The sequence below is a fragment of the Dasypus novemcinctus genome, chromosome 9 (assembly GCF_030445035.2).
Source record: "Dasypus novemcinctus isolate mDasNov1 chromosome 9, mDasNov1.1.hap2, whole genome shotgun sequence".
Classification (NCBI taxonomy): Eukaryota; Metazoa; Chordata; class Mammalia; order Cingulata; family Dasypodidae; genus Dasypus; species Dasypus novemcinctus.
Genome location: NC_080681.1, coordinates 14,050,208 through 14,121,800, shown reverse-complemented (window position 1 = coordinate 14,121,800; position 71,593 = coordinate 14,050,208). Strand labels below are relative to the sequence as shown.

The 71,593-nt window shown below is 43.3% G+C and overlaps 1 protein-coding gene and 1 long non-coding RNA gene across 3 annotated transcripts; one reads left to right on the top strand and one right to left on the bottom strand.

Moving 5' to 3' along the window:
• Positions 1-23: 23 nt before the first annotated feature.
• Positions 24-2,903, bottom strand: LOC139439608 (uncharacterized). Its single transcript, XR_011649550.1, has 3 exons — positions 2,619-2,903; positions 2,250-2,292; positions 24-497 (listed from the first exon to the last, which is right to left on the bottom strand). It is a non-coding gene; the product is annotated as an uncharacterized lncRNA (long non-coding RNA).
• A 16,149-nt stretch (positions 2,904-19,052) lies between these two features.
• Positions 19,053-61,479, top strand: AHCYL1 (adenosylhomocysteinase like 1). 2 transcript variants are annotated; one of them, XM_012524794.3, is made up of 17 exons: positions 19,053-19,456; positions 46,531-46,642; positions 49,919-50,062; positions 51,083-51,183; positions 51,636-51,738; positions 52,798-52,892; positions 53,472-53,578; positions 54,365-54,481; positions 54,739-54,802; positions 55,721-55,809; positions 56,136-56,206; positions 56,566-56,660; positions 56,744-56,842; positions 57,214-57,282; positions 57,638-57,716; positions 58,813-58,933; positions 59,437-61,479. In XM_012524794.3, exons 1-17 carry the CDS (start codon positions 19,337-19,339, stop codon positions 59,441-59,443), a joined length of 1,593 nt encoding a protein of 530 aa, XP_012380248.1. In that variant the 5' UTR covers positions 19,053-19,336; the 3' UTR covers positions 59,444-61,479. The 2 variants fall into 2 exon arrangements, with proteins under 2 accessions (XP_012380248.1, XP_004457713.1); XM_004457656.5 differs by lacking the exon at positions 59,437-61,479 and having other exon boundaries at positions 19,074-19,456; positions 58,813-58,937.
• Positions 61,480-71,593: the final 10,114 nt, after the last annotated feature.

Sequence of the window (71,593 nt, the reverse complement as noted above, 5' to 3'; positions counted from 1 at the left end):
ATTGTTTCCTAATAGTTCTTCATAATTCTGGGCTCAGGTTCATTCAGAAAGAGAATCTGAAACAAAGCTTATGTGCTAGTGTTTTATTTGGGAAGTGCAATTCCAGGAGAGCAAGAATGAAGGGAAACAGGCAAGTGGGACTGGGAAGGAGGAAAAGCAAATACAAGGTGGTACCTTGTCAAGACGGCCACAGCTTCATGAGCAAACAGACAGCTGCTCAGTTAAACAAATGTCAGCGGCAGGGGGTGGTGGAAGGGGGAGGAGAGGATTTTATCTGTCAGTTCCCTCCGATCTGCAGTTTCTTGTAGGTCAACATTTGCACCGCAGGGCACTCATTGCCCCGCACTGCAGGATTGCATCACCCGGCACAGCTGGTGGGAAGGACAGATGCCATGTCCCGCGGCACCGTGTTTCATCCGAGTCCAGAAGAGGGGAGAGGAGTCTTACTTTCTGGATCTGGGCACCAATGGCACTGAGGTCCTAGCCCAGTCTTCGCCCTGGCGGAGGCCAAGATAAGCAGTGTTGTCAGGAGCAAGGCAACAAGCGCAGCTGCCAGTGTGCCCTATTGAGCCATCGGTGAAGGTCCCGGGCTGGGGGCAGGTGGGTCCGAGCAACTATGGAGGTTACAACACACACACGTGCACATACACGCATGCACATACACATACAGACACACATGTACATCTATATCTCTATAAGTATCTTTTTTTGCTATATTATAGCATGTTTCAGATATTTCCCCCCAGTTTATTATTTGACTTTGATTATTTATGGTGATTTTTTTTTGTCATGCAGAAATGTTTGATTTTTATGTGACTGATTTTTTTACTTTTACCAAATGCTTTCTGCAATGGTTTCAGAATTTTGTGTCATGCTTAAAAAGTCCTTCCTTAGAATTATGGAAAGAAATTATGGAAGAAAAAAAAAACCTCCCATATTTTCATTTTCATTCTCATTCTGCAAAGTCTGTCTAATCCATCTGGATTTTATTTTGGTGTAAAGGTGTGCCATCTGGATCCAATTTTATTTTTTTCTAAATGGCGACCTAGTTGTCCCTTATATAAAAGGCCACTCTATCACATGTTAAATTTCCTTATACTTGAAGACTACTTATTGCACCTATTGTGCCTACTGGGTCTGAAAAATGACTTATGGAAAGAGAGTTGTGGAATTGTCAAACTGGACTATGTCCTGCGCAATTGTCCAGGCTATAGAGGTCAAGTAGCAGGCAGTTAAGCATAATTAATAATTCATTTTGTAATATTGTGGCCAAAGTTCATCTCCCTCATCTCACCCAGATGTTGCTCGCTCTGGAGAAATCTCCCCATCCCGATGTCTTGTGGTTTGAATCTTCCCCTGGAGACTGTTGTAAAATATGAATGTAGTTTTAGATGAGCTATTTTTACTTGGCATGGTCTGTGGGATATCCTCAAAGGTGTTGAAAGTGCCAAAAAACTAGTAAGACAGGAATGAATGGGGGAAAAAAAGAGACTGTTTTAAAGAAACTGGCCCTTCTGAAATAACCCTGGCCATATAGAATTAACCATTTCCTGCACACACACCCACCACCACCACACCCTTATGGCTTGTCCAGCTTTCTGGCATAACCCCAATACAATTCTAATGGCGTTTATTTATAGCCCATGTCTCCTGGCTAAACTGTAAGTTTCTTGGGGTCATAGCCTGAACAGGGACCATGTCTGTCTGTGTTTAATCCCAGGGTTTACCCTAGTGCCTGGTGCAAAGTTGTGGCTTAAAATGTGTTTCTGGAATGAATGAAATAAAGAACAGGTTAGTGCATCAACTCAAACCGTATCCTTTGGAAGCCTCTTTTGTCTCCACCATTGCTTCCCCCAGCCAGTGCCCAGACTCTGGGGTCCCATTGTGCTCTTTATTATAAAATCACTGTCTCCACACTTATCATCCTTTGATGTGCCTGTTTTCCCCTTTAGAGTGCAAACTCTTAGAAGACATAGACTGTCTTAATCATTTGTATGTCCATAGCACCTAGTAAACATTCAATAGCTATTCCAGCAGTGAGTGAATAAGTGAATGAATGAGTAAACTACAGTTACAGAGGCAGACTATTAGAAAAAGTCTGAACATCGTTAATAAGTAGCTAGTGTCTCAGGTCCTCGTATCCAGGAAAGCAAGACTTCTCTTCCCAGAGAAGAAAATGTCATTGAGTAGAGAGAGCACATGCTTTGGAGAGAGGAGATCTGGGTTCCAGTTCCACCACTGCTACTTACTTTGGGCAAGTCTCTTCTTTCCTCAGAGCTTCAGTTGCCTGTGCTATAAATTGGAAATAAACAGAATTAGAGACAACATTTGGAAAGTTCCGGCCCGGGGCATAATATGCAGCAGGCACTCAGTAAGAGTCGTGCTGTTGCAATTATTACTTACTATTACTGTTATTAAAAGGTAGAAGGGGATGTTGGGGATTGATTTGTGTCTCCCACAAGAGGCATGTTCAGATCCCAAACCCTTGTCCTGTGGGTGGGAACCCATTTGTCAATCGGACCTTTGAAGATGTTATTTTTAAGGTGTGCCCAAACTAACGAGGAGGGTAAGTCTTAATCCAATAAGGCTGAAGTCCTTATAAGCAAAGGAAATTGTACCTGGAAGGAAAAGTCACCAGAAGCAGCCAGGAGCTGAAAGTCAACAGAACCTGGAAAAGAAAGGAGACGATGGCGCTTGTGCATTGCCATGTGACAGAACAGCCAAGGACCAAGGACCAAGGACCAAGGACCGCTGGCAGCCAGCCCCAGATGCCCAGTCTTCAGGAAGAAAGCATTGCTTTGCTGATGCCTTGAATTTGTACTTCTCCTGGCCTCAAATTCGTGAATCAATAAATCCCCATTGTTTAAACCGACCCATTGCAGGATATTTGTTTTAGCAGCTGGGAAACTAAAGCAGGACAGAGGGAAACAGAGCTGTTAGATTTAGAGTTTAGGTCGTTATGGAGCAAGCTGGTTTGGGCTTGGAATGGAGTGTGAAAAGACCTCCAGTTATTGTTACAGCGACAATAGCCGTCAAATATTGAGCACCTACTGTCAGGCGCTCCACACACAACGTTTCATCAAATCCTTACAACGAGGCTTGAACATTGGTGGTATTTTCCCAATTGGTATCGATTGCTCCAAATGAAGAAACTGAGCCTTGGAGAACTTCCCTGAGTTTCAAGGCCACAGAGCTGGTGAAACGGATCCAAATCTGTCCTGCCTGATTTCTGTCAGTGTTCTAGGCTGAATTCTTACACTAGTCTGAGAATATCTGGGAATACACCCGAGACCAGAGATCTGCCAAGGACCTAGATAATGAGTTAAGCAGGTCTACAATAGTAAGTTACAAGGCTACATATATCTATTTTTCATCTCCTGTGTTTTTTACAGTGCTACTGCCCTGAAAGATATCGTAGCATTTTAAACAACTGAGCTTGTATTGGAGCAAATGAATGGCATTGGGTATGGGCCATAGACAGGAAGGGGAGGAGGTCCTTGGAGAAAAAAAATCTCCACCTGCACCCCATTCCTTCAGCAACAGAAAGGTAACAGTGGTTTCAGGAAACTGCCTTTTAGGGGGTTTGTCCTGGGTCTGGATTATCACGTGCACAGCGATTTCCTTGGTCTGCATTTCTCCAGCACACATTGGATGTTTGCCTTAGCATACCAGACATTCTCAGAGCATGCGGGGCATGGAGATGCACCCCAGGCATGGCTGTTGCAAAACTCCATCCAGCCTCAGCATCCTTGAGCCTTTCTCTAGAGCACAGGCTGGCCTTAGTCAAAGGCTTCTCTCTGGTGTCACAAAATTTAGAAGCAGATTCTGAATTTCCATGCATTGTTTACCATTGCTGCACAAGGTCTCGTCTCCACCAGCAGATGGTCTTAAACGCAGTTCTGGCTCCCACAGTTCCCAGCAAGTTGCAGGGCACTTGGTAAGTACTCAGTAAGCATGCCATGAATAGAGAGGTTAACCGAACTAGAGGCATTTTGCAAGAGCACCTCTTTGCATCAGCATTATGTGGCATCAGTGTTTGGGAGGGCTGGAGAGGGCTGTGGAGCAGGGATGATTTTTAAAGACTCCTAAGACCCCTCAGTTTGTATATACACCTCCCCGGCAAGAGTCCTGCCAAAAATAAGCATAATCTGCTCTGTGTGTCTCCACCACAGGAGGGGCACATGGCATGAATAAGAACCAGCGGCCCTGGGACTGTTTTTCCAAAGGACACCATCTATTTACTCAGCAAATATTTACTGAGCAAAATGGGAGGAGGAAGGGGCATTCCAAGGAGAGGGAACGAGCTGAACAAAGCCGAAGAGGAGGGAAGAGCAAAGGTCTAATGGGGTACAGTTTGAGCAGTGGAATTCAGAGATAAAGACTGAAAGGGAGGCTGGAGCCTGATTAAGGAGCACTTAGGATGCTTGGCTAAGGAGTTTGGGCTTTGTTCAACAGGCCAGAGGGAGGAAGAGAAAGATTTTGAGCAATAGATGGACATACTCAGAACTACTCATTAGGAAAATTAACTTGACAGCAGTGCTTAAAATGGACTGGAATGAAGAATAATCACATAAAACAGCCAGCAATGATTACTTCCTATGCACCCAGCACCATGCCAGGCCCTTTACATACATTGTCTCATTTAATGAAAGTATTAATTAGGTGATACCTTTAAGACTCAGTTCCTGGCCTACAGTGGTTTCTAATCCTCACCATTGTCCTATGAGTTGAACCAAATAATACCGAAGGTTCAGAGAGTTTAAGTATATTATACCTGTATTAGTCAGCCAAAGGGGTGTTGATGCAAAATACCAGAAATTGGTTGGTCTTTATAAAGGGTATTTATTTGGGGAGGAGCTTACAGATACAGGCCATGAAGCATAAGTTACTTCCCTCACCAAAGTCTATTTCCACGTAGTAGAGCAAGATGGCTGCCAACGTCCGCCAGGGTTCAGGCTTCCTGGGTTCCTCCCTTCCTCATGCTTCTTTTTCCTGGGCTCAGGGTTTCTCTCTTCCTGGGACTTGTCCCTGTTTCCTCTGTGAGCTTACTTCCCAGGGCTCCAGCCTAAGGCTTCTGCATCAAACTCCAACATCAAAACTCCAACACCAAAAACTCTCCAACTCTGTCCTGTGCCATACCCTACTGGAACAAGAGATTTGCATAATTACTTAAGTAAACCTATGAATCCAATATAATCTAATATGCCCAGAGGAAAAGATCAGTTTACAAACATAATCCAATATTTCTTTTTGGAATTCATCAATAACGTCAAACTGCTACAATACCCAAGGTCAAACTGCTGCAAGTGGCAGGGCCAGCATTTAAGCTCAGGTTGGCCTGACTCCAGGTAAGGCAGTAAGATCTTAAGAACCAATTGCAAAAGTACTGACAAGTGGCAATGAACCAAGGGAGGGACAGGAGGGGAGGTGAAGAGAAAATGGATGTTCAACCAAATTATGCATGCACAGTAGGCACCACACGGCAACTGATAGGCCATTGGGGAGTGACTCAAGGCTTGAAGCATGGTAACCAATGGAATGGTAGAATTATAAAGAGAATTAAGAACATTAGAGGCAAGTGAGCAAGAGGAATTCTGAATACATTGAATATGAGGTATTATAATGTCATAACCAAATAGACATTTGGAAATCATCTTATTCCTTATACCACTTTTCTCATTTATAACTCCCCATTCTTTTCATTTTTAAAAATTAGCATAAAGTTAAATTGATGTGTGTGCAGGCTGAGATCTACAAATTTCAACACATATATGGATTCATGTAACCATCACAAAATCAGGATACATAACATTTCCATCACCCCCCAAAAACTCCTTCATGCCATCCCTTCGAAATTATACCTTCTTCTCTACTTTTAACTCCTGCCAACAGTCACTGGAAAATGTCATATATATTGAATCATGCAGTGTCTAAGCTTTTGAGATGAGCTTTCATTAGGCATAATGCCTTTGAGATTCATCAGAGTCATTTTATGTATGCACAGTTTGTCCATACTAATTCTGTGTATTATTCCATCATATGTACATACCACAGTTTGTTCATCTATACAATCATTGAAGGATTGTTCCCATTATATGGAGAGCTGATAAAAGCATTCCTGTAGATATTTTTATGTAAACTTAAGGTTTCATATCTCTAGCTAGGCCAGATATCTATGAGTGCTCTTGCTGGGTCATATAGTAAATTTATGTTTCATTTTATGAGAAACTGCCAAACTGTTTTCCAGCGTGGCCGTACCATTTTGCATTCCCACCAGCTACATATAAGAGCTCCAATGAAAGAAAGCACCCTTGCCGATATTTGGTACTATCAGTTTATTTTATTCTAGCCATTCTAACGGTGTGTAGTGGTATCTCATTAAGGTTTTAATACTCACTTCCCTAGTGGTCAATAACATCTTTTCATGTGCTTATTTGCCATTTGTATATCCTCTTTAGTGAAGTGCTTATGTTTTTTACTCATTTCTTAATTGGATTGTTTGTTTTCTTGGTGTTGTTGGTAGTTATTTATATAGTCTCAATTCAAGTCCTTTGTTGAATATACAAGCTACAAATATTTTCTCCAAGGCTGTAGCTTATCTTTTCGTTCTTTTCATAGTATCTTTTACAGAACAAAAGCTGATAACTTTGACGAAGTACAATTTATCAATTTTTTCCTTTTATAGATCATGCTTCCTTTGTCATGTCTTAGAACTCTTTACCTATCTCCAAGTCATGAAGATTTTCTCCTGTTTCCTTCTAAAAGTTGTACATTTAATTCTGTGATCCATTTTGAGTTCTTTTTTCTATAAGGTATGAAGTTTAGGTTTAGATTTGTTTTTCTGCATAAGGATGTCCAATTGTTCTGACACCATTTGTTGAAAAGACCATCCTTTCTCCAGTGAATTGCCTTTGTACCTCTGTAAAAAATCAATTAGTCATATTTGTGTGGGCCTATTTCTAGACTTTCTATTCTGTTTCATTGATTTATGTTTCCTCCCTGTTGCCAATACCACAGTTTCTTGATTACTGCAGGCTTGTAGTAAGTCTTAAAATCAGGAAGTGTGATCCCTCCAAATTTGTTCTTTTTCAAAATTGTTTTAGTTATTCTAGTTCCTATGCTTATCTTTTCATTTTAGATTCAGGCTTATCTATATCTACCAAAAATCTGCTGGGCTTTTTATTGGAATTGAGTTAAATTTATGATCAATTTGGGGAGAATTGAATACTTGCTGTGTTAAATCTTCCAATCCATGAGCATGGTATGTCTCTCCATTTATTTAGGTTTTTTATTTCTTTCCTCAGTGTTTTGTCATTTTCAGCAAAGAGATCCTGTTCATGTTTTGGGAGATTTCATTCTTTTTTTTTTTTTACCTTTTGTAAATGGTATATTTTTAATTTTGATTTCCTATTCTTATTGCTGGTATGTAGAAAAATGATTGATTTTTGTGAGTTGATCTTAAATCCTGCAACTTCGATAAACTTATGTATTAGTTCTCAGTGGGGTGAGAGAGAGAAAGAAAAAGAGAAAGAGAGAGAATTCTTCGGGATTTCTGCATAGACAATCATATCATCTCCAAATAGGGACAATTTTATTTCTTCATTTCCCATCTGTATGCCTTTTGTTTTCTTGCTTTATTGCACTGGTTAGGATTTCCAGTATAATGTTGAATAGGTATAGTAAAAGTAAATATCCTTGCCTTGTTCCTGATCTTAAGAAGAAAACATCAGTCTTTCACCATTAAATATGATATTAGCCGTAGGTTTTTTGTAGATGTCCCTTATCAAGGTAAGGATATTCCCTTCTTTTCCTAGTTTGTTAAGAGGTTTCTTCTCTTTTTTTAAAAAATCATGAATGGTTGACTTTTGTCAAATGTTTTTTCTGCATCAATTGTTACAATCATATGGTTTTGTTCTGTAATGGTCAATATCATGAATTATCCTGATTTTCAAATATTGAGCCAGTCTCACATTCTTGGGATAAACCTTACTTGGGCATGGTGTATTATTATTTTTCAAATTTATTTTGGATTTTATTTTCTAATATTTTGTTGAGGAGTTTTGTGTCTATGTTCATGAGGACTAGTGGTCTGTAGTTTTCTTTCCTTGCAATGTATTTGTCAGAATTAAGTATAATGACATGTTATTAGTGGGTCAATCCTTTATTTTAAATAGAATGGAACCTAAGAAATACAAGGATTGTACAAACATCCCATATAAAACACTTCCTAGACTCTGGGCTCATGGTATTTGCTGGGTTGTGAATTACATGCAATTTTTTTTTTTTAATGTTTTGCCCAAAAATCCAAAACATAGGTAATAGCCATGATGGCCTCCGTAATAACTGACTTTTGTAATCTCACTGCCTCATTGCCAAGGATTAAAACTGGTGTGTCCTGCTCGCACATTTTCAGTGATTGATGCAACCGATGGTCATGTTTTCTTACAGCTGCACTGTCAGCCTAATCTCTTTTTCAGCTTCTTGTCTTACAGCCATACTCAGAATGGGACAAAATCTACAAACTAGGTCAGCCAAGGCCTCCCTGCAGCCCCACAAATAGAAATGCAAATTTCTTGGGTTTAGGGCATTTCTGCTTCTTTCTCCTTCAGCAAGATGCGAATAGTTGTGGTAACCCCAGGCCTCTAGATGAGCAGGGCATTCAGCTGAGTAGACTGCCAGTCTGAAGCTCTTGGTCCTTCTGGTAAAGGCCAGCTGGACACCAGTGGGGCGAGCAAAGGGAGGACTTTTTCTCCAGGTCGCCCCACTCCACGTGGTGGGGGGAGTAGATGAAAAGTTAGCTATTCACTGTGTAGTTCCATTTTCAAAAGACTAATTTTTAAATTTTTTCCTAAGTGTTACACTGATATAGTCCTAATGGAGAGGGATGTCTATGAAATAGAGTGGGGAAATAAAGATGTAAAAATAGGTAAAATTTGCACGGTGCTTTCTATATGCAGGTATTGCTCTAAGCACTTTCAGTATATTAACTCATTTAATCCAGACAACAACCCCAATAAAGTAGGTGCCATAGTTATCTTGATTTTACTGACATAAGAGGAGTTACATAAAAATACCTATAGTCTCATATATACAAAAAAACTACACAAAAATATATAGAGGAGAGGTTCCTCATTCTAACTGAGGTAAGTTTTAGAGTTTGGACATGGGTAGGGAAAGAAAGGATTTTCACTTTTATTACACATACATCTACTTGCCTAGATTTTTTCTAAAACAACGAATATGTATTACTTTTTTCATTTAAAAATTAGTTTTTTTCCCAAAAAGAGGTAATTTTTTCACAAAAGAAGTAATATATACTCATTGTAGGATTTTAAACAAGCAAAAATAAGAAAATAAAAATGACCTGTAATCTCATCACACACAGGAAATAAGCATTTTGGTGTGGTCCTTTTTTCTTTGTTTAAATATGTAATTTTACATTTACAAAAAAAGCTTGGATCACACTGTAACACTGTTTTAGAAGTTGCTTCTTTTCAGTTTGCAATATTATCAAGAACAGTTTTCCATGTCATTAAATATTCTTCTGCCTGCCTGCACAGTATTATTCCCTTACATAAATGTACTATGCTTTGTGTTTTTAAAAAAAAAAAAGATCAATTTTATTGATACATTTAATAAAACATATAATTCATCCAAACTGCACAATCAATGGTCTTTGGTATAATCGCAAACTTGTACATTCATCACTTTAATCGTTATGAGAGCATTTTCATTACGTCAAGAATAATAATAAACAAAAAACAGACAAACAAGAAAATTCGCCTACTACTAAACTTTTGCTATTGGAAGTGTAACAAGGTGATTAATTGAAAATGTAATGTGGCAAAGTAACGTGATTGAGAAATCAGCCCTGTCTGGTTTCCTGGCTGTGGGATCGTCAGAAAAGAATGTGAACTATTTTCCCCACATCCTCCCGAGAGGGTGGCCAGGGCTTCCGGTCCTGGAGGTCCCGAGGCTTGGGGGCTGGTCTTCCAAGCGTGTGTGTGGGGTGCCTCCTTACCCCTGGGCAGTGACCTCCAGCCCCTGGGAAGATGGGAGCTTGTGAATATCCACAAGGGGCAGAGGTTGAGACCCAGCCGGAATACCATCCCCTCCGTCGCCCCTGGGGTGCCAAAGCGTGGTGTGGAGATGCTGGGATGGGGCTGGGAGAAGGCGCGGGAAGCAGCCAGCTGCTGCGGGACCTGCGTGGGGAAGTAGTGCCCCGGGAGCTCCAGCCTTCCCCGGGAGGGCTAAGTGGCTGCGGCCCGGTCTCCCCGGGAGGCGGGCAGCACCAGCCCCTGGGGCCCCGGGACCAAGCCCCTTCTTTGCTGGATTTGGATTTTAAGAGAAGCCAGTGGGTCAGAAGAGGCAGCCCTGATCAGGAGCGACTCCTCACCAGCTGTGGATGGGGCTTGGCGTTTCCAATTTGAACAAATTTGGAAAAACCAAGACGACTTCGTGTCTTTCCCATCAATCACCATTCCTCACTGCCCTGAGACACTGGGAGGAACATTTCCCTGCAAATCTTTTCCAACATCATCTTCGTCCCCTGAGGGGTGGCGGAGTCTGCTGAGCCAGCCAGCTCCTTGGATGAAGCACCCTGGGTTGAGGGGCCTGAACCGAGTCAAGAAAAGGGGGGCAGAGCCTGGGTGCTGGTCATCACGCGGCCACTGAGGTACCCCGAGCAGGTTCCAGCACCTCTCCGCGCCTCCGTTTCCCGGCCTGTGAAGCTCTGTGAACCGCCAGGTCTTCGCCACAGGGGAGCCCTCCATCCATCAAGAGGTCTAGATGAAATGACCCGAGCGTGGACAGTACGGGCAGCTCCACGTTCACGCACCCCGCGGTGCCCACCTCCGCAGTTTGGCTCTCACCACTCCCCCTCTGCACGCGCGCCCCTCGCCTCTGCCTGTTGAGCTCGTGGACCCTTGCAGGTGCCACGGGAGCGCCTCCCCTTCCCAGGCGGCCTGCTCCCGCGGGACGCGTCTCTCCGTCTCGGGGCTCGTCTCTCCGTCTCGGGGCTCGTCTCTCCGTCTCGGGGCTCGTCTCTCTGTCTCGGGGCTCGTCTCTCTGTCTCGGGGCTCGGGCACCTCAGGCCTCTGCCCACGGTGACGGGGACATTTCACAAGCCGCCTGAGGCGAGGCCCCGCGGGGCCCAGCCCGGGACTCTGCAAGGGAAGGTGTCGCCAACTATGTGCGGAACTAAACTTGGCACCTGGGCCTGGGCTTGGATGAAGTTTCAGGCTATTTCAGGCCCCGGGATGGGTGGGGTGGCGAGGGGGGTGTTGGGAGATAAAAGGCCCAAGCGGGAAGGCAGGCTGGGCCTTGCTGCCCGGAACGGCGCTGCCCACTCGGGCCCCCTCCACCCACTCTACGGCCCTGAGGCTCTTGGGGCGGCCCTGGGCACCCTCGCCCGCCCAGCCCTCTCCCGGGCCCCTACAAAGAGGAGCAAAGGCCCGAGCGAGTCCGCAGGCAGTGGCGCAAGGAGCGGTGGGGAGGGTCCACGTTCAAGGTTGCGGGCGCAGGCCCCAGCCCTCGCTCTCGGGGTCGAAAAAGTCGCACTGACCCTTTGTCCGGGCTCAGTTTGGAGCGCGGAAGGGGCATGAGCTCATGCTGGAGGCCGAGAAGCTCTTTCCTCACTGCTGCAGAATGGGACAAATGCTGAGGGTGGGGAGCCCAGGCGTTAACTCTTTTCCCGGGGAAGAGGCCGGCGGGCCCTGGGGACGGTGGAGGCGCCGGCCCTCGAGAGCTTGTCCAGGCAGCGTCCCCGGGCACCAGGGGACAGAGCAGCGGTCTTCAAGACGAGGACAGAGAGGCGCGAGGGGCAGCCTGGGGGATCCCAGCCGGCCAGCGGGAGGGTGAGGAGGGTGAAATGGTTAATCGTTGGTTGAAAAACAGGGAGAGTCCCTCCTCCAGGGGCCTTGCTGGCTGCAGAGCCGGGAGCAGAGGCTCCAAGGCTGATGCAATGGGGCCCGCCCTGCACACCAGAGAGGGTAAGGAAGGCGGGCTCCCACCCAGCAGCGGCCTCCGCACCAGCAGCTGTCCACTCGCTGCTGCTCCGGTGCCAGCACATCAGACAGAGGCCGGGGCCTTCGGGGCAAAAGGACAAGACCCTGTCCGGCTGAGCCCTGGGGGGTTGCAGCCCCAGCACCTTTCCAGTCAAGGCGAACCCCTCCGCCGGCCCCCGGCAGGCATCCCGGAGGCTGACCCGCTGCGGTATCTGAGCAGCTCAGCCCACCTCATCGCTTCCAGTTCTGGGAAAAGCGGGAAGCCGTTCCTGTTTCCAGCCCCGGGGGCAGGTGGCCAGCGGGGTACCAGGGGTCCGTGCCTGGGAGAGGCACGGACGCACAGGGCCATACCTGACCCTGGCAAAGCGGCATCTCCGCCCTGCCAGCTCCTCTCCGTTGTCTAGGCAGAGCGTACCTGCCTGGGAGACAGGGTCCCAGAAGCTTCTGAAAGACTGAGCGCAACTCCAAGTGTGGGTTAAGTCTACCCGAATGCCGGAGATAGAATTATCAGCTCCTCCTCGCCCTGGCGGCTGACACCGGCGGGGAGAGCATGGCATTCAGTCCTGAGAGGGACTGCTCAGCACTGGGTACGTGGAAAGAATAAAGAGGCACTCCCTTCTGTGGGACCACAGGGGACCCAGGTTTCCCAACAAAGTCCTGCTATTGATGCTAAGCCCCATGAGGATAGGAACTGAATCTGTTTTGGTGACTGCTGGATCCCCAGTGCCTAGCACAGCCCTTGACACAAAGCCAGTGCCCAGTGAATAAATAACTGGCGGGGCAGAGCGCAAATCCACTTTCACAATTTCTGGAGTCTGTGTTTGTGTTAACTCCTTAGCACGCACACACACAGACACAGGTTCACACACTCACACACATGCACACAGGCGTAGAAAAGCCCATAAAGTAGCACAAAGAATCATCGGAACAGACGCCTTGGACATTGTTTAGTTCCTGGATGCCTTTCTCAGCCTTGGCTTGAATGGGCTGCAGCTTCGGGACCTGAAGGAGGATACATTAGGTTCTCTGGTCCCACCCAGAAAAAGGCAGCTGCAGAAGTTTTGAGGGGCTGCTGGATACACAGTAGCCAGAGCATGGGACCAAGTTGCACTGGGGCAGTTGCAGAGCCTCCTTTCGGAGAAGTACAAACAAGTACTCAACGCCAGCAACAACAAGCCTTTCCTGCAGACAGTTTCTGCTTATTCTTGTCATTCTGGGAAGCAGGGCACAGAGAGGATTCCAAATTCTTGACACCAGCCCCTCTCCCCGCCCAAATCTTTAGCCTGGACCCACCTCTCAGGATCTCCCATTTGCACACTATTTGCCGCTTGTTCAAAGCTCTCTTTGTTTATCAGTGTATTGGATTGAACGGTCACCAGCCCCAGAGGGAGAGCTATCGCCTGGGTTTGCATGGGGAACAAGAGACCCAGAAAGGCCCGGGATCCCAGTGGCTGACCTGGTGCAGAGTCAAGACTTGAGCCTCTGTCGCCGTCTGCCCAGACCTCCTGCTTCCCTCCACCGCGTGCTGCCTCCCCCATGAGTCAGCCATCACGAGTTCTGGGCACAGGACCTCACATCCCCTGATGGCCAAAGGTGGCTGATCCTTGTTTACAGCCAGGACAATTGACCCCCCCCCCCTCCCCCCCCCCCCCGCTTTCATTTTTGCTTCTTCCCTCCTGGCGGGACCTGGTGCTATGACCCGCCCTTGCCTGTTTTGCTTGAAAGCCAGCCCACCCCCGTTCCTACCCCGACACACACTCTGTATTGCACTGAGTTGGAAACAGCTCAAATGCCCAACAATAAGAAAGCGGTTAAGCAAACTCATCTGTCAATATGCTGGAACACTGGGGCAACACTGACAATGACAAGTATGCAAACAGTCTCTGAATGTGGTAACGTGCTTTTCAAACGGAGTAATTTGATCAAAACACAAAATGACATGTACACATTGATCACAGATATGCGAAAATGAGTTTCTGCAAATTGATAAGCATCAGGAGCGAACTGAGAGGTAAAGAGATTTTTATCGTCCCAAGGTTTGGGGGGTAAAATAAAGTTCAAAACAATAATAATATGCTAATAACACGCAGAGGAGGAGGCGGAGTCTTCCTCAGCCCCCAGGGGACCGCCTATTTTCTCAGAAGGGCTGGATTCACAGAAAGGGGCCCGTTAGTGGGAATCTGGCACGTCTGGGGAGCGGCGCGCAGAGCTGGCGAGCTTGGAAGCCCTGCCCTGGGGTTCCCCGGACCAGAGGTGCCAGTGTCGGTGTGGAGCTGTGCTCCGGGAGCACACTTCCCGTGGGCAGCAGTGTCAATGATGCCTCTCAGAGTTGTGCCACGTGGCAGTGCTGGGGCAGAGAGAAGACTGGTATGGGGACGGGTGGGTGCCCAGCCCAGAGTGCTGGAGGCAGAGCTGTGGTGCCATCCACCCGTGGCCCTGCTGCTATTGTCCCCAGGACCTCCTGCAACTCATGTGAAGTGGGCCCTGGCCTGGGGGAGGTGAAGAGCCCACAGGAGAGCACGGCCCCTCTCCGGCAGGATGTCAGGCTGGCAGGGAGCAGACGGGTGTGAAAGGTGGCACCCCAGAACTCCCAGAAAGTGCCCTCTGCAGACATATCAAACGCAGCACGTCTGAAGCTTGCTCCTCACCTCAGTGGTCCCTCCGCGCATACCTGCTTCTCCTCCAAACACGGCTCACCGGGCCCTGCGTCATCGGGCTCTGGCTTCATCTCTCCCTCTGCCCTCTGGCCCCCTCCGCCCACCTGCACGGACTATACCAAGTGCCCGGATTTGGCCAGGTATCTCGATCGCCCTGCCTGCCCTCACGCTACCTGTTCAGCCTGCCGTCCCTTCCCCACCTTGTGTCCAGCTGCATCTCTCTCACAAGTCAGCTCAGCAGCGTCTCCCTCTAGGATGGTTAGCCAGGGGCCTGGGAGCTTGGATTGAAGTTCAAAAAAACCTTGTTCTTAGTGGGGATGTGCTGGTGCAGGTGTGATATGTTTATTAAATAATACACAGTACAGTGTGGACTTAGTCAGGGGTGCGTGGTTTTCACCTGACTGGCAAAGGGTCCGTGGAACAAAAAAGGTTAAAAGCCCCTGCTCTAGGAAGGCTTTCCCCTCCCCAGCTGCCCCCTATTCCCAGGTAGAGATAGGTCTTCATCTTACTTGTCTCTGTAGTCCCTACATCTAATGCTGCTTCTGCAACATCTTCAGCATCCAATATATTTTTTAAGGAATAAAAGAATAAATGAGCGGCTGCAGAGGGTAAATTTGAGGGAGAACAGGAGTGCATTGGCTTAACCATACCTAGCCCACCTGAGGTACCCTGGTGCGGTTCTGCTTCCCATGGCAGCACCTCCCACCCCCAGCCCTTTCTGGGCCAGGGTCCCCTCTGTTCTTCCAGGGCTCTTTGGAGGCTTCCTCCTACCACACAGGTGTGCCCGTCCTTGGGTCCCAGCTCTTCTCGGACACTGGCCCCTGGTCAGCACTCTCACCTGTGTGTGGACCATCCGTGCAGAGGGGGTAGAGGCTCTGGGCCAGGTGGGCAGCCGGGCTGCCACGAGTCATTCCTGAGCCTCCAGGGAGGCAGCCCCCTTAGCTGGGCTGTGTGGGGAGGTAGGGGGTGGCAGGCAGTGCCTCTCACCCATGTGATGTGGCTGGGAGAGCCCTTTGCTCTCCGGCTCACACGTGGGGGGTGGGGAGGGGAGGGGAGGCAGGTGCCCGTGTCCTCTGCAGCAGGCAGGTTTCCAGGACTGTCCCCCAGTCCTGACCTGCCATGAACCACCTAGGCCATGCCGAAGCACCCCCAGCTCCCCTGGGTCAGCCTCACCAAGCCTCTCCCGACACTCAGGTAAGTGGTCACCATGTGCTGGCTCTTTCTTGGGCCCAGCTGCTAAGGCACTGCCCCCTCTAGGCCTGGCCCGGTCCCCACCATCCTCAGCAGCGGCAGCAGTAACCAACACTGCGAGTCTGGTGTGAGGACAACCTGTGACTTTGGTCCAGGAGGAGGCTCCAGAAATCTCACGATCTGACTGCTAAAATGCTGCAGCAGTACCGGGGGACTGAGGGATGATGCACTTGGACAACGGGAGTTTTAAAAATAAAATAAGGGAGACAGAAATGGTTCACGAAGTTGGGCTCCCATTTACCACATGGGAGGGGTTCGATGCCCAGGGCCTCCTGGTGAAGGCAGGTTGGCCCACACGGCGAGCTGGCTCACGCAGAGTGCAGCCCCGCGCAGGAGTGCTGGCCAACACAGAGAGCTGGCACAGCAAGATGATGCAACAAGAGACACAGGGGAGGCGGCGGACTTGGCCCAGTGGTTAGGGCGTCCGTCTACCACATGGGAGGTCTGCGGTTCAAACCCCGGGCCTCCTTGACCCGTGTGCAGCTGGCCCATGCGCAGTGCTGATGCGCACAAGGAGTACCGTGCCACGCAGGGGTGTTCCCCACGTAGGGGAGTCCCACGCGCAAGAAGTGCGCCCCGTAAGGAGAGCCGCCCAGCGCAAAAGGAAGTGCAGCCTGCCTAAGAGTGGTGCCACACACAGGGAGAGATGACACAGAAAGATGACACAACAAAAAGAAACACAGATTCCCGTGCCGCTGACAACAACAGAAGCGGACAAAGAAGACGCAGCAAATAGACACAGAGAACAGACAACCGGGGTGGGTGGGGAAGGGGAGAGAAATAAATAAATAAATAATCTAAAAAAAAAGAGAGAGACACAGAGGAGAGACAATAAGAGACATAGCAGAACAGGCAGCTGAGGTGGTGCAAGAAAATGATCGCCTCTCTCCCACTCCGGAAGGTCCTAGGATCAGTTCCCGGAGCCATCTAATGAGAATACAAGCAGACATAGAAGAACACACAGTGAATGGACACAGAAAGCCAACAATGGGGGAAATTGGGGAGGGGGGGGGAAATAAATCTTAAAATAAAATAAAATCCAAATGATACACACACCTATGCTTTTTTTTTTAAATTAGCATGCTTTTCTACAGGAGGCACTTGGAGTTTTCACCCCTTGCTCTAACTGGCTCTGGCTCTGTTCTTCATGCAGGCAGCTGATCCCTGGGCTCTGACAACAGGCCAGGCAAATCCGCAGCATGGCAGCTACTGAGGGCCTTACGTTCTAAGGGTCCTGGGTGGGCCAGGTGTGGCTCCTAGTCCCAGCTGGAAGGAGAAGAGCAAGTGCCCCGATGGACGGCCCTAGTGCTCTGGGCCGTTTCTCTGCCTCTTCTGCTACCGGAATGCCCCTGGAAGGGATGTCTGGGTGCTGTAAAGAGCGAGCAGACGGGAGAAACATGTAAGAGAACCTATCCAACAGCTCGAAAACCAAGATTTGCAGAAACATGCTTCCTTCCAGGCACTAACACAGCCTACTTCAAATAAAGGGCCTCCTGAGGCTGGGTGAATGTGGGCTTTTCCAGCTAAGAATTCTGGGGATCCAGCGGGGAGTATTGCACGCCCTCCCCGACTCGAACGCCCACCAGTGGGGAAAACGCCATTTCAAACCACAACTTCTTTCTTGGAATGATTGACCCTGTCTGTTAAAGGCCTGGTGGGTTTCTAAATATAAAAAGGTAGCCTCAGAGAGGAATTTAGGAAAAAGGGCACTGGGAAGACTTAAATTGCTCAGCATAGTAGAGACAAATCTGGCTTCCCAGAGTCAACAAGGAAGAAAGGATAGGGTGGGGTGATGGGAGAGGAGTAAACAAGGGGGAGCTTGATTAGATGGCAATGGCTATGGAACTTTGAGGTGTGGTGTGGCCAGTGAGAAATCCCAGGTGGCGAGATAGCCAAAATAACTTTTCAGGACATTTCAGAAATGTGATTTTAAATTGTTGGCTGTGTGATGTAACCTCTCCCCTGTGACCCACAAACCTTCATTAAAAGTTCTGCCACAAGTTACAGTTTTATTTATGTAGTTGCTTTGGAATGGGGGTGGGGGTGGGGTGAAAGGAAAAGAAGCTGCATTCCTTATGTGAATTGACATCAAGAGTTAAAGAAGCAGTCACATGATCAGGATAAGGAATACAATGTCACAGGAGTCAGAAAACTGGAGCCAGAGGTGACCATGAAAATATACGTCCCCCTACTAATTCACGGCAGTTCCAGAGAGGGTACTGGACTTTCCTCAGGCTATGGGAGTTGTAGCCAGTGTCATTTGAATCTCAAAGGACAAGCTACCTCAGCTGACATTTAGGTTACATATAGGCTCTGCCTCTCCTGCTGGACTAAACCTGGTAGAACATCATATGTGTCACACACTCCTTTGCCATCTGGGGCCTGAGCACTGGGACTGCACACATTAGGACCCAGTAAAAGTGTGTGAATGGTCCACAGACTCCCGGGTGCCCACTGGGGGCTGGCAGAGCTTAGTGTTTGGGTGGGACCTGGAGCAAGAAAGCCTTTCAGGCTGGGGACTCTGCCTCCTCCCTCCTGCTCTCCACCCACTGACCCATCAGCTGATCTCCTAATGGCCATCTCAGGGAATATCAGCTCCAAGGCCTGGAGATCTTGTAAACAGGCAAGGCCCCGCCGGAAGCAGTGGTGGAAGAGGTCAAAAAGAACTGTACCGAAACCAGACTGCTCTGAGTTCGTTTTGCCCAGCCCTATGGGGCCGGAAGAAGCCATCACTGCCCTCGAGCTTGGGGCCGTGTCAGCAAGTAGGCAGCCATGGGCCCCAGATTCTCCCTAGGGATAGCCACAGAATGTGTCCTATGGGGCTCGCCTCTTTTGTCCCAAGCACCCCTGTTACTGCTGTCTGAGACCTCATCCGGAATCCTGCAGCGCAGAGGACTTCAACCTCGCCTCAACCTTGCAAGAATCACGCGTCTCTGCAAGTCTGATGGCGCCATCTGGCGGCGCAAAGGGCCCAAGCTCATCTTGGTAGCTTTATCACCAGCCAGCCCGACGTAGGTGGGGGGGAGGCTTCTGCTGCGGAAGCGAGCGTGATGACGTCACGACAGCGCGCCCTTTCTCCCGGCTACTTCCCCCTCCCCGGGGCTGCCAGTACTTGACGTGGCGTCACTGCCCTCTGCCATTACTTTGCGTGTGTGCCTGCGTGTGGCGGAGGTGGCGGCGCGGGCCGGTCGGAGCTTGGCTCTGCTGCTTTTGGTGCCCCGGCCGCCGCCGTCGCTGTCCCGCTCGTGTTAGACTGCGGAGCGGTCGAGGCGCCGACCCCGGCACCTCAGAACCGAACGCGGCCCGGCGTGGGGCCGGGCGGGAGCGCGGGCGAGCGCGTGTCGGAGGGCGCAGTGCGGGCGGACGCCCGTGCGGGAAGGAGGCGGGGGCGGCGGGGCAGCCGCAGGCCCGGCCGGCCGGGGGATGTCGATGCCTGACGCGATGCCGCTGCCCGGAGTCGGGGAGGAGCTGAAGCAGGCCAAGGAGATCGAGGACGCCGAGAAGTACTCCTTCATGGCCACCGTCACCAAGGCGCCCAAGAAGGTGCGGGGGCTCTGGGTGGAGGCGGGGAGCCGGCCTCGCGGAAGGCGCGCGAGCGAGCTCCCGACCCGGGCGGGCTCCGGCTAGTTCCGGACTTCAGGGGCAAGGGTTTGGGGTGATCGGGGACAGCTGAGGTGGTCGGGGGCGCGGAGAGCGGGTGGCGGCCCCAGGCCCATCCCGGGCTGGAAAGGCCGCCCTGACTTCGTTTTCCTTTGTTCCTCGGCCCTAGTCCTCCGAGATCTTTTTGAAACCTGACAGGACCAGGTCTTAAATTTTCGGCTGACTTTTCCCGGACCAAGGGCCTCGAAGACGGGTGTGGGAGGGGGTGAACCAATTCCACTGGTCCCGTGGAGAGGGCGGTGAACGGGGGTGCAGAAAATCCCCCCCTCAAGTGAGTGGGTATATCTGGCAACATTTCATCGGGCAAGTCTTAGGGAGCAGGGGCTCGTTTATCCGGCTACTGCGTGATAGCCAGAGAAAAGAGTGCGTGGACCCAGCTCCTTTATGCAGATGAAAGCAGTGAGGGCAGTATGAGATTGGAAAGAATACTCTGATTTTCACCTTCTCCGGTCTTCCAGTTGCTTCAACATCTGTAGGAAATTAGTATTTGGAGGTTAGTGACAGCAGACACTGTCATGGATACAGGTTGATCCAAGAATCGTGTGAATAGGTCACTTAGGCATCCCTTGAAAAAGGAGCTTGGGTGGGTTGGAGGGGTGGGTGGTGGGGAAGGATTGCTCATTCTTTACTGCACTTATTGAGGCAGAACAAGTTTAGTCTGTTGTGCTGTGGGTTGAGCTCAAAGAACACTCTTCTAATTCTATTGTCGAGAAAGACTGCATGGGAACCTTTGGAAATTTTAGTCTAAATAGCTCTCTGAATTTCTGATCATTTGCTGCCGACCACATCTTGACTTTCCACATACCTGGCACCCAGTTAACAGTCGACCAGAGAAACTTTGCAAAGAGGTGACCTTTCTGAAACCAGTGAGAACTTGGATAAATATTTCAGTCCTGTATAAAGACAGTGTTTCAAGGCTATCTCTTCCTGCAGTGTTTGATAGGATGCAGTGCTTGTGTAAACTGAACAGAGTATATTTTGCAGGAATTGTTACAGTCTTGGAGGCTCCTACACCTAAACTAATTAAACTTTCTTAAATTGAGGAGGTGGCTTTAAAGAAAAAAAAGAATTTGACCTGTCACTCCAGAAATCAAATGCAAGATTGAGAGGAGAAGTCACCATTGTGCACTGTATCTCTGTTTTCTCTAAAAGTTAAAAATGCCTTAAAAATGTTGAAAAAGATCCTTTGACTTTAAGGTGTCTGATTAACCTTATTTTTAGAGCTCTCAGTTCAGAGTGTTGCTTTGTAGGTGCTGTTTTTGTATTCTTCACTGTTCTTTAGAGAAACAGTCAGAGTCCTAACAAGCAGAATGCTTGTGGGTAGTACCTAAGATGAGTTAGGGGGAAAAAATATATAGGAAAACCCTTAATTCCTTGGACTCTTCTTCTCCCCTGGAGCCCATCCTCTATGTCTAGTTGTTTCAGGGTTCTGGGTGTCTCCATTCTTACTTTTATTTTAGTAAGCCTTTATTCTTACATGTAAGTGACATTGCTGATAAGATAGTGGATTGTAAACTCCCATAAAGGCAATTTGGACTCTCCTTCACCATTGAATCCCAATCCATTGTGCTTTGCTCTGTGTCTAGCATATAGGAAGTTCTCAAATATTAATTGCCCACTTAGCTAACTAGTAACTGAGATGTCAGTATGACTGCCTACCAGGAGTAAATATCCTTTTTCCTCTCTTCTTCCCAGGAGGAATATTGCTAAAGTGCATTGTTGTCAGGCCAAGTGCTAATGATTTTAGAGACTCATATTCCATTAATCGAAAGATGCAGTCCCTGCCAGGGTTGTGGTAAGACCCTGTTGTGAGTTTCCATTTGCTGGTAAACGTGCCCCTTTGTTTTTTTCTTGCTCTTTCTGAGCTTTATTGTTAAGCATTTACGCAGCACTTTGTATTAAAGTGCCTTACGATGACTAATTTACTCTTTACCTAGTGATGATAAAAGGCATTTATTTAGTTATTGGCTCAACTGAGGACTAGTTCAAGGTCACAAAGCAAGTTCTAGGTAAGCTGTTTTTCAAAACTTCAGCTGAGTTGGACATTATGAATTAAGTCACTTTTGTCCTTCTGCCATGTGTCGATAATGTGGGAAAGCGTGGGAAAATAAGGGGGAGAAAAATAACCTGGCCTGGTACTGAATGGTATGAGAAAAGGGCCTTTCACCTATGAGGTTTGTACCTTGGCTATAGACCAACTAATCCTTGAATCATTCCAAACCCTAAGGCCCTTCAGGAAATGAGGCCATTTCTGGTACCAGTCAGAGGATATAGGTTAGTTACTTCAGGGTGACCTTGCTGGTCCTGAATCAGATCATATCCCAGTGTAGTTTTCTGGTGAGCCTTTTTTCACGTTGTTTGCTTTCTTTTAGGTAGAGCAGATGTCCATCAATTAAAAGCATAGATTGCCAGATTCTTCAACTATAATTGTGGCTTACTCAGTTTTGTATGCCCCTGGGGTCTAGTACAATTCTGTGTAGGTAACAAACAAGCCTTGTTGGTTTGATTCAAGGCTTGATCCAGGTGTCAAGAGGCCAACTAAATGAGCACCACCTTTAAGCAAGTCAGTTTCTGTGCCACGGTTTCCTTATCTGCCAAATAAGTTATTTGCATCAAGTAGAGGTAGGAACATGTTGGAAGCTAAATAGCAAGAGTGCTTTTTAAAAAGTCTGTTTTATATCTGCTGTATTTATATGCTGCCTTTTAAAGAGCATCCAAGAAGATTTATAATACAGGACATATAAATAATATAAATAGGAAAGGAAGTCAAAATATGGAAGGAAAGAAAAAAATATTCTTAAACCTGAGGGCTAAGATAGTTGATGAGAGGGATCATCATTTGCTTCTCTAAGCTTCCTAGCTGCCAGAGCATAAATGGAATCACGGAGTTATGATCTCATTAACAGACATGGGAAATAATACATACCAATTTCTCAGCAAAACACCTTTTCCTGATACTAAGTTCTAAAGGCAATTTTCGTTCGGCACTATTAATAGCTATAGTATGAGTCACGTGGTTGGCCTTGTTTACAGCCATCACTGGCAATTTCAGATGGTATGGATAGGATAATTTGAAGTGAGAAAAGGAGTCTTTGAGTTGTAAGTGTAGTGTGCATTGTACAACAACTGAAGAGGATCCTTGTTTTGTATTGGCGGTTATCAGTCAGACCAAATGTGTCATCAGGTTCATCTTAATCACTGAGTATTTATCCCTTTTTCTGCTACTTTGTGTTGCAGGGATGATGTCTGTCCTTGGACCTTTGAAGATTGACATTGTGTCAAGTTGATTCTTTTTTCATAGAGTAAACCCAAATCCCGTTTGTTGATGAAACCTGCTCAGATAGACACGTTCTTTTGGAAGGCCTGTCTCAGAACATTTGCTATTTGAATTTTTCAACATCTGGGAAGATTTCCCAGAGTGACACATTAGGCACTTTACCTAGGATCCATGCAGTCAGGCCTTTTACCTCCAGCAAAGTAGAAGAAAGATGAAGAACACAAAAGAAACTTCTTTTACTTATAGGATATTCCTTGAGTAAAGCATATGTAGTGCTAATTAATTAAAAGGATCTCCTGAGGCTTATGTCACAGACCAAGTAGAGCTCCAGTGACGACTGCTTGGTTGTTAATCTGGTGAACAAAATCCAGGTGCTCCTTTTGTCATCAGTGCTAGCTTACAGCAGAGTCTTGAGGCAGTTTTATAGAGTTTATACCAGTACTACTCGGACCAGCTGAGAAGAGATAGAACAGGCTGATCTTCCCAGCTTCTCTGTGTTGGGAGTACCTCTATTGAATCTCTTCAGAGCGGCCACTGTTTTAACTACTTTAGTGGCATTCTCTGAAAATGAGTCAGGGGGTATAAGGATTCTTTGTCAGATTTCTCCTTTGATACTACTCCCCTCTCTTTTTCTTGTCTAGTTTGGTTTAGTTAATGAGACTCTGGTTTCCATATTGCTTTCTTCTAAGTTCTTTAGATTTACAGCTTATACAGAAAGAGAAGTTTGTTCATTGGCCAGATTACTTGCTAGCAAGATGACAAATGGATTTTATTTTTTGGAGGTGGGGGAGGCATTTAGAGCCAATGTGTGTTACCCTATGTAATATACTTGTGAAGTTGCTTCTAAAGAATATTTTGATACATAAAATCATGTGTATTTTCAGTTGCCTGTGACGCCTAATAATTCACTCTGCCACCTTAAGTAAAGTTAATGATTTATAAACAGAAACTTTAATGTCCTCTCTGGGGCTGTTACTTAAAGGAACTGGTTAGTAAAGGAGAATCTTTTTTTACCCATCAATTTCTCAAGTTTGGGAATTTGAATATTAAAATTTTGGTCTGGAGGGCCATCCTTTACTGGGTGTAATAATTCAGAACACATCATGTTGAGATGGGTCAGAGGCATGTCCAAATTAAATGTGAAGGGCAACACGTTCTCATAGACCAGAGTTTTTGCAACCAGAAGTCAGAGAATCTGCAGTTGAAGACAGTCTCACTACACCTTTTCCAACTCTTGTCCACACTATCAGTGCCTTGCTAATGGTAAGCAGTTAATAAAAATGTACATAGAGTTGTGGTCACTTTTTCTTTCTTGAGTCCATATTTATCTTTGACTCACTCAGGTGTTTCTTTTGTTACCCCGCTGTTGCTTGCTATTAATACTAGGTAAGACCTCTTTGCTTTGCCCTGTTGTTAAAACTGTGAGAATTAGTACACTGTAAGTTAAGCATTTGACCTTTGGAATAAGAGAAGTTCACCTTCAGTCTCTGCCATCTGATAGCCATTTAGCCTTGGATAAGTGAATTAACCTGTGAGTTAACTTGTCTGAGCCTCTATTTTCTCATCTCTAAAATGAGGAATAACAACAGTACTACCTATATAGGATTGTTGAGGGCTTGGCATTTAATAAATATATGTTTATATCTAGAGTGACCATATATCCTGGTTTGCCTGGTACAGTCCTGGTTTATGCTTGTAATCCCAGCATGTTGCCCAATGAGTACCTCCTTCGCTCTGAAAAGTATCCTTGTTTGCACAATAAATTATACGGTTACCCTATTTATAACTCCCTGGATGGTGTGACATGGTAGTACAAATGAGAACCTAATTTTGAAATATTCTTAACCCAAACGAAGATATTTCTGTTGGTATGTCTTTTCCACAGGAAAATGGGACTTATTATGTAGCGCTTACTTCAATCTATTAAACACTAAACTGTTTGCTGGTTAGGGAGGGGGGATGGGTGTGAAGAGCTTAGACAGTGGAGATCTTAGTGCTTTTAATGGGAACCGCATATGCCCTACGGACCATTCTCCCACCCTACCTCCCATACACACATAGTACGCTCATAGAATGTGGGTCTTGGTTAGACAGTCCACTAGGCTGAATATAGATTGCACTAGTTTGGGGGTCTTACAAGCTTCCAGGACCCTTGAATTACATGAAACAATTCCAAAGATTATACTCCTTTGTACTCCTACTCCCTCCCCCAGGTACTGTTTCTCTCTGCTCTAAACAGCCTGCTCTTAATTGTGCATATCTGATTTTCTCCTGCTGAATTTTGTGGCCTTTGCTCCACAGCAATTACAGCAACAGGATGGAGCACACAGGCCTTTGTTGAGATGCAGACTGCTTTTATTTTTGTTCCTATCTTTTCAGTTTTTCTAAGATATTTATCCTGCTGCCCTCATTGCAGAATGTTTATAATAATATTAGTGCTGCTTAGGAGTATATTTAGGGTACCTGAAGAGGATACAAAGTGAAAAAATCTGATGAACTTCTGGTAAAAGGTAGTGTTTGGAATCATGGGATAGAGACTGGAAAAAGGACTTTGACAGAACCACAAATATAGGACTGTCCAAGCATGCTCCTGCTTGTTTGTCATGAGAGCCCCAGAGCCTCAGCTAATGTGCCCTGGTCAGTAACCTGAAGGGCAGCTACACGTTCTCCTTTATCAGCCCAAGCCAGTTAGCGTCTCTTAAAATCAACACTCTGCACTCAGTTGTGTGAGGGAAACGAGGCTTAAACAGAAGGGGTTGGGGACTGCTTACTGTTTCATGCTGTTCCTCTTGGACCTACCTCAAGCTTAGTTCTTTGTAAACAGAAAAACTGCCTAGGTAGAGCAAGCCCTGTTGTTTATGTGTTTTTCCTTCTTCCCCTGAACCTGTGTGTGTATGATGGCATCAGTGGAGTCCCACTGAGCTTGTGCACTCAAGGTGCCAAGGAGAATGCTAATGTGCTGCTCCACAATGGTGTGCAGCTATGTGTGAGCTAAATGGTGAATTGGTGAGTGGCAGAATGAAGGGGCTGAAAGCCTGGAGGAGATGCATGTAACCATGTTTCATTCATTTAGGCTTCTTGAATGAAGCTTGTTCGTATCATTGTTTTGAGCAATGACAGAATTTGGAAGTTCTGTTTTTAATACATTGTTCCAACTCTTTCAGTACTTATTAGTGTATTAAAGTGAACCTTTGGGGCATGAAGTTTCCAAGGCATAATGGTAACTACTTTATCCATTCCTACTAGGACTGCCTTGGCCTCAGTGCCAGGATCCTGAAATTAAAAAAAGAGACCCATCAGGAAAGTTACTAGGAGAGAGACTCTGCCAGAGTCTCTTTGACCACCTCTATCCTGTCTCTGTCCTCAAGAAAACCTACTGGGGCTGTCACGACTGTTAGCTTTATTTTGGAAATGCAGAAAAGAGCCATTCACCTTGAATTTTCAAAGTACACACCCCTTTTCTCTCTGAATTGCGGAGAAGTCAATATCTAGACAGATCTGCCTGGAAGGTAAAGAATTAAATAGGTTTCTCTCTGGCCTGCATGAGGGAATGCTCATTGAGATTCCCGTGATAGAGAGACCCCAGAAAAATGGTTCTAATCTTTTCAGTCACAGCTCCCTCTAAGGATCTTAGAATCATGGTTCTTTCTTCAGGAATATCCAGGTGCACAGAATTTGAACACACCTTGAGTGGGTTTTATGGGACTCTGAGACTCATCATCCCTGGATCCTGGGTTAAGAAACTGTGTAAAGGTCAGGCCTCTAGGCCACAGTATCTCTTTCCTTTACAGGTCCGGAAACTGCTAAGAGATTAAGTTTCCAGCCTGCAGTTTGTCCTTGTGCCTTGTAACAAAGCCGAGGTTGTTGGTATTCTTGGTCACGCCTTTTCGGGATGCTCCTTAACTTCCCAAGAGACTCATTATAAATGCCTTGAGGATTCAACTCAGGAACTTAAGCACGACAAAACCAGCATTTCAGTAACTTTTGGGGTTTTTTCCTATTATCTCCACCCCACTGCCCTTCATTTGAACCATGGGTCCCCCTAACGCACCGTAACTGATTACACAGGAGTGTTTGTAATTGGGAGGTCATATACTAGACTGAATATAAAAATCAAGCAAAATAATTTGCCTTCCTGTGCCTTACAAAAATAGGTTTGATTTTGGTTTCATACTTCTCCAAGTATTTTTAAGGACCGACCCTGGTGATATCTGAATCTTACTCTTCATTTGATTTCTCTAGACTAAACACACGGAGAACAAAGAACCGTATCTCACACAGGCATAATGTATGTAGTGCCTGGCATGTTATTCTTAGTAACTGAGTATATTGAATAAAACAGTGCTTGATCATCGTCCTTAGGAGAAAGTACGTTAGACTTGGTGACTTTGGCTCACTTTCCCTTTCTTTGACCTGGGTTGTTTTTCTAGCATAGACGCCTCCCATGTGGGTGATAAGGGAGTACCAAGAGGTACAGGCAAGAAATTGATGGGAATTTCTAAGAGCTTATTAGAGCCCTTTACAATTCCAGAAATTGGGGGGAGGCAACGGTTCTGAATACGTGGCCTCCAGCTTCATAGCACAGTAGCATGGAAACACAAGTGGGCTGGAATATCCTAGACATAAAGAGAAAGGTAATTTGAATTTCTCACCCTTGAAACCAGTTTTAAACCCTTAGCATTAGGGACATTCTGCCCAAAGTTGACACTGGTATTATGGTTGATAAATGCTCATAATTTAAGGAACAGAGGGCTCTCTTAGGGTACTTGAGGTTTTGGGACTAGTGATGAATTGAACAGTTTGATTTTGGAACTTGGTTAGAGACCTGAAAGTAATAAAACAACTCTGCCTGGCAGTGCTAAGCAAACTCTTATTCTGCAACCCTGGCTGCCCCTTCTGAGCCAAAGGCTGAGCTTCATGTTCAAAGGTTTATGTGCTCTTGTCTTTGAAACACACCTTCTGTATAGTTACAGTCTTCTGGGAACTGGGCCAATGCTTATCCTAGCCGGGAGCTTAGGCTTTAGTTGGCACCAAGGATTTTGTGTCTCTTATTTCCTTAGAGTACATGACATAGGCAGGATTCAGGAGAAAGGGAGATCTTAAGAATTTTACTCATCCAGTACCCATGTGGAATCTAAGCCCTCACTTGACATAGATGTGCAATGGACACAACCAATCCAATGTCCACAGAGAAAATGTGGAATGGGTGTGGGAACGGTAGCCATGGTGGCTGCTGGGTGTGGGGAACGGGAGGAAGAGATGAGATGTGGAGGCGTTTTCGGGACGTGGAGTTGTCCTGGATAGTGCTTCACGGACAATTACGGGACATTATAGATCCCCCCAGGGCCCACTGGATGGAACGTGAGAGTCTGGGCTATGATGTGGACCATTGACTATGGGGTGCAGTGATGCTCAGAGATGAACTTACCAGGTGCAATGGATGTGTCATGATGATGGGAGAGAGTGTTGCTGTGGGGGGAGTGGGGGGCGGGGGCGGTGGGGTTGAATGGGACCTCATATTTTTCATAATGTAATTAAAAATAAATAAATAAATAATTAAAAAAAAAAGAAATGGGGAAAAAAAAAAAGAATTTTACTGCTCTGGAAGTAGAAGTAGCTGCCTCTTAGGGATGGCAGATTATGTTCACTTGTTCAGGTAACTAATTCAGTTTCCTATTGGTGGCCGGGTGGTATCTAGCTTCTAATTCAGTATTTGAGTTTTTAGAACCCAGCTTCTGAGCACCAGACTTCTTAGCAAGCAAGACATGAAGGTTCCCAATGTTTGCTTCTTATGGGGAGCAGCCCAGCTGGCTTGTCATGCTGGACTAGATGAATTGTGAATGTTAATTATACTGATCAATACAGTGGCCTTGGTAACAGACTTGTAGCTGCTGTAGAATCTGTTTACTTCAGGTTTGTAACAGAAAACAGACCAAGCTGGTTGGGGACACGATGTTCTAAATGTTATAAACTATATTGTAAGTCCAAGAAGACACATGACACAGGGGCTGATCCTGTTGTACCCCTTCCCCAGGATTTCCCGGAGGGTGGCATTACTCTGGGGGTGGTTTCTCTTCTCGTTTGCCAGTTGAGAATGAATTGAGGTTGGCAAAAACTTGGTTCTTGGTGGAGTAGGGAAGGGATGTTTACGGAGCATAAAGGTTAGAAGAGCACCTAATTAGGTGTAGCTAGTTGATGAAGAGTGGATTAGTTTCAACCCTTGTAGTCAGAAGGAGCCCCTCCTGTTTGAGGAGTAGGGGGTTCAGAATTCTGCACATTGTTTTCTGACTCCACAGGGAGGGGATTAGCTGAGTGCTGGGCATGTTTGGAATGAGAGCACCTTGCCAATTTTTACTGAATTTGGATCAGGACATTGTGAAAATACTGTCTCTATCTTCCCCAAACAGGCTGTTTGTCCTGTGCTCCTAACCCCCTGTGGATCCATCTCATGGATTTGTCCGTACCTGATAGATGGAGCTGGTATTAAAGGCAGTTTTTGTTCTTCATTTGTCTTATTTGTTTTATATGTGAACAAGGTGTATCAAACCTATTTGTTCCTTGGTTTATCAAGTCACTTTATCAAGAGCCTGATAAACCCAGTGTGCTTGTGTTTGCTTTTTTAGACCTTGCTCAGACTGTCTCTTACTTAGATCAGTACTTCTCATGGAGTGGGGAGGATTGGAAGATATTAGTCACCTAGGGAGCATTTTCAAAATATTTGTAACCCTAGGCCCCCTGAATCAGGAAGGGGGCTGAGGATAAGGGGCCGGTGGAGAATGGGTTGGCATGTACATTTTGAAACAGTTTGCCCAGGTAAACTTGATAGATTTCAGACTTAGAACTACTCTCTTAGATTGTCTAGCAAGGCTGCCTGAAATTGTTATGAAATCTGATATTGCAGTGCAGCTACCTTCTGTCTTGAATGACTCTTGGACCATGAGGGAAAATCTTGTACCCAGTGTAGAGGGCCTGAAAATAGTGTACCCTTACTTTCTTCTCTGAGGTTTTCAGAGAAAGCCATGGCCAGCAATCTTCGTGCAGCCCTTTCAACTCAGGTAGCAGGTTTGAGTTATCTGTTGATTGAATAAGTAAATAAATATTGACTGAGCACCTACCATGGGCCAGGGTCTGTTCTAGGCACTTAGGATACATCAGGGACCAAAACCTGTAGACCTTATGTTGTAGGACTATTGGGGTTGTTTTAGTGTAGTGTTTTTAACCATTTGAGGTTCCACACCCTATCCGAGTACATCTCCCAGAAAAAATGCACATTCACATAACAGTTTGCATATAAGGGGAGAGTTGGCAGCCTGAAGCCTGCCCATGGTTAGGTGTGGGTTAATGCTTGCCCAGAAATGAAGATGTGGTGACTAAGATAAAACCAGGTACTGAGTTGGGTGTTTGGGACTATTGCCTCCTAACCAGACTGGGTTATAATTTCTTCATCTTTTGATGGAGAACTCAGGGGTGTTTCTAGAAAACATTAAGTGTAGGGAATGGCCAGATCTCCAGTAGACCAAAAACATTTCTTGAATCTGTTTTCTTTTTGAAGTGCTGAATATGATTCTGACTCTGCCCCCACTCTCAGCTCTAGTTTCTGGCTGGTTGGGCTTCCTGGACTCAGCGAATTAAAAGTCAGGTCAGAATATGAAGATTTCCTTAATATGCTAATTTATGTTGTGAATTCTTGGACTGAGAATGAAAGTAAAATTATTAAGACCATGAGGACATTTCAGTGGAATTCTAGCTTAAAAATCACAGAAGGAATTAATTGAGGATAGAGGGGATGGGGAAATAAATAGCCAAAGAGTAAAGACTGGAGAAAGATGATAGTAAAAATAAGAGGGCAATCAACAGATGAGTGGATCAATAAAATGTGGTATATACACACAATGGAATACTACTCAGCTGTAAGAACCAATACACTACAATCGCACGTGATAACATGGATGAACCTTGAGAATCTTATGTTGAGTGAAGCAACTCAGGCATTGAAGGACAAATACTATATGACCTCAATGATATGAAATAAGTTAACTGCCTCAGAGAGCTAGAGTCTGGAAAAGTGGCTTACAGGAAATCGGGGGGTGGAGGAAGGATGTGAGTTAATGTCTGCAGGGGTGGAATCTGTGATGAGCTGGCGGTAAGTATGAGCACAAAGAAGGGACAAAATGGGGGCAAGGGGTTACCTTCGGGTGGGGTTTTCTGGGTTTGAGGGGGGCTGGGGATGGGAAGAGGGGTAATATTGTCCAAGAAATAGGTGGGAGGGAGGGGCAACATACGAATATGGGAGAGTGTCAGAAGTTCGTTGAGAACTAAATGTTGAATAAAACGTATCAAAGTATAAGTAGGAGGGTTACCTGGTTAGGACGCTCAGGGGGTATGGTCTGATGCGTGACGGACTCCGGAGGGAATAGCTGAAGGCTCATTTTGCCAAGGTGGGTTCTACCATTGGGTGGGGTGGACCCATATCCTGGGGAAGACTAATGCCGTTGAATAGAGAGAACTGTATCTCTCGTGAGAAAGGACGGCTCCCAGGGTATTAGATTGGCAGGCCTTGTGGGCCCTAAGGGGAGGGGAAAATGGATGTGGAATGGATGGAACAAAGGTAAATAAGGGGGCAAAAGAGGAGTTATGTGAGAGTACACGAGGATGAATATAAAACAGCTAATATTACACCAAAAACATATAGGGGACGACAGACTAATAATGAAAACCATAAGACAAAACATAGGATAACTAAAAAATTTAGAAAACTGTACAGCCTAAAATATGGACCACATAGTAAGCACAAATGTCACCTTGTTTGAAAACTATAGTGTTGGAATCTGCACATCAGTTTCAGGAAATATGATATGAATAAGTTAAAAGATTATTGCTGTGCAAGGGAAAAGGTTTTATGGTGGTTCTGGGGAAATACTGTATATTGTATATATGAATTTCGGTGATCTAAGACTCTTCTGAAGCTGACATTATGTTGGGATTCACTTTACGGGAAGTTTTGGATCACAGAGTGGTTCAACAATGGCAGCGGAGGAATACTGATATGGGATGTTATTGACAGGATATATATGGTTGACAGGGAGTTATACAGGGCATATGCCCAGGGTATATGGTAATGTCTATATATACTCATAGTGGAAACAAAAACAACAGCTGGGGAGGTACTGGGCTCCTGGCCGGGGGGTCACTGTTGTGGGCCCTGGGAGAGCAGCGGCAATCCTCCAGGTGCAACGGCAAGAACCAGGAAGGAAGGAGGGCCCAACAGTGGGCTTGTGATACTAATGGTTACACTTTTGAGCCTATACACCTGCAATAAGAACAAGGCCTAGAGTAGCATTGTGCCTGGGGGTTTCCTCCTGACAGCCTGCATGTTACTCAAATGTGGCCACTCTCACAGCCAAACTCAGCGTGTAGATGCGATGCATTCCCCCCAGCGTGGGACATGACACCCGGGGATGAGCCTCCCTGGCACCGAGGGATCACTACCACATACCAGCTGAAGAAGCAACTAGAAAATGACCTTGAATTAAAGATTCAATGCGGAACAGCAGAATATACCTGTCTACATATAATGACATGACTTCGGGAAGCTGTCTGACCTAATGTAAGGGGGAAATGGAAAGGAGAAATGAGATTATAAGGCTGTGAGTCTCTAAAAAAGAGTCTGGAGGTTGTCAGAAGGAATACCCCTATGTACAACTAAACAGAGTCTAAGAGACAGATAAGGTAGATACAACCCCAGGTATTGGTTCTTTTGAGCGATAAAGAGACCCACGGGTTCTATGGTCATGGCAGAAGGGGTTCACTGCCATGACAGATAGCCCTTCTTTGGAGCTGGTGTTTCTGCGTGATGGAATTGGACTCAGAGGGGATCTCTTTTCACAAGACTTGCATGCTACTTTATTGGAATTGTAGTCGGTGCTGGGTTTAAGATATATGTAGGGGATTCGAATCTCTGGACTGATAATATGACACCCAGGCCCAGAGCCTCAACAGACTTCAGCTCCTACACTTTGATTTATTGGACTTACTCCACTCAGCTAACATGGAGTTGAAGAAGGTCAACCACCACAACATGGAGCCTAGAGTGTCTACAACTGGAAGCGGGAGGAGTGCATCCAGTACCCATATGGAATCTAAGCCCTCACTTGACATAGATGTGCAATGGACACAACCAATCCAATGTCCACAGAGAAAATGTGGAATGGGTGTGGGAACGGTAGCCATGGTGGCTGCTGGGTGTGGGGAACGGGAGGAAGAGATGAGATGTGGAGGCGTTTTCGGGACGTGGAGTTGTCCTGGATAGTGCTTCACGGACAATTACGGGACATTATAGATCCCCCCAGGGCCCACTGGATGGAACGTGAGAGAGTCTGGGCTATGATGTGGACCATTGACTATGGGGTGCAGTGATGCTCAGAGATGAACTTACCAGGTGCAATGGATGTGTCATGATGATGGGAGAGAGTGTTGCTGTGGGGGGAGTGGGGGGCGGGGGCGGTGGGGTTGAATGGGACCTCATATTTTTCATAATGTAATTTAAAAAAATAAATAAATAATTAAAAAAAAAAAAAGAATTGAAAGGATAAAAAAAAAAAAAAGAGGGCAGAGCTTAGAAAGGCAGTTGACTAAGCTGGTGAGCCAGGCATCCAGGAGAGCAGCTTCCATCTGCAGTCAAAGTGAGGGAATCTAAATCTAAAACCCAGAGGAAAAAAGATTCCTTTTTAGTCCTGAAGGGGTCTGTCAACATTGCTTTATTATTAAATAGGATGCAAGATGAAAAGAGGAGGGCAGATAAGACTTTGTTTTATTTATACTAATACTACTATGTCTCTGTCCTGGAAAAGTTGATGTTTGACTTGAAAGAATGGCCAAACCCTGCCTCGCGGTTAGAACAGTGTGTAACATGTACTGCTGAAACATGAATGAAATTTAGTTTGAGGTACTAGGAGGAAAAATTGTGCAGAAAGACATGGCTGGGTTTAGAGGGAGCACACAGAGTGCCAGTTCTACCTTTACTTCCCTGAAATCTGATCTTTGGTAATAACCACAGGCCAAGGCCTCTCTAGGGTGATCTTTACAGGGATATATTTGTTTCTCTACCTGAAATCTAAGGGGCCTTTCCATACCCACAGGAGATGGGCTGAGTGAGCACTTGCTTTAGTCCTTCCAGGCTAAGCTTTTATAAATTCAGAGCCCGTTAGAGAACAGAGCCCACAGTCCTCCTCAGAGGAGCCAGGAGGCTCTAGATGGTTCCAGTTGTAACTGTTCTTCAGTGGATGGAAAAACTATTCTGCTATTAAACCATCCAACCTGCTATTAGTATAAGGACATCTCATTGTTTGCTCAGTGGTGCATTAAAACCAATACTGCCTAGTCAAGAGAAATATAATCACACTACCAATTATCTTTATTTTCTTTTTTTAAGAATCCCTTTAAAAAGAGCAACAGAATTTCATACTTCACTTCTGGGACTTTTAAAATCTGTTTTGAGGTTCTTATTCAACCTGATAAACTGTATAGTTAAAACCTGTTATTTAGTTTTTGGGAAAATTCTACATATCTTCAAAACCATATAGCCAGAAGTTTTTCTTCATTTATTTATTAAATATTGAAATAAATGCCTACCATAGGTATGAAGCTAATATTCAGTGATTATGTATCATATAACTTAAATCTAGAATAGGTTAGTGGAATTAATAGCCTTGCAAGAACTTTTTCTAATCTTAGCTGAGATAGTTGGAGAGGTGGTTTCAGAAAGTGGAAAAGCATCAATAGGAAAATTTGTCTTTTTTTAAAAAAAATTTTTCTCAGGGTCTCCAAATTTAATATAACTTTTTAAAAAAGATTTATTTATTTATAAACCACCCCCCTTGCCGCTTGCTGGCTGTCTGCTCTTTGTGTCCATTCGCTGCACGTTATACTGTGTCTGCTTGTCTTCCTTTGTTGCATCATCTTGCCGTGCCAGCTCTCTGCGGGCGCAGGCCAGCCTGCCTTCACATATGGTAGACGGGAGCCCAACTGATTGAGCCACAGCTACTTCCCAATATAACTCATTTTTAAATGGGAAAATCCAACCTTGCTATATCCTCCAGACATGTTATAAGATGGGGAGATGACTTGGAGAAGGTGTTCTTTGAGTGGCACGTCATGGATGAGAAAGAAACCTAGTGGAATCTTCTCATTTTAAGGGTATGTTCTTTGGTTTGTGCCATTAATCTGAAAGAAAAGTTCCTCCATCCTTATTTAGCACAGGAAAAATAAACCTGTTTAGAAAGTACATTTGAAATATAAATTCTATTGCATGTTTTAAAGTATGGTAACTTATTGTGAAAATAACCATCAAGTTTCCCAGGTGACCAAAAAAAAAAATCATTGATCAGTTTTAACCATAACAAATTGAAAATCTCCTAGTAAGTAACTACATGTAGAATATCTAAATTGCTTTTGATGCAATAGAAAAGTCTGGGGGCATTTCCTTTGTCCTAGTAAAGTGGTCAGGATTAGATTGGCCATACGTTCCTCTCTTTCCCACTCAATCCCCAAAAGACAGTAAAAGTATATGCCTGAATGGAACTTCTTGTTTCCACAGTATTTGGGCACTGCTTTTCTCTCCTCACCCTTTCCAGGTCTAAGGAGTAGTACTTCTCAGTGGAAATTCATTGGCAACTTTAAAGTATTATATTTCTTTGCATCATTTCACTCTCCCCAAACCAATCCAGATTCTGGAACTGAAAGAATTCTTTTCCTTCCTCAAAGCTTACAAACATTCATCTGGAATAGTAAGTGCAGAAAGCTTGAATGCCACAGTAGACTGTTCCGTAAACTGACCCCTTGAAAATAAAAGGGCAAGCTGGTGTTCCCCTAGCCTATTCCAAGAGAAGGAAAGTAGTACTGGACTTGCAGAGTTTTGTTTTGCTTTGCTTTTAATCTCAGTGTTGGTAGCAAATTGCCTTGAGCAAGTCACTTAACTCACACCCCCATTCTGTTTTCTCATCTGTGAAGTGATACTCAAATGAATCCAAAATACTTTGAAAATATAAATTCTCTGTAAGGAAATCACAACCACAAGTCATGTGTCTTAAAACATGCTAGAAAGCCATAGAAATCTAGGCATTCAGAACTTTGGTATAAGTTTGGATTTCAGGGGGAAATCCTTATCTAGTGCTTTCAGAAGGTTTTATAGTATGGCTCATTATTTGTATTTTCCAAGGTTTAAACAGAAATGGTTTGAAAAATATTTAGATCAGTGATGGCCTAGCAGTGTTTATTGATACATTTGCCTATACAAAATTTGATTTGACTTGGGTTGCCATACCACCTAAAGCAAAGGATCTTTATCCTTATGTTTCTGTTCACTTTACTTGTTAGAAAATGGCTTTTTAGATAGTCATAGATCAGGAAAATCCAAATTTCTGTGTTCTGGTGTGGGAGGGAGAGAACGTGGTGGTGGGTACTGTAATCGTTCCAGGGCACCAGGTAGCCTTGTTTTTAGTAGTCCCAGATGTATGACAGCTAACAGTTCTTCTCAATCAGCTTGTTTCTTACAGGCCATTTAAAGTCATGATTTTATATTGAGACTTTTCCCTAAAATTGAACATACACCTTTTAAAAAAAAATTTTTGTTTTTTTTGAAGATGCATAGATCACAAAAAATGCTACATTAAAAAAATAAGAGGTTCCCATATACCCTGAACATATACATCTTACCTTTGAAAGCCAAGAGGGATGGCAACTATTACCTCTCTGGAGTGAAAAATACAATTTTGTTTTTAAGATGGCTTGGTGTGACTGATTGTTGTCCATGTACTGTGTCTTAGTCTCCTTTGAGGCTTAATATTCTTTATTTCGTTTTTAAGTGCTATGGAAACTGAAGCCAGCAGCAGCTGATTTTTAAAGGGATTTCACCCTGTACTTTAACTTGAAAATGTCCAGTTTAACTACAGATTGGATTCTGAAAGTTCCCATTGACCCACCCAAGCTTGAAATAATACCAGTTACTGCACAGTTACTATTCAGCATTAAGTCCTCAAAGTCAGACTTACTTAATGCCTTTTCCCTCCCTGAGTTATGGTAAGCAGTGGATTGTAACTAAAAAACTGAAGTGATTTCTGTCTCCTTAACCTTTGTTGAATGTTAGCCTGGGGTTCAGAAAGCTGACCTGCATAGATTCAGCTGCTTATGGTTCTTCTGCCACCCATGTACTACTTGGCAAGAACTTCCATGTCTTTCACCTCTAGTTAGACATAGCCTGACCTTCCCAAAAGCTAATCTGACTCACCACTGGAATTTACTCAGTCAACTAATATGTGAAGAGGGTTTGATGTGTTAAGATGGTAATTGGTGTTCAGCCTCACTTAAGCTAGTCAGCTATATCAAGGAAGGGAGAATCGTTCTTATACATCTCAAATCTTGTTCTTCTTGTAGGCTAACAAATCACACAGATGGCATTTTCTCAGTCTATGTGGCCACCTCCCAGAATTCCAGAGACTCCATCTTCCTTCTAGAGCTGTCTCCTAAGCACTTGTTCTCTTGAGTTAACTTTTCTACCTGTAGAAATTCATTTGAAAAATACAGGTTTGACTATTTTTGAGCACTTGGCAAATTTTAATCTTCTTAAAAAAGAACAACCCAGCTATACATTGCAGTAGGACTTGCCAGTTGAAGTTCTTGTAGGCTTCATTTTTTTAAAATTAGGATTGGTTTTAGAGAGGATGGAGAATTAAATTAACGCTAATGATTTTTAATTACAAGTGTATGAGGTAAACTCAGTAATCTGCTTTGGTCTTTCAAGACTCAAGAAATGTTGCTTCTTACACTCTATGAACTAATACAGAGTGATTTCCAAATGGAAAAACAACAAAAAGGTACCAAATATTTTGGCATACTACTTTTTTGATAAAGAAAGAAGGGAAATAGAAGTACATATTTGCTTTTTGTTGTTTTCCAAAGGAACATGGAAAGGATAAACCGGAATCCAATGAAAACGAGAAGTGGGGAGCAGGGTGGTAGGAATAAGAATGGAAGTGAGACTTCTAAGTATACTTTACTTTTGAGGCATGGAAATGTTTTATATGTCAAAAACTAAGTTAAATCAAAGAGGAAAAAGAAGAAAACTTTAAAATTACTTATACACAGAAGCCTAATTATGTATCACATTGATTACACCATCACACAGAAACCAGTACTCTGATTATTCGTCTTTATTGAAATATATTCTAAAGACAGAAAGATCACTGACATTTTCTCTCAGTGGGTTATTGTTAGTAATATTAGTCTTGCAATTTTGAAACTATTTCATTGTATTGTAGACTAAAGTAAATAAGTAAACATTGTTATTAGACAAAGATTTTCAATGTAAAAGAGATACAGATAAGAAAATTAGAGGTTAAATAAAATGAACATTTATTTATTTAATGTTAAATTTGAAATAGAAATATCATTATGAACTCATGGTTAGAACAAAAAGATTTATTTCTCCCCTAAAAGAAATAGAAGCAATAAAAACTCTAATAACAGTTAGCATGCCTTACACCAATATTAGTTTCTAAATATCATTTCCTACTAAAAGAAATCAGGGTTTCTTGGAGGAAAATGACTTATTCCAGGTCTGGGCAAAGTAAGAACAAGGTGAGCCGGGTGTATCTTCTTATGTCAGAGAGGAAAGAAGTGCTTAAAGACTAGTTTGTTCATATCAAAAGGACAGAAGAGTTGGCTTGAAGGAAGTTCCCTTGGCCAAATTTGAGACAATTTGAGCATTCATTGCATTTAATGTGTAATTGATTGTAACATAAAGGATAAATAAAAATAATGATAAAAAAGGAAAAGAGAAAGGAAGAGGAAGAAGAACGACAGCTAATATATATGGAAGGAATGGTAGGAAAACAAATCTTGGTTTATAATCCACCCCTTCCCAATATAATAGGTTCAGGCAAGAATTATTAACAGTTGCTAAAACCAATAGGAACAGAATATTCACACGATGACAAGTTTCACCCCACAAATTAACCTTCACTTGCAAAGAAGAAAAATGTGCCTTTTATAGGAGAGGTCTCATGGTAGTCATTTTAACCAGAGGTTCAAATTTAGCATCCCTAATAGAGGAATAACCCTGACATGATGTGCCTGTTGATGTGACACAGGGTGAAATACACATCACCTATGAGATATTCTTGCTAAAATTTTTAACCCCTTTTTAATCAAGCCTCAAAACTGAACTTCCAATTAACGGGGGGGAGGGAGTTTGAAAATTTCAGAATATGGGAAATTCAATTAACAACTGGCCTGGACTCTTCAGAGCAAAGTCCATATCACAAGGGGCAAAAAAAGCAGGCCACTCTTCCAGAGTAGCAGAGACTATAAAGAGATCTAACAACCAAATGTATTTAATGATCCTTGATTCAATCCAAGATTGGAAGGGGAGAGGGGAGCTGTTAGGATGAAATATTCTTATAAAAATTGGGGAAATTTGTGTACTATTTTTATTGTGGTTTTGTAGGAGAATATCCTTATTCTTAGAAGATGCATGCTGAAAAACATGGGTGAAATTTCATGATGTTTACAACCTTTTTTTAAAGATCCTTTTGAAAGTATGCATGTATTGTATATATGTGTGAACAAAGAAAGAAATCTAATGTGGAAAATAGAAAGTTTCAATCTAAGTAGAGAGCATACAGTTGTTCATTATACTGTTCTTTAAACTTGTTTTGTGTGTTAAAAATGATCATAAAGTTGGAAGACTAAATAAAATAGAAAGTACAGCATTGTTAGGGGGTAGGAAACTTTGGTATGTCACTAAAGTCATAAGTATGTTCCAAGGACCTTGATTTCCTCAACCATCTGTACTAATTTTTATTTTTAAGTCTAGAGTTGATGATAACTCATTGTCAGGAGTAAAAGTTGACTGAAATGTTTTTATATTATATTGAGATTGGGACTAAGTATGGGAGGTTTGACAGGCCAGGCAACTGGACAGGTGGATCGCTAAATAGGCATTGAAACTGTCTAGATGTGTATTACATTCTGTTGTAAATTGTAGTTTAAAAAAGATTAGGAAGCCCTGTTCTGTCCTACTTGTTGCCAATTTTTAAGCTCTTAATTTTATCTCTAGGTGGCAGTTAGAGACCCAGATCACTCATTTTCTCTAGAGCACTTTAGGAGAGAAGAGTCAGTGGAGTGTGGTGCCCCAGGGATTCTCATAAGGGTAAAATTCTGCTCTTTGGCAGAGTTTTTCAAGCTCTGTATTGCTCACCATTCAAGTGACTCAGCCATGTGGGACCTGGTGTTGCCTCACCTCTTCCTCCCACCAGCTCTGATGAAAGATCAAGTTGAGTGCCATTTTGAAAGGAATGTTTCTTCCAACTGGAACTGAATTCTAGCAGTGTTTATGTGTTGAGACAGAGATGCATGGAGTCAGAGAGAGAGAGATATGCTGTGATTAGTCAGAATCTCAGAACTCAAGAACCCTGAGACAGGGAAAGAGAGCAGAGAGTAGCCAAAATCTGCTGTGTCTCAGAAAGCTGGCTTCTGCTGTAGGGAAGGGAAGAAGTGGCTGAAAGTGACTGGATTTGCCTGTGGCCTGAGATTACTTCACTGAGATTTCTGGTAGGTGTGCCTGACAGCATCATGCCCTTCTTCTGTGGAAAACTTCTTTTACCTGATTGAAGTGAAATATATTCATACTTGGCATATTATTATGTTGCAAGCAGTTGGGTTTATTGAGAACTGTTTCTTAGGATTCATTTGAAAATGGGAATCAAACTGATCCACTGGTAAGTGTCAAGAAAAGGTGTTTCACCTATTTAGGTTGGCAGCCATACCCTATTCCTTTCTCTGGAAAAAAAGTGGGTGAGAGTAGAATCTGTAGAAAAAAGAATAAATTAGAAGATGTGTGAAGGAGGAATTTAGAAAAGATGTGGTAGGAATCCTGGAAGGTGTCCTAGCACACTGTTTAGTAATCGACCTTGTTAAAATTTCTAGGTTCTATTAGTCACTTTTTCAGTCATTTGCGAAGTGTTGATTTTAAAAATATGCTTATGCTGGCCATAATTTCTAAACAGAAAAATCTGCACACACAATATGCTAGAGAAGAAAATGGGATAGAGTATATAAAATTGGGAATGTCCCAAAAAATCAATCCTCCAATGATCCTCAGAGTAAGAAAGACCGATACTTCTACTCATTTCTAAGGCATGCATTTTTAATGATTTGTTTTCCTAATGATTGCTGTTTATACTTTTGAGCCTCGTTCTTCACCCTTAAGAGGAAAGCTTTCTAAGGAAATTAAAAGCTATTAAGTAGCTATGTGAAATAACAAAATTAATAAGGTATCTAGCCTAATTTCTAATTTTTGGAAGCCGGAGTTATACTCCAGATAAAGCTTTGAAGACTACATACTAGTATATTGCTGATGAGACAGTAAAATTCCACAACAAAGCCATTTATGTTATCATTACACTGGGTTTTGGTCAAAACATGTCTATAGATTTTAAGGGACCATATTTCCTTTCATAGCACTTTCCCGGAATAGCTCTGGGTACTTAATTGGTACCCAGCAAATGTGTTGACTGAAAGAATGCCATGCACCTTGGTATTATCCTTATCACCATCCCTTTGCCATCACGTCATATGGCATTCTGGTATTTTTAATTCTCTTTGATTCAGGAGTTAGAGGGCAAAATTGGATGGGACCTGGAAAGGAAGTATAACTAGACTATTTAGCATCTGAGTATACAGGCCATGTGTTTGTGAAAGTAAATGTCTCAGCTTATAATAGTAAAAAATATCAATTAAGATCAACTAAATTAGTAGTATACAGCAATTTTTCTTCTATTGTGTTTTCACTTTTTTGGATTGCCCTGTAGTCTCATTTTCTTGGTAAATTCTGTACAACAATTACTTTAGCTTACTCTGTCACCAAACTTATCACTAGGTGATGGATGTATCCTGAATTGTTTCTTCTGTAGAGCTTTTCTTTACCATTCTCAATATTATGTGGAAGAGAGTCAGCCATTATGTCAGCTAAGCTATTCGAAAGGGTGTTTTAAAATGCTCATCTTGTTTAACTGGCCTGATAATTACTTGTGTTTTTAAGTTTTACATCGCAAGTAGAGCAGTAGAGTTCTGTATTTGGATGTGCTATTTGGAGAATGGGTCAATTTGACCTTCTAGCTTTTCTTAGATGTGATATTAGTTCAAGATATGGAACACTGGTATGATTGTTCATCTGTGAGTTAGGCTGTTTTGGGGGTGATGCTTACCCAAGCACAAAATAATTCTCTACTACAGGACTTTTTTGACTTTAAGATACTTTTTGCACTTCAACCGCCTTAGCTCCTCCCTACCCCCTCCCTTTCTTAATCATAAGACTCAGCATTTCTTACAAATCTAGATTTGAATAATCACTAAAGCACACCAGTCAATACTTTAACAATGATAGGATGAAATGATGATGGGAAAGTAATGTAAACAGAACAACTTTGCAGTTGTTCTGTTGTGATCTGGTTTATTTAGAGAGAAAACTTGTGATATCCAAAAGTTGCTTTTGGCTGCAGTGTATTTACAATGTGAAGGTGAACAAACAACATTCCAGAAGGTTCTTCACCAAGGGGATGCTGTGAAGACAACCAGTGGAGCTAGCAGGACTTGAAGCATCTGCATTCCATAGCAGCTCTTGTGACATAAGTTCTCTTTAGTGCGTAGTTTGGGGTGGGAGATAAGACATGGTTATCGTATTTAATTGGGCCACCTTATAAACAGTGGGAATATAAAAGAGCTGCAAAATAAGACAGCCATCCATCCATGCTATGACTTGAGTTAACATTCTGCCTACATCAGATATGAACTGTATTCATTATTTGAGAGATGGGGTGGTAGGAGCATTATACTAATTAGTAAGCTACTTGCAGCAGTCTAATATTTTTAGATGGGGAAGATTTTGCTAAGCTTTAGGCTACTGATGAGCTGTATTAATATGAGGTGGGATTATGACTATTTATTCAGCTCTTAGGTTGCTGAAGAAACACATTTCTATCTTGCCACAGCTGCCTCTATATTTTTCTTTTTAAAAAACGGCAAATATTATTGCAGTTTCTCCTTCTCCCTCCCTCCACTTCCCCCCAGGTAGGTGGTATCTGGGAATATGCCCAGAACCTTTTGAAAAAAGACCAAGAGGGAGGGAGAGTAACAGTCATGAGAGGAGAGCTTCTGGAGGAGGGGCCCATGCCAGCAGCAGAGAAGCTAGTGGAGGAAGGGCCTCTGTAGAGTAGTAAGAAGAATTGCCGGTGGAGGGTGCATAGCTCAGTGGTTGAGCACCTACTTCCCATGCACAAGGTCCCAAGTTCATTCCCTGGTACCTCCTAAAAAGAAAAAAGCATTGATGATCTCTTGACTGTGTATTTTTTATGCTACCAAAATAATTGTGTATTGAGGGTTGAAAGTCATCACCTTGATACTGGATTAATCTCTTGAGTAAAACTAACTTTGCTGATTGCAGAAGTCATATGAACATGCAGTGGGAAATCCTATCTCGACGGACAGATGCTGACCTGTGGCCACCTCAGTGAGTTTGTCCTTGAAAGGCAGTTGTGCTTTCGACATTTAAACTAGTTAATGTTTTGGCACCTAAACTAAAAAATACTGCTTTGGACTTAACAGTGTAATTGATAATCAAATATTAGCACAGTAAATGTGGCTTAGGTTGAGTATCTTATTTATTTGCTTATTTTTGAAGCTTCAGTGATTTGATCTTATAGAAGAGAAGATTTTGAACAATTCACACATTCTACCTTCATATATGCAGGGCTCTGGGCTAGGTGCTGGGAAATAAAGCTCTTTCTCTTCCATGCCTTTAGGATCTGTCCTCTGACTTAATAAAACGGACTGTAGACTCTGCCTCCTCCGTATTTCACAAAGTAGCCTAAAGAAAAATCTTGTCCACTTGGCTATTGAGTCAAGGTAGGTTTTAAATAGAAATGTACCTGGGTTTTTCATTAGGGCCTGCTGCTCAGAGGGTCAGTCATGTTTATGGCTACTACTGCATAGCCATTCTCTGCTTTCATTCTGTGAGTGAGCCGTGCTAGACAGAAACTCAAATCTATGATCCCGTGATTACTGCTTCATTACCTGTGGATTCCTACTAAGTCAGTCTTTGATTTGCTCATATTAGCTACTTAGGCCTAGGCTGTACATTTAAGGCTGATTCTTGGACTAGTAGTTGGTGCTACCCTAACTGGTACATGTGGCAGAGGAGGGGAAGGTATTGAGGTATAACTAGTGGGCAGTTGATTGTTACTCGGCTTGAAAGTGGCAACCATCATGTTGCTAGCATGATGGAGAGATTTTAGCCTATAATGGCTTACACGTCCAGATGTATTTGTTGAAGACTTGGCTTAATTAATTCTCCATGGGAGCCTTTTCAGATTTAGTTAGATTGTGATGGTATAGAAGAGAGTCTTAATCTCAATCCTGTTATTTCCGGATTGAAATAGTTTCCCTTATATGTGTATAAATACATATGTATTTTTTAAAGATTTATTCATCCCCCCCTTTTGCCTCTTGCTTGCTGTCTGCTCTCTATGTCCATTTGCTGTGCGTTCTTCTGTGTCTGTTTGTCTCCCTTTTGTTGCGTCATTTTGCCGCGCCAGCTCTCCATGGGTGTGGGGCTGTCAGCTCTCAGCAGGCACAGGCGAGCTTGCCTTCAGAAGGAGGCCTTAGAAAGTGAACCCAGGGCCTCCTGTGTGGTAGATGGGAGCCCAATCAGTTGAGCCACATCTGCTTCCCTATATTTTAAATATCCCACCTCCCCTCCCTGAGATGGCTCCCTCATCTGTCTGCTTGTTGTTTCCACTCATTGTCTGCTTGCTGTCTCTGCTCAGTGTCTGCTCGTCTTCTGTTGTCTTCTTTCTGTGTCCATTTGCTGCATGTTCTTCTGTGTCCACTTGCATTCTTGTCAGTGGCACTGGGAATCTGTGTCTCTTTTTGTTGCATCATCTTGCTGCATCAGCTCTCTGTGTATGCAGCACCACTCCTGGACAGGTTGCACTTTTTTTCATGCGGGGCGGCTCTCCTTATGGGGCGCACTCCTTGCATGTGGGCTCCCCTACGTGGGGACACCCCTGCGTGGCACGGCACTCCTTGTGCACATCAGCACTGCACGTGGGCCAGCTCACTACATGGGTCAGGAGTCCCTGGGTTTGAACCCTGAGCCTCCCATATGGTAGGTGGATGCTTTATCAGTTGTGTCAAATCTGCTTCCCTCCATATACTTTAGAAACATCTGTTTATTTATCTATGAATAATATTAATTACAAGCCCATCTTCCAAGTATCTGTCAAACAATTCTCTGGTTCTGGTTTATTTCATTTAAGGAAGTTTTATCTTCTCTCTCTCTTTTTTTTTTTTTTTTAAGAGAAATTGTAGGTTTACAGAAAAATCATGCAGAAAATAAGAGGTCCCTTATACCACCATCCTTTTCCCTATTATTAATATTTTCACTTCATGTGGTACCTTTGTTACACTTCATGAAAATTATTATTATAATTAAACTATTAACTGTAATCCATAGTTTACATTAAGGCTCACTGTGTTGTGAAGTTCTATGATTTGTTTCTTTTTTAAAAAAATTTTTATTCTAGTACCATATATACAACCTAAAATTTCCCCTTTTAATCACATCCATTACCAAAATTTTCCATCACCCCAAACAGAAACTTTGTACCAATTAAGCATTTTTTTTTGTCTTTATTTTTTTTAATGTTACATTAAAAAAATATGACCAATTAAGCATTAACTCCCCATTCCCTACTCACACACCAGCTCTGGTAACCTGTATTCTAGTTTCTGACTCTACTTTCTGAATTTGCTTATTCTAAATATTTCCGATCAGTGAGATCATACAATATTTATGTTTTTGTGTCTGGCTTATTTCACTTGACATGATGTCTGCAAGGTTCATCCATGTTGTCATATGGATCAGAAATTCATTCCATGTAAGAAAATTTTTAATGCAGAATTTACCACCTCATTTTCTCCTTCACATTAGTCGTAGTTAGTTGAAATTTACTCTAACATATGTTCTTTTTTCCATTTCTCTTTCTTTGGTATATTCTGGTATTTTGATTCTTTTCTGAGCGTGGACGGTTCTGGGTATCCTGCATTGGCTTGTGAAGTATAGGCATATGGTTGGGCTCTGACTTTTGGCACCCCAATGACCATCACCATTTTAGGAGTCTCCTCATGATCCTTCACAAAGCAAGTGCTCCGAGAGAATATTCCGAAGAAAACAGAAAAGCACTACAAGATTGTCTGTTTTTTAATAAAGTTGGGAGGATAGAATTGACACATAAGAGTTTATTTTAATGTCAAGATTATAAGAGGAAAGAAAAACTATGAAATGTAAGAAAGAAGAATTACGAAATTGAACAAATGCTAAAAGAAGTTAAATCTTACCCTCCCCCCCAAAAAAAAAAAGTTCCTGCTGAAACAATTGGGAATGGATAGTAATTGGTATTTTGGGAAGAATTAGAGAGTAGCTTCTGCACTCCTTCATTTCTGGTGGGAGGATTGCTGGCTTAGTGGGAGCCGTAACATTTGCTTTTAAGGAAGACAATATATGGCCGTAAAATGGAACATTTCATAATCTTCCCTTGTTATAAATTTTCAACTTTTCTTCCTATAGCAAATCCAGTTTGCTGATGACATGCAAGAGTTCACCAAATTTCCCACCAAGACTGGCCGAAGATCTTTGTCTCGCTCCATCTCACAGTCTTCCACTGACAGCTACAGTTCAGGTAGGTGTGAGCTTCATGTCTCTCTGATCTCTCTTTCCTGTTCTAGAGCCTTAACCTTGTTTACTACCCACTGCTCTTCACTTATCTGGAATCTGAAAATACTTCATGTTAGGACTGCCCATCTTAACTTGAAAGCTGACAATTAGAAGTTGGGTAGTGGGAATGTTCCCAGCTAGGCTTATAGCTGGGGAGCTTTTTGTAATCTTGAGGCTTGCTTCCCTTGGTTCTCTCTGTGTGTGGTCTATGGCCAGTGCCTGGTTTGTAGTACTGGGCTAGTTCCCCTTCCCACATTTATCCACTCACATTACAAAGGGAGGGAATTGATGGTATTTTGCCTGACAGAACTGGCCTTGAAAAAGAATATTTTGGACTGATAATTTCTTGGTAAAATATACCCTACCACCTATTTTTTTCCCTTGGTCCTAAGACAGCTTGAATGTAAGAATAAAAATTAACATTTTAGCTCCTTTTTTTTCTTGCTTACCCTGTAGGTTGAAGTATCATTCCCAGTTAACCCCTGGTGTGAGAAAGAATCAGACTGCCATAAGGTGGCTCCAGCTGTTTAATTCTTCCCTCCTTCCTCAGCCCTACATAAGAAAAGTCTTCTGATTTGAATTGTGCCCCTCCCAACATGAAAAAGGATACAGAATCTTAATCCAACCATTTTGTTTTTCAGTTGAGGAAAGTGAGGTCCTAAAAGAGTAAGAGGCCCAAGGTCACAGATTGCTGATTAATGTCAGGAAAGATATTTGTGCCAAAAGTTATTCATTGTCTTTTGCCAGAATATTGTTTGCATTGTATAATGGACATGAAGGACTGGCTGGATGTTCAAGGACTGTACCAAAAACAGAAAAACAGAACAACTTTCGTCTTTGCCCCATAACCCAATATAGAAAATACAGGCAGACAAGCAAATGTGATTTACAGGGCTAAGAACTGAACCGATGAATAAATGGATTCACTGAGGGAGTAAGTGTGTAAGGAAAGATTCCAAATACAATGGCTACCATAACTGAAAAGCTTTCTGGAGTGACATACATAAAAGGTGGTGAGTGACAAGCAGGCCGATTATAGCTAAGAAAGAAAGAAAATTAATTTTAAAAAATTGATTTATAAGAAGAAAGATGGAATGAATGAATGAAGGCTTTAAAGAACTCTTTGCCCATCTTGATGGCTTTGTACTACAGGAACCTGTAGAGCTGGGGTTCTTAACAAAGGGTTCATGAGCTTGAATTGAAATCCAAAAAGAAACACTCTTGTGGGAATGTGTTGGTGTGGGTGTGATATACTTATTAAATAATACACAGTATAGTGTGGACTTAGTAAGGAGTCCGTGGTTATCACCTGACTGGCAAAGGGGTCTATAGAACAAAAAAGGTTAAGACCCCTGCTCTAGAGCATGTTTAAAATCGGAGTGGTGTAGTTAAATAGTGATAGAAGATAACTTTAGAAGTGTTTGTCTTAGTTGGCTGGAAGGATGACCTATATATAGAAGTCAGTGAGACCTGGTGCACTGGTAGAGAGTAATGAAGAAAACACTGAATTCCAGATAGGAAAGGAGTGATTATTGTACATCTGTTTGCATATCTATCTGAAAGGACATTTGTAGCTTTTCAGTGCAGTTTTTTGTTGGTTTGTTTGTTTTGCGGTACCGGGGACCAGGGATTGCACCTGGGACCTTGTGTGTGGGGAGCCGCACTCAGACACTGAGCCACATTGGCTTCCCTGGGTTGATTTTTTTGTTTTTTGTTTTTTTGGTTTTTTTTTCCCCAGGAGGGAAACCAAACCCGGACCTCCCATTGGGAGGTGGGCACTCAACTGCTTGAACCACATTCATTTCCTGTGCAGCAGTTTTTAAAGGTGATCATTTCAACAGATGTCCAGGGTTAACAGTGGAACCAGAGCTGCTTGCCTTTTGTGCCATTTCTTTCCATCTTTCTATTCCATGAGCTGAGCACGACCTTGTGTAAAATCCCTTATAAGATTATTTTATCTATTTTATTTATAGCAGTAGTTCTTAAAGTGTGGTCTTTGGACCAGTAGCATCAGCAACACCTGGGAATTTGTTTTTTGTTTTGTTTTGTTTTTATTTTTTTAAAGCAAGTTTTATTGAGATATATTCACATACCATAAAAATCTATCCCAAGTCCACAGTCAGTGGCTTTCAGTATAATCAGTGTTGTGCATTTATTACCACAAAAACTTTTTAGAAAATTTCACTACTCCAAAAAGAAAACTCCATACCCCTTAGCAGTCACCTCTCAATCCCCCTATTCTTCCCCAGCTCTTCTTAACCACTAATCTAATTCCATCTTTATAAATTGCTTTATCTCTACATTTTACATAAATGGAACCATACAATATGTAGTACTTTGGGAACTTGTTTTAAAAATGCTTGTTCTTGGGCCCCACATAGGAAAGTCTGGCTATGGGACCTTCCAATTTGTTTTCTTGTTGTTTTGTAACTTTATTGATATCCCCCCAAGATGGCTCCCTCATCTGTCTACGCTGTGTCTGCTCACTTTGTCTGCTCATTGTTTCTGCTCATTGTGTTCATTACATTGTCTGCTCATCTATTTTTAGGAGGCACAGAGAACTGACACTGGGACCTCACGTGTGAGAGGCGGATGCCCAACCACTTGAGCCACATCTGTTCCCTACTCGTTATATCTGCTCGTTGCTTCTGCGTGTCTTTCTTTCTTTCTTTCTTTCTTTCTTTTTTTTTTTTTTTGCTTGTCTTCTTTAGGAGGCACCAGGAACCAAACTCAAGACTTCCTGTGTAGAAGACGGGTGCCCATCTGCCTGAGCCAAATCTGCTCCCCTGTCTTTTTTAATAAGCCTTCCACACAATTCTGATAGATGTTTTACATGCCTAAGTTTGAGAACCAGTCTCAGTGATCTGTAGAAATAATATCCCTTATTGGCCCTAAGTTATTCTTACATTTTTGTCAGGTCTGGATCCAGTCCAGGCTGAGATCAGTTACCCCTGTTATCTGGGCTTCACTAATGCTGGGGTAGCTAATCCAGGGCTCCTTACCATGGGCACTAACAGCCAGGTGTTATCAGGGTGGGCAAAAGGGCCACGACGCTGAAAGAGCCACAGCAGTTTCGTTCATACCATCTATTGGGACCCTTGAGATGCAGAACTGAGAATGACGCAAATGGCGCTCCATTAAGAGTGTCCACTTAACTTAAATGAGAGTCCTGGGGGCTCCACCCTGTGGAGTTAGGGCCATTGAGGTTTTTCTATCCTTGTTTCTTCCTTCCTTGTTGTAGCTGCATCCTACACAGACAGCTCTGATGATGAAGTTTCCCCCCGAGAGAAGCAGCAAACCAACTCCAAGGGCAGCAGCAATTTCTGTGTGAAGAACATCAAGCAGGCAGAATTTGGACGCCGGGAGATTGAGATTGCGGAGCAAGGTAAAGCAAGGGAGTGGGTTAGGGGTTCAACTGAGCAGAGGGACCAGAGGCAACCCTCTTGCTGGTCACCAGGGGCCACAAACAGCTTCAGGCTTGAAAGCCGGCTGGAAGGTGTTCTGGGGAAATACAGCATCTTGGACTTTAGATGAAAACTTCTCTCTGCATGGAGCTTGAACATCAGGAGCTTGTTCTCCCTTCATCAGCATGTGGTAATTACAGAGTAGTTTCTGTCCCCGTCCGGTCCCCCCCACCCCGTGACGCCATATTCAAAGACCTATATTACAGTCAGTCAGTCCTGAAGCACTGTGTGGTCATAGTCTGCAGTATTCTTTTGTAGCTGCTACTTGCAGCTCTCCCAGGAAGTGCAGCTGTGGAGGGTTTAAAGCTGAGGATGAGGGGTCCTAGGGTCTTACCTGGACCTGAGCACCCTCTGCTGGAGCAAGAGGAAAAGCCACTGACGGTTAAATCTTGGCTTTGCCACCCCACCCCCACCCCCACCCCCACCCCCCAGGGCTCCTTTCTCTTTTCATTGATTTCACATTGGATGTGTGTTCTATACCGGGAGGGAATAGAGAAACCAAACAAACTGACAGGATGGGGTAAGCAGCCTAGAAAAGCGGAAGCAAGTGGCTTCCGCCGAGGGTAAAGTCTTTCATTTTGGTCTGATGATTATATAGGAGATCATTAGCTGCTGCTGTAACTACTTCCCTCTCCTCCCAAAGGAATGATAAGACTCACCCTCCATTTTGATCAGTTTTGAGAATTTACTTCATTCTTTCTTCAGTCTTCTGCATACAAGGCTGAAAGCAGTAGAGGAAGAGAGGAGTCAGATCATTGGATGATGGCTCCCCAGTGTTGTTCTGCTCTTGAGACTGCCAGTCATCATGGAAATGTGCTTCGGAGTTTTTTTGCCTCTTATCACCATATCTCAACAGATCTCTACATGCCTAGATGTTACTGGGGCAGGAATTGCTAATTTTACTAGTACAGACCTAGCTCAAATCCTCTGTTCTTTCACAGACATGTCTGCTCTGATTTCACTCAGGAAACGTGCTCAGGGGGAGAAGCCCTTGGCTGGTGCTAAAATAGTGGGCTGTACACACATCACAGCCCAGACAGCGGTGAGTTTGTTGGGAGAAAAGAGAGGGACTTCTGATAAGGGGAAGAAAGAAACACATTTTTTTTAACTTTTTCTTCCTTCCCTAACTAGCCAACCTTCAAACGCTAACAAGTGGAACCTCCCTGTTACGCAATAATAAGGTTTTCTATTTTTTTATATAGGTATAATCTACTTTCAGCAAATGAAAATCTAGATTTGCAAAAATATGATTGTTGTAGAAATGCTGTTAAAACTTTGAGGAACATCCCTTTTTTTAGGGGTGAACGGGGACATACCTTTTGAGTAAAGTTAGATACCAGTATGCCACCTAGCTGGAGTGCCCCTTTTTGTAATTTTGTTTGTGCCTGGTGCTCCAGAGTTGAGGGGTATTTTTCTCTTAGTAAGGTTTGCGTGCCACCCCCATCTCTCAGGGCTTGCTTCTTTCTTACCCTTTATTCCCACACATCTGCACAGGTGTTGATTGAGACACTGTGTGCCCTGGGGGCTCAGTGCCGCTGGTCTGCTTGCAACATCTACTCCACTCAGAACGAGGTGGCTGCGGCATTGGCCGAGGCTGGTAAGTTCCATATTTTCCCACCAACTTTGCCTCTGAACATCTTCTAAACATAACTTTTATGTATCAAAACTGTCTTTATGTCCAGGGGTGTAAGTTTGGGGATAATAAAGACATCAACAGGAAGAGAATAGACCATAAAGTTAAATGCGGTCATTAAAAACGATCTTTGAAAAGAATCTAATGACATGGGAGAATGCCTAATTCTAATGTTATGTGAACAAGGAAGAGTATTGAAGCTGTGTAAGTATAAGCTCAGCTGGCCTCCTTTTGCCAAAAGTCTCAATTTTGAGAAAGAACACAAATAAGGGTCTTCTATTTTAGTAGTTCATAATTTGATATTCAGTAGTGAAAATATTTGAATGACTTGTGAGTTTAAACATAAAATAATTTTAATTGTTAAAATGTAAGACTCTTCCATCTTCCTAAGATCCTCAGAAAGCAACTTTTGTTGCTTCTTGGTTACTTTTTTTCTAAGTATTTATTGCAGAAAATTTAGGAGGTTACCCAAAAAATCCATAATCCCACTACACAGAGATTTTTGACACATTTGTCCATAGATCAATAAATCATCTTACTATATACAGTTTTATCACCTAAGTATAACATTTTCAGTAGTAGTTTTCCATGTAAGTGAAGACTTTTAAGAACATCATTTGTAATATTCATATGGCCATTTTACTTCTCTGTTTTCCTGATATTGGAGATTGAGGTTTTTTCAAGATGTTTGCTCATATAAACAGCGCTCCAGTGAACAACTTTGTATTCATTCCCATTTCATTTTATCTCCTCAGGACAAAGTTCAAAGTGTAAAATTACTGGCCCAAGAGAAGAATATTTTAAAGGTTCCAAAATACTTTTAGAAACAGAAATCCCTTAATTTCTTAACCACAGTAATTTCTGAACTGAATGTACTATTTTGTCTCCTTTTGCTCTTCCTAAATTGTTTCCTTTCTGGGGTGGTTTCTGTATCTTTTTTCTCTTTACCTGAATTCAGGAAGTGATATTGGTATAGGATACTTTTCAAAGGAGGAATGAGCAGATTTGCTTCTGTCTCCGTAGGAGTCGCAGTGTTTGCTTGGAAGGGCGAGTCGGAAGATGACTTCTGGTGGTGTATTGACCGCTGTGTGAACATGGATGGGTGGCAGGCCAATATGGTAATTATACATGGCCTTCCTGCACTTTTGGTGATAGATTGGTTTCCTTTTTTTCCCTCAAAGCATGGTTCCCTAAATATGTTTTGGATGTTTGATCGTATCCATTGACTTTGTTGCTAAGTGACTAACTTGATACTATTCAGAATGGGTCTGAGTACTTATGAAAAGGTGGGGGAAGGGTCAGACCATCTGGACACGTGTGGCTCAAACATGGCAGAATGAAATAGAAGGAAATGATGTGCTAACTTTTTGGAGTAGGATTCTGGTTTCTTTCCTTCCTGCCCTAGCTTTCCTTTTGCAATCAAAAGGGCCTTATATTGCAAGATTTTAGACTAAAAAAAAGTCTGTGATTAGCCTAATACTCTACACTACAGCCTAGAACAAACCCAGGAATCCATTTAACCATTTTACACCAACAAATTTGACTGTATTTCCACTGTCTAAACCCGCTCTATGGAGCCGTGAGGAGTGCTCTTCCAAAACATGCAGGGCTCTCTGACTAGTACAGAAAGTGGGTTCAAAGTTCCTCCCAGCTCTAGCAGCCTGAATGCCCATAGAAGTCTTCTGGCTGTTCTATAGATCCTGGATGATGGGGGAGACTTAACCCACTGGGTTTATAAGAAGTATCCAAACGTGTTTAAGAAGATCCGAGGCATTGTGGAAGAGAGCGTGACTGGTGTTCACAGGTAACAGATTCTGGAGTAGCTGCCCCTTATGTCCTTGCCTCAGCAAATTCTTCAGATTTCTGTTAGGCTTTAGGGCTGTGTTTCAAACTTGTAGTAATAAATGGGAGTATCTTCACTAGGCACAAATTTTGAGTTTTTATTTTTGAAAAATCAAAGCATCCCTAGAAGAAAGTTACTTCAGGTTATAGTTCACACAGTTTTCTCTCCCATTTACTCCACTGAGTGATTCCCAGCCAGTGTTGAGGAATGGGACATGATGTACCTTAAAAATCTGTATGCAATATTGTATTATACTTTTATATTTGAAATATGAAAAAAACCTATTAAAAAGCTACATGTTATACTTACTACAAAAAGTGAAACTGGGCAAAATATTCTTGGTTTGTAGGGAAACCTAAAAATTACTGAAAGAGTGTTTTCTCAGTTGGGGACACATTGCATATGTGCACATACACTCCCAGGGGACCATATCAGCATCTCAGAATCACTGGTAATCTTTGTTTATCAAAAGTGGACATGGGTTTTTAAAGGTTGAGAAATGCCGGTCTAAGGAAATACATCCCCTTTTGTGGAAGAAAAATAAATTTCTTCGAAAAATTGAAAGGTTTGAAAAGAAGTGAGGAGGGCTGACAAGGAAATAATCTTGTTTACTAATATCCATGGGCAATAAATAAGGCTGGGGAGGGCAACACAGCACTTGAAGAGAATTAGGCAGACTTTGCCACATTTTATGTTTTACCAACTAACTTGGTTTCTGTTTGTTTTTGTGGCCTCTTCCCCTTTTAGGCTATATCAGCTCTCCAAAGCTGGGAAGCTCTGTGTTCCAGCCATGAACGTCAATGATTCTGTTACCAAACAGAAGTTTGACAACTTGTACTGCTGCCGAGAATCCATTTTAGATGGGTAGGTTGAAATTTATCAATGTTCCGACTCGAGGGGGATAGACTTGGACCGGGTTTCATTGTTAGTCTGATACCACTCCAGCCTCATTCCCTGGTCTTCCTTTGGGTTTAAAAGTTTGTTAGAAGGACCCGTTTCACCCCGGGCTCAGATAACTTCCAGTTGGAATTCCTGTGGGGCATTAACCCCGCACTTTTAACTTTACGCAGCGGGGCTCTGCGTGTGCTAATGATGTTTGAGTTGAGCCTTTGTCTCCACAGCCTGAAGAGGACCACAGATGTGATGTTTGGTGGGAAACAAGTGGTGGTGTGTGGCTATGGTGAGGTAAAGAGCTGGGCTTCAGGGTCTCTGTCTTTTCCTAGACATGTTAGAAACGTTGGGCAGAGGAACCCTGTGCTGTCAGGGTAGAGTCACAGGTGCAGAGTTTAAAATTTGCTTTTAGATAATGTGTCTCAAAATAATAGGGAGTGGATATAGTTTAGTGGTTGAGTGCCTGCTTCCTATGTACAAAGTCTCGGGTTCAATCCCTGGTACCGCCTTAAAAAAAAAAATCAGAAAACATCTCAAATAAATAAAATAACCAAATAATAATAATAATAGCAAAAGTCTTTTATTTAAAGTTATGAATAGAGAAATACAGAATGAATTGAATTTTGAGATTCCACCAGTTTGTGTTGTGGACTAGAATATTGGTAACATATTCATCCCTTTATAACAATAACTTTTTTATTAGACTTTAAGTGGCTGTAGCATTTTTGCCCCACAACCGACTTGCAGGTGAAGAGTGGAATCCAAAGTCATATATATTTGATTTTCTTTAAACTGAAAGAGATTACAAGGGATTTTGTTGTCATCAGTATTGACCCACAGAAGTTCCTGAGCTGCTAGACTGTTCTTGAGTAGATGCCTCTCAAATGAGAGTACCAGGTCTTTCTAGAATAAGAATTAGAAGTTGCATTTGTTTTTCCTTGGTTGTATTTCCCTAATGATAACACCTTTTATTTCTTTGAGCTCATTTACTATCCGAAGCGCCAGGCCCTTGTTACGAAAAAACTGCTAAATTACCTCTGCCTGGGGTCAGCACGTTATCAGCGTCCATTTCTGCTCTACCTGGGGTTGGAGCATCCTTGCATGTGCTGCTAGAAAATAGGAAGTTAATTCCCGTTTTCCAAAGAGCCTGCCTAACCCTATACCCAGACATTCATAGACCTGACAGCATGCCTTCTTGCTGGTGTTTTACAGGTGGGAAAGGGCTGCTGTGCTGCTCTCAAGGCCCTTGGAGCAATAGTCTATATCACGGAAATTGACCCCATCTGTGCTCTCCAGGCCTGGTAAGAACCGAGTGGTAATACTGTTAGATTCGCTCCAGGTATCTTATATCTCTGATAGCTCATGATTGACCATGTTAACCATTCCTTGCAGAGCTCTCTCAGGGAAGAGATGGTTAGGATTGCTGTGCTCCCCTCACTCTAATCCTGGGGCTCTCTACTAGAGCCTCTTGGCATTTTCCCTTCCTGGATGAAATCTTGAGAAGTCTGAGGAGGCCCCTGTGTAAAGTTTAGCACAGCTAGTCACTTAACACCCTGGGAAGTAGGACGGATCCAGCTTCAGTGTCTGTCCCCTTGCTTTGCTCATGGTATCCCTTCTTTCCTTCCAGCATGGATGGGTTCAGGGTGGTAAAGCTCAATGAAGTCATCCGGCAGGTTGATGTCGTGATAACTTGCACAGGTGAGTACCAGTGCTTTGGTATACATCGAACAGTGTTAACCCAGACGTAAATCTTGAAAATGGTTTGACGACTCTCATACAATGTAGGTGAGACCTGTGCTAAGTTAAGCTCTTGGAACTTGAGAGTTCCAGGAAGCTATGAGAACCTTAACATGTTTTCCTGAGCAAAGAACTTTTTCCCTCGTGGCTTTTTATCATGGTCCATCTTAAATCCAAATAACTGGGCCTAAAGAGCTGTTGTGCACACTTCTCTTCTCATAGTGTGTACTTGCTCTTACATGCCAGCAAACCTCTCTCCCACATTCTAACTGAAAGCCAGTTGGTACCTTTGTTCCCCAGCCACCCTCATTTCCTTTTAGGAAATAAGAATGTAGTGACACGGGAGCACTTGGACCGCATGAAAAACAGTTGTATCGTGTGCAATATGGGGCACTCCAACACAGAAATTGATGTGGTAAGACCTCCCAGTCACTTGTTGCTAGGCTTTTCTCGAAACTCTTCCTTCCGTTAGTCAGTCACCTGCCTTCTTCCTTTCAGACCAGCCTCCGCACTCCTGAGCTGACATGGGAGCGCGTGCGTTCTCAGGTGGACCATGTCATCTGGCCAGATGGCAAACGTGTTGTCCTCCTGGCAGAGGTATGCACACAGAAGGACTCTGGCGGCAAAAGCAGGGGGTGGAGGCAGAGAACGGGGGAGAAATACTGGATCTATATTTCCTTCAACTCTGTCTTTGGATAGAGGTTTATTTCTTAAAAGGTCTGATCCCCAAAATAGAATTACAAAAAAAATTCTACTTTTTACAAAGTAACACAATTCTTCAGCCTTTTAGACTCAAATGGACTTGCAGAAAATAGGATAAAATCTAGAGTCCTGATCTGGAGTGGTAATTCTTCTGAGTCTAGAGGGGTACAAAGTCCTTTCCTACATTTGTTTGGCTTGTATGACATCAGAATACAAGATAGAGGGATAACATGGCTGATCCCAGGCCTCTTATTTTGCCTTTTCAGGGGCGTCTACTCAATCTGAGCTGCTCCACAGTTCCCACCTTTGTTCTGTCCATCACAGCTACTACACAGGTGTGTGGCAAGATGCCTGCTTATCGTGCACTGACTTCAGTGGAACTGGGCATAGCTGAGAATTCCAGCTTGAGTGGGGAGGGGCCATCGGGACCTTTCAGTCCCTCTGCAGTGAGCACTGTGCTATGTTCTTCACAACCTGTACTTTTTTTCAGGTCATAAATTGTCAAGACAGGCTTCCTCAAGTATGGCAAAGCATCATTAGTTAGGCAGAGTCAGTGTTGGTGTCCCTTTGAACTGGCTATTTTAGTTAAGAATATAGTGTTCCAGCTTAGTTATATTTAGTCTGTTATTCTGTTAGGAACTAAATAAAAGCACCAGTTTGGGGTTTTCTGACCCTCTTTTTCCACCTTAGGCACTGGCACTGATAGAACTCTACAATGCACCTGAAGGACGATACAAGCAAGATGTATACTTGCTCCCCAAAAAAATGGGTGAGTGAAAAACACTCACATGTTTTGGTAAAATTCCTATTTTGAAAAGCATTGGATTTAGAGTCAGGATTCAAATCTCAATTTAAGTGCCTACTGGCTGTTTGGCAAGATCTTATCTCTATGAGCCTCCGATTTCCTATCAGTAAAGTGGGAATAATAATACATTACAGAATTGTAATGAGAATTGCAGATAATAGAAGGCTTAGCACTATGGTCCAGTGCAGAAGCCCTTATTCTAAATAGCTTTATGACGTTTAGTCCCCGATTGTTCAACTGGGTACAGCCTAGGACTAAAAAGAGGTAAACAGAAACAAGTACAAGTTTTTTTGTCCGTCCTCTATATTGACATGCAGACTGCCTGCTATAATTCCAGAGGACAGCCCTTCTGCACCCATGTCACATAATACATCCCCTTTAGTCCTTCAGCTTTCCCAGCACTGGTGCCCATCTCCAGTCTCTCATTGGTCAGACCAAACCCCTAACTTCAAAAAACTACAACTTCTTATTCACGTTCTCTCCCACAGCTTACCTCAGATGGGTTTTAAAATGAAAAAAAAATAATAATAATCCTAAAGACAAAGTCTAGGGAAGCTTATCGAAAGAAGAGTCCTAAATTGTGCCAGCTACCTTAGAAATCTATAAGCCTAATATCTGAGGCCTTTGTGGATCTTATCCTAAATAAGTGTTGATGACACAAGGCTCTCGAGTGCACTCTAATAATTTGACTATAACTTAATTCTATTAAGGAGGTTGCCACAGGGAGGTGGGAGTAGTAGGTGGCACACTGACCACTGAGGTTGGAGCCAAAACCTTCGCCAGAGAAGGAGAGGAAGGTACACACTATGCCATTTTGTCAACCTGGTAACTGGCTTTCTGAATGCACCCTGGATGTACTGAGAGAAAAGCCCTGTTGGAAAGGCAGCTTTGAGGGTTGTTGTTTTTTTTTAATAAAGCAATTATTTCTCTTGGTGGTTTCTATCAGTTTTATTCCATCCTCTCAAAAAACATAAACTAAAAATATGGGGTGGGTATATTCTGAGAGGTATATTTGAAGTAGAGTGTTGTTCCCCTCCTCCCCCAACTTTGTTCTTCCTAGATGAGTACGTGGCCAGCTTGCACCTGCCCTCATTTGATGCCCACCTGACAGAGCTGACAGATGACCAAGCAAAATATCTCGGACTCAACAAAAATGGGCCATTCAAACCCAATTATTACAGGTAACTTGGGGAAAGCAAGTGAAAAGCCCCTTTCCCCAGTATTAAACTAAGCAGGCTAGCCAGCGTTCTTAAAAAGATAAGGTGCCCTACCTCATGTTGGCGACTACAAGAAGTCTGCCTCAAATTAATAGAGCAGACAGAGAAATTATATGTTCAGTGGTAGGTGTAAGGAATTGAGATTTTTCTGAAATTTTAGAGCTTGGGCCTTGGGCCCACCCCCACCCCAAGATTCTTATATAGTTGGTATGGGATGGGGCCTAGGCTGTTAATTGGTAAAAGTTTCCCAGGTTATTCTATTGCAGAATCGAGGTTGAAAACCACTGAGTAATATTACCAAGGAGCAGAAGATAAAGCCAGAGCCAGCATTGTTAGGAGCCCACTGAAGGCTCAGGAGAATGACCGCAGGGACCCCCAGCCGGGGCCCTGGAGGGACGTGGAGAATGTGCTGGTTCTGGAACTCTCATATGAAAGATGACGCTAACAGTCATGCTCTCTCCCTACAGATACTAACGGACCACATTACCAAGGACCAGTACACGTGAACCACACAACTCTACAAGAAATATTTTTAAGATAACTTTTATTTCTTCATATTCCTTTCCTCTTGATTTTTTTTCCTATAATTTCATTCTTGTTTTTCATCTCATTTTCCAAGTTCTGCAGACCACACAGGAACTTGTTTCACGGCTCTTTAGATGAAACTGAGGTTCAAGGTTCCTCACCCTAATCACTAAAGAAGGATTTCTCTCTCCCAGCCCAGAACAGTGATTCTTTACCATTTCTGGGGACTTTAGTCTTAATTGGGTACCTTATTAATAGGAAATGCTAAGGTACCTTCTATGTGGAACAATCTGCAATGTCTAAATTGCCTTAAGAGAGCCCATTTCTTAGCTGCTGAATCTCCAGAGGAGCTGGGGTGGTACCTACCAGCCAGGTGGGTTAGATGTAGGTGGTGCATGTTCATTTCCCTTAGAAATTCCAAGCCCTCTTTCTTGTGTACAGGTGGTATATACGGTTCAGAGTTGTGTACTAATGAGTGTTGCTTGTTAAGATCCCATAGGCCCATTTGGATTTAGTACAGCCCTTCCTCCACTCCCACCAGACCCTTTGATTTTTCTAGTTTTTAACCAGACTGCACTTTATATATAGTTGAAATTTGTCCTCTAGCATTTATTTCTGTTGTTTAAAAAAAAAAAATTTTTTTTTTTTTTTTTAAGAAACATTTTTGGTGTCAACGCTGAGCAACTGCTTGGGTGATTTAATTGTTACCAGTTTCTCTTTTGAACCTTTGGAGCTAAAAGTGCAGAGGTGAATCTAGTGAAATACTGATCTCAAACTCAAAATAATCTGTTTCTAGCCCATAGTTTATAGCATCAGTGAACTAGGGCCAGAACAGTGAATTCTGTCAGCTCTGCCCCATACAGCTTGTGCCGAGGTGAATTTCTTGAGCCTTTATCTTGGTATAAAGCACTGAACTCCATCTTTAGGATTTACCTTTTAAGAATAAACTTCTGGTCAGCTATGCTTCTGCAGCCTAAAATATTTTAAGGAAGGTAGATGTGGATGGGAGGAGGAAGGATAAATTGGGCCAAGGTGAGAGAAACCTAGCTCTGTAAAACTTGTCTGGGACTTTAGGCCCAGTATAACCTGAGTTTTACAGAAACGGTGCCACTTTTGATTGACACATACCACAAAAAGTTTATGAACTAAGATCTTAAGGGGCGGCTTATGTGTAGAGAAAATAGTAGGGTCCTGGCTTGTGCTCTGAAAGCACCCCAAGAGGGGCTCTCTCAAGGATCGGAGAGCTGCGTTCCCATGCCATGCATCCTGCTTACCAGCATTTCTGCATGGCCAGATGAGCTTTATGCTCATGAGCTTTAAGTATATAATTATCCAAGATTCTAAATCCCTAACTTGTTCTAGCTTGTGATCCTGCAAAGTTGGGTGAAGCACTGGTGCCAGATACCAGAAATTTTCATTTCTCTATTGCCGCTGATCAGAGAGACAGACATGAAAAACAGGAATGTAAGAAAGGAAAGCTCACCCTGCAGCTTCCTAGCAGGAGACAGTTGGTCTTGCCAAAACTTTTCCCCCTTTCCTCTCCTATTTCTCCTCTCCCAGGCCCTTCTCCTTTCCAGTGCGACCATACTTTCTTCTCTCTAGATGCTAATGGTTTGAGCCCTTTTTCCCCAGGGCACTTAACCAGCCAATCAGAACACCACATCCATTAGGGGAGGTAACCTGGCCAACAGAGTATCAATCGTGTCAGCTCTGCTGGAGGGAAGGGGCCCAGGTCCTGCTGTCCTCCAGCTTGCCCCTTGCTCCCAATCTATTACCAAGTCCATAGGAATAATAGATAAGGGCTCCATCTCTATCAAGCCATGTAACAAAGGACACTGGGAAAATGTTTGTCATCAGAGGGAGCGTGTGGAGAGCAGCTTGGGAGGAACAAGTTTATTTTGTATTGAATGATTTTTAATGAATGCAATATTAATCCTTGCAGATGAGCAATAATCATTAAAGTCAATTAAAATGATAAGACCTTATATTGGGAGTCTGTCATTCTTGGTCGAACCACACAACTTCATCAGAACCCGCTTTCTAGGGGGGCTCAAGTCATGGGTCAGCACTGTTGAAGAGAGGTTTGCTGAGGACCTCATAAGTAGAGGAAGAGGCTAGATGTGAGTTTTTCGGTAATATATTCCATTTTTCTGCCACCTATGCCAAGCAGTGGGCCTAGAAGCTTCCAACCCAACTTCCTTCAAGAAGGCAGACTATCTGCTGAAGCTTCAAGGCTTCTGCTCACTTGAACAGTTCCCTTTTAAAACACTTTGCCTAATTTTTTCTTAAGGAATGCCCCCAAAGTCATAAAAGTTTCAGCACCCCCCCTCCAACCTATATTCATCACCAAAGTTATCTCAGTGTCTTGATATAACAATTTATGAATAATATAATGTAATGTAGTTGTAGCATAGTAGTAGTAATAACATAGAAGGTGGGAACTGATGTAGCTCAAACAGTTGAGCACCTGCTTCCCATATATGAGGTCCTGGGTTCAATCCCTAGTACCTCCTAAAAAAAAAAACAAAAAACCAACTTGGGAGCCCATGTAGCACAGCAGCTGAGTGCCAGCTTCCCAAACAGCAGTCCCAGGCTTAATCCACAACCCCAGTACCTAAAAGAAGGAAAGAAAGAGAGAGAGAGAGAGAGCAATATCTTTTCTAGTTCCTTCTGTTAAATTGGTCCCAAACAATGTTGGTGATTTCTACGCATGCTGGTTTAGTAAATGAGTGTCTAATTCTGTGACATTTTTCCCATGCACACAAACCCAGATTTAAGATAGACTTCATATTGCTTAATTGGAGATGTGAACTTTTTTTTTTTTACTTCTTATAAATCTATTTGATAAGTTGCTAGTTTATAAAAAGTTATCTTTTATAGGGGGAAAATACACTGAAGTTAAACCCTTGTATATTAATTAAGTGAAATGCAAACCTCATAATTGCATAAAATCATTTCTTCACAGTGCTTTATTGAGTGCCTACTTTGTGCCAGCCCCTCTCACATACTTGGGATACATCAGTGAAAATCATAAGCTCTCCCTTGTGAAGTATTTCCGTTTCCTAGGCTGCTCCATGCAAACACCATGAAATGGGCTGGCTGAAACAATGAGGATTTATTAGCTTACAGGTATCACCAAGTCAGTGCTTCCTGAAGACCAGCTGCTGGTGGTACTTGGCTCCTGCCACGTGCCAAGGTACATGGCAGCCTCTGCTGGTCTCTCCCTTCTCTGGGTTTCATTATTTTCACCTTCTTACTTCCCTGGTTTTCTCTTTCTCTATTTCATTCTCTTCTACAGGATTTAAGTAATAGGGTTAAAACCCATCTTGGCTGAGATGGGTCACATCTTAACTGAAGTAGCCTCATCAAAAGGTCCTACTTACAGTGGGTTTATATCCACAGGAATGGATTAAATTTAAGAACATGTTTCTCTGGAGTATTCAGTTTCAAACTATCACATGGAATTATGTAAAATCTCAACAAGACAGATTTCCCCTTTTCCACAATTCAGCCATTAGGTGGGGCAGAGCAAATGAGGTCTAATACGGATGTATGTGTGTGTGTCAGAGGTGAGATCTAGTGCAAAAACTCAGATCACAAGTGGAATGAGTAGGGCACTCACACAAGGTAGGGGTGACATGGCAACTGCAGATTAGTTAGAAATGGGGTTTTCAAATAAGCAAAAATATTAAGGATAATGGAAGCCAAGTCTCTCCATTTTGGAGAGGACGTTACAAATTGGAAAGGGGAAGAACTAGAATGAACTCGGTGGTATTGGGTTTGAGTTAGAGGTAGTGGTGTGAATTTGCAGAGTCCAATATAGATAAATACAGAAAGATAGATGTGAATTTATGTCTGTATATGTGTGCAAACATTTCCTCGCTCTGCCTACTGAGTGAGCCTTGGAGTAGTGGTCTCCTCCCCACCCCCTCCACTGCAGTGTGCATACCTAGCATCCAGATCTGGGCACTGCGTTCTCCAAAGGAGCCAGGGTTCCTCGAAGAAATGACTGATTCCATGCCTGGGTCAGGAAAAGTACAAGATGACCTAGAAAGCAAGATCGTATACTCAAAAAATGGGCATCTCAAAACAACACAAAAGCCAGCTTTAAGGGACTTTTACTGGGCAAATCGGGGACAATTTGGCAAAAATAAGAAATGGTTTACCCTCACTTTATAAAAATATGGAATCATGAGTCTATACTGATAAAAATAAATGGAAAATTTAATGAGGAATGGAATGTGTACATAGTTTCAAAGTACTTCTCCATAAAATATATCTAATTACAATGTGGAAGAGGGTAACTTCATGTTGGGGAAACCTGAAGGACCACCTTAAGTGAACAAGTGAATATCAATAATGGGGAAAATCTAATTCCTTGATTGAGAAGAACACAGTATCCTTTCTGTGATATTCTTGCCAAGGATGCATAACCTGAATGTAATCATGAGACAACCAAATTAAGGAACATTTAAAAAAATAACTCGCCTATAATCTTCAAATACATCAAGGTGACCAAAGTCAAAGAATGACCAAAGAATTGCTCCAGGCTAAAGGAGACTAATACTACCACTAAATGCAATTCTGAGCTGGATCATTTTGCTATAAAGGACTCTTGTGTCCTGCTGAACCAGCAGCAGGAGTCACCCCGAAAGAAGAAACGGGAAGACCCAGCCAGGACTGCCCCAGCCTGTCCTACAATGGGGCCAGATGTGATTCTGAAGAAAGGGGCATTAACCACCAGGGTAATCAGCTCAAAGGCATTTAGTAGAGCAACTTAGAGCTGCACCTACCTTGCAACTGACAGCAAGAGAGCAAGCTCACTCAAGTATGTCCATTCCTGTGCCAGCCCCTCTAGAGGTTATATATAACTGAGGAAAAAAGATGGCTAAATGCCAGGGACTTGCATGCAAGTTTTGGGGAAACATCTTGGTATATGCTCTTTTATCAAAACAAGATGTGCTCAGGGCAGGCAGTGTTCAAGGCTATAGCAGGCAAAGCTCAGCGTGCTTCCAGGGAGTGACAGGAAGGGGTGCCCGAGAAGGGGGGCAGGGGCAAGGTCAATCCTTGGTAGGAGATGCTATATGTATCACACAAGGACAATTGATGAAGTTTGAAAGGGGACCGAGGATTAGATAGCAACATCTAATTTTACGATGTTGATGGCTGAACTACGATTATGTAGAAATCCTTGTTTGTAGGAAAAAAACAATGTATCAGGGAGAGAAGGACCTTCCAGGGAGTAGGGAGCTACAGGATACACTCCTCCAAAAACAGCCAGTGGACAGGGAGAAACTTTCAAACAACAGTCTGGGCTTCTGGAGGCCAGGGGAGCACTATACAATGCATCCAGGAAAGAATGGGACAGGAGACTGAGAAGCTGCTATGAAAAAATTGAACGAATGAATCTCTCTGAGGCAGTGGCTGGTGCCCATCGCCCACGCTAGAGGCTTGCCTCAGGTGTGGTCTGTGGCTGGTGCTGCAGACGTAGGAATGTCTTCCCAGAAATGGGGAAGAGGGGCATGGTGCAGTGCTAAGCATGGCTTCTGATCGGTGGGTTTGGGTTCCTGGGTCCTGGCTCTGAATCATAGTTTTGGCCTGCCCTGGAAAGGGATCCCTGCAGCCATTGTTTCAATAACACTTAGTGGATGTTGAAAAAAACATACTCCCTCTATAGGGCTGCAGGGAAAGTTGTGCCAAAGAGCACCATCTGATAGGCCAGGAAAGTACAGCTTTGGGGCGCCAACAAGAACAAAAAAGGCTTTCTGGCATTTTGGCATCTTCCCTGGCCCTTTCCCCAGAGCCCTTTGGAACTGTTTCCCCTTCATGATTCCCTAGCCCTGATTTGATCAGTTAAACAAAGGCTACTCTAAAGTTTTAGACTAAGTTGAACTGAGTGTCAAAGAAGAGCCTTAGCACAAAGCCAATCAACAATAAAACCCTAGGAAAGAGAGAAACCATCAAAGTAAAGTCACCAAAATAAACATATGCCTAGGCATCAGCAAAAAATTTCAAACCATACTATGAAACAGGAAGATATGGCCCAGTCAAAGGTACAAATTAAAAAGGAGGAGACACAAAATTTAGAAAAAATAGTCAAAGATGTTTAAACAAATCTCCTAAATCAATTCAAGGAGATGAAAGGAAATATGACTAAAGAGATAAAGGATATTAAGACACTGGTTGAACATAAAGAAGAATTTGAAAATATGCGAAAGAAAAATAACTTATGTGAATGAAAGGCACAATAGAAAAGATTAAAAATAAACTAGAGGGGGAAGTGGATTTGGCTCAACTGACAGAGGGTCCACCTACCACATGGGAGGTCCAGGGTTCAAACACAGGGCCTTCTGACCCGTGTGGTGAGCTGACCCATGAGTAGCACTGATGCACGCAAGGAGTCCCATGCCACATGGGGGTGTCCCCTGTGTAGGGGAGCCCCATGCCCAAGGAGTGTGCCCCATAAGGAGAGCCGCCCCACACGGCAAAAGCGCAGCCTGCCCAGGAGTGGCGCCACACATACGGAAAGCTGAAACAGCAAGATGATGCAACAAAAAGAGACACAGATTCTTGGTGCCACTGACAAGAACACAAGTGGACACAGAAGAACACACAGCAAATGGACAGAGAGCAGACAATTTGGGGGGTGGGGGAGGGGAGAGAAATAAATATAAATAAAATCTTAAAAAATAAACAAGGCATACAACAGCAGATCTGAATAGACAGAAGAAAGGATCAGCAAACAAGAAGATAGGACATACAAAATCTTAGAAGAACAGGTAGAGAAAAGAATGGGAAAAATTGAGCGGGATCCCAGGTAATTTAATGACAACACAAAGTGCATAAACATACATGTCATGGGTGTCCCAGAAGGTGAAGAGAAGGGAAAAGGGGCAGAAAAAATATGTGAGGAAATAATGGCCCAAAATTTCCCAACTATTATGAAAGACATAAATATACATGTCTGTTTTAGTTTGCAAAAGCTGCTGGAATACAATATACCAGAAATGGGTTGGCTTTTACAATGGAGATTTATTAACTTATTAGCTTACAGTTCTGAGGCCATGAGCATGTCCAAACCAAGGCACCATCAGGAGATGCTTCCCCCCAAGCCTCCGCTGTGGGCGATTGGGGACATGGTGGCCTCATCTCTTCCCTCTTCCCCAGGCCTTGCTGCATGCAGCTTCTGGCTTCAGTGGCTTCCTCTCAGCATCTGTGTACCACTGACTTCAAATCCTGGCTCCCGGGGCCTTCTCTCTCATCTTCTGGGGGTCGCTCTCTATTTCCGCAGCTTTTTTCTCTCTATATTGAAAGGGACTTTTAATATCCCATTTATAAACTTAAGTTCCTTTAAACATTTTCAAATGCATTTATACATTTAGTATATTTGGTTTCCTTTGTGGCTCCCTGGCCCTGTTTTCTATCCCATTTATAAAAAAAGAGCACTAAGACCTATCCTGAGTTATGCCTTACTGAAGCAATCTAATCAAATGGCTCGTAACTGAATATTATCTATTCAAAGGTTCACAGTAGGTTCACAAGCACAGGAAGGGACCAATTTAAGAACATAATTTTCTGGAGTCCACAAAAGACTCAAACTACCACAATGTCCAAGAAGTGAAATGTACTCCAAACAGAATAAAGTATTAGGGAGTGATAGGGCATCAGGTCAATAAATTACTCTCAAATGGGTTAGGAAAACAATATTTGCTCTGTACTTGTTTTCTGTAGGTGTGATTATTCCAAAGATTAAAAATTGGCTTAGAAATTATTTAAAAAATGAGAATTCTGGGAAGCAGATGTGACTCAAGCAGTTGGGCACCCACCTACCACATGGGGGGTTCCAGGTTCAGTTCCCAGTACCTTCTAAAGAAGACAAGCAAGACAGCAAGCTGACATGACAGGCTGGAGCAATGGGATGGCACCACAGGCTGGCACAGCAAGCTGATACAACAAGATGACCCAATGAGGAGACACAACTAGGAAACACAATGATAGACACAATAAGCAGGGAGCAGATGTGGCCCAAGCAGTTGGGTACCTCCCTCCCACATGGGAGGTCCCGAGTTCAGTTCCTGATGCCACCTAAAAAGAAGACGAGCACGCAACAAACTGACACAGAGAGCAGGCAGAGAGCGCAAACAATGTGGGGGTGGGGGAATAAATAAAATATTTCTAAAAAAAGGCAAGGATTCCAAAACAAAACAAAATCAGACTTTGGCTTAATTAGTTGAGAAAATAAAATCAGTTGTGTTCTATTTAGGAACACCTTAGACCAGATAATAATAATAATAAAACAAAAGCTCTCTGGGTTAGTAAAAGAAAAGAAAGTCAACAGAAAAACAATATTTAGCAAGTCCATGCAAAACAAAGAATTTCACTGACAACAGATCCCAGCTAAAAGTAATACATGGATTGGGATGGTCTCAACAGGAAGGTGGAACTTGGGGGTACAGGATGTGAAACGTTCCAGATGCTCCCTGGAAATGGCACTAAACAAGGTCTTACCTATCGAATAACGTCGGAATTCAGGAAATTTCTAGAGAAATTTGTAAATTTTGGAAGAAAAAAATTGCTATCAGTATTTCTCTGTTAACTGCTTGTGAAGCCCTGAATTAAAGCAGGTCTATGTGAACTACAGTTCTTCCATGAGCCAAATCTGGCTCACTGCCTGTTTTTATACAGCTTACAATCAAAGAACGGTTTTTACTTTACAAACGGTTGGGGGGAAATTAAAATTAAGATTTTGTGGGGAAATGGATGAGGCTCGAGCAGTTGGCCTCCCATCTACCATAAAGGATGTCCAGGGTTCGATGCCCAAAGCCTCCTGGTGAAGGCAAGCTGGCCCACGAAGCGAGCTGGCCCATGTGGAGTACCGCCCCACAAGGGAGTGCCGCCCCACGGGGAGTGCCGTCCTGTGCAGGAGCGCCGCCCGGTGCAGGAGTGCCAGCCGACACGGAGAGCTGACGCAGCAAAATGATGCAACAAGAGACACAGGAGAGACAATAAGAGATAGAGTAGAACAGGGAGCTGAGGAGGCACAAGAGAATGATCGCCTCTCTCCCACTCCAGAAGGTCCCAGGATCCGTTCCTGGAGCTGCCTAATGAGAATATAAGCAGACAAAGAAGAACACACAGCAAATGGACACAGAGAGCAGACAACAGGGTGGTGGTGGGGTGGGTGGAGAAATAAATACATCTTTTAAAAAAAAGATTTTTGGTACATGAAAATTTATGAAGTTCAAATTTCAGTGTGCATTGAAGACATTTTATACACAGTCATGCTAATTCATTTGTATAATATCTGACTACTTTCACGCCACAATGGCAGAGCCAACGATTGCAACAGAGACCATATGGCCGGAAAAATCCTAAATTCTTACTCTCTGACCCTTTACAGAAAAAGTTTGCTGACCACTAAGTTAGAGATAAAAGGTTGTACTCAGTATAAAGAGAAAGATGGCTTGGAAGGCATTTCATTGGTATTCTATTAGGTAAAAGTCTTTGCGAGTTTTAAGCAGAAACTGAGACAGAAGGGAAGAATTAAAAAGGAAAGGATATTGAACAAAGAATATTCTAGTCTCCGTGGCAGATGCTAAATCCATCTGCATCCTGGCCAGGATTCATTCTGGGATTAGAAAATCTCAACAAACTGTTAAAGGAACTTTATAAATTACACGGGAAGTAAATTGTGATTCCAATTTAAAATGTATAATTAATAGTAATTTAGACTTGCAATTTTAAGTTACAATCAATTTTATATTTGGTATTGAAAATTTCTATGCAGTACTAGAACGTTTAAAAATAGCCCTTTATAAATTCATTTATTAGACTTACAAAAATTACTTAAGTATTTTGCTCGCCAAACAACTGAAGTATTCCAAAAGGAAACAATATATTAAATGTACAAATGCATTTGAAAATGTTTAAAGGAGTTTAAGTTTATAAATGGAATACTGAAAGTCCTTTTCAAAGTGTTTAACATGCTAGATTTATAGATATACCTTTTTGAAATTCTACTTTTAAAAGCTTAAGTAATGTTTTTAATTTGTTACTTTAATAAATTTAATATTAAATTTCTAAACTGAAGGAACGTCTTATCTGCCCACAGAAGCAGTCCTTGAAGACATTAAAAAATATCCTCCAAAAGAATTATTCTGGAGCGCAGGCCAGAAGGTCCTTGCCTCCAGACCTGGGGCCCCCGCCTCTCATCTTGCAGCCCTGTGGTGTGGTTCTCCACTGAGGCCACCAGATGGCGCCCTTTCACCTGTTATCTGGTGGCCAGTGTCTGACCGACAAGGGATAATAAAACCTAGGTTGACAATCCCTTAAAGCTCTGAAACCTGTCTGTTTTGAGAATGGACATTTTTCATATTTTCAGGTAATCTACAACTATACTATGTATTATATGATATCTATCAGGAGGGTGCAAAATAGCATTTCCATAATCAAACACGTTAATATTTCTGCAGTGAAATTTATGAGTATTCACAGTATAAGGGATACATAAAAACTATCAAAAACCTGCCATCAATTCAGAGTAGGTTTTGCTGCCTGTGACAGTTTGATGCTGGATGGACTGCAGAAAATCATACTCTTAGACCAAATCCATTCCTGTGGATCGTAGGTAGGATGTTCTGATTAGGTCAGTTCAGCTAAGGGCCTTTTGATTAAATTACTTCAGTAAGATGTGAGCCAGAATGGGTCTAATGCTCTTAGTGGAGCCCTTTATACGCAGGATGAATACGGAGAGAGAAGGAGGGAGACTCCTGGAAGCACACGGAAAAAGCCATGAGCAGAGAGAGAAAGCCACGAGAGCAAGGAGCTGAAATCAAAGGAACCCAGGCAGGAGGAAGCCAGAAGCTGAAGCAACGAAACCCAGAAGAGCAGGGAGAGGCCAGCAGATGCCTCCCTGCTGGTCCTCAGGGAGAAAGCATTGCCTGATGGCGTCCTGATGTGCACACTTGTCCCGCCGCAGAACTGTTCGCTCACAACCCAATAAGTGCCCACTGCAAAGCCAACCCACTTCTGGTATATTGCGTTCAGCAGCTTTTAGCAAACTAAAACACTGCCAAGTTAATGTGTGCCAAGTTTAAGAAAACGCTCTTGATTTTTTTTAGAGTTGTTTTGAATTTTGGAACTGTGGATAAAGGATTGCAGGCCTGGAATAATTCAAGTAAACAAATATATAGTGTTAGCTCTGTGTCTAGCTCTATTCTAAGTGCTTTATACAATTAGCATATCCAATCCTCACAATAACTCTATAAATAAGGTACTACTATTACCCACGTTTTACAGGTGAGAAAATTGTGCAGTTACGCATCTTGCCCAGCATCACACACGAGCACGTTGCTGGAGCGGCAATTAACCCAGGCCATCTGGACTCAAGTCCGTGCGCTTGATACCAGGCAATATTACCACTAGGAAGCAGCCCCACATCAGGAGTCCAGTGATGCCAGACTAGGCTGTGCACCACGGCAACAAGGGGAGCTTGTTAAAAACAGATTCCTGGACCCTGTCCCACACCTCCTGAAACGAACTCTCAGGGCCATAAGGAAACAAAGCTTCCAAAGTCAGTATCTCCTTAGAGTCACACGGCAGCTGGGAAGCAAAGCGAGGATTTGACCCTCAGTCTTTCCGGCTCCCAAATGGCACGGCTTTCCCTCCACTGACAGGCCCCACCCGAGCCGTTCCTCTTGAGGCTCCTGGCCGCTCCCCGACGGTAGGTTTTCAGGCAGCTGCTCCCTTTGGGCAGGGTTCTCATGTCTTGACAAAGGTTCTCCTGGCAGCAGGAACTTGGCATGGGCAGCCAAGACCCACACTGCAGGTGCCACGCCTCTCCTAATGCTTCCTGAATGCAAACCCTGACCACCTGCACAACTGCTGCCTCCTGGGCACTGGGCTCTGCTGCCCGAAGCCACAGCCAAACTGGGTCAAGGGCTCCAGGGGCCACTGAGAAGCAGTGCTCTTGACTTGGTTGCTTTTATTTTTTTTTACGATTTATTTATTTATTTATTTATTTATTCCCCACCCCCTTCCCCTCCTCCCACCCTGCTGTTTTTGCTGTGTTCTCTTCTCTTCTCATTTTCTTTCCTCTAG

Bases quoted from the DNA above. Each gene is read 5' to 3' on its own strand.
- AHCYL1 (XM_012524794.3), top strand. From the start codon at position 19,337: ATGTCGATGCCTGACGCGATGCCGCTGCCCGGAGTCGGGGAGGAGCTG. The intron at 51,739-52,797 runs GTAAGTTCCATA...CTGTCTCCGTAG, and splicing joins TGCGGCATTGGCCGAGGCTG to GAGTCGCAGTGTTTGCTTGG. The intron at 56,207-56,565 runs GTGAGTACCAGT...ATTTCCTTTTAG, and splicing joins TGTCGTGATAACTTGCACAG to GAAATAAGAATGTAGTGACA.